General features: G+C 46.9%; 2 protein-coding genes across 2 annotated transcripts; one reads left to right on the top strand and one right to left on the bottom strand.

Moving 5' to 3' along the window:
- Positions 1-28,114: 28,114 nt before the first annotated feature.
- Positions 28,115-48,975, top strand: MRPS18A (mitochondrial ribosomal protein S18A). The gene is made up of 6 exons (XM_032185495.1): positions 28,115-28,265; positions 28,498-28,529; positions 31,516-31,620; positions 38,244-38,367; positions 39,072-39,138; positions 47,970-48,975. Exons 1-6 carry the CDS (start codon positions 28,166-28,168, stop codon positions 48,112-48,114), a joined length of 573 nt encoding a protein of 190 aa, XP_032041386.1. The 5' UTR covers positions 28,115-28,165; the 3' UTR covers positions 48,115-48,975.
- A 919-nt stretch (positions 48,976-49,894) lies between these two features.
- Positions 49,895-69,576, bottom strand: RSPH9 (radial spoke head component 9). The gene is made up of 5 exons (XM_032185494.1): positions 69,347-69,576; positions 69,043-69,205; positions 67,608-67,737; positions 66,872-67,018; positions 49,895-50,071 (listed from the first exon to the last, which is right to left on the bottom strand). The coding sequence occupies exons 1-5, from the start codon at positions 69,574-69,576 to the stop codon at positions 49,911-49,913; spliced, it is 831 nt and encodes a 276-aa protein (XP_032041385.1). The 3' UTR covers positions 49,895-49,910.
- Positions 69,577-70,899: the final 1,323 nt, after the last annotated feature.

The following is a 70,899-nucleotide window of genomic DNA, read 5'->3' as shown; positions in this document are numbered from 1 at the left end:
CCCGGGATTAGCCAGAGTTCAGAGGTTAATTACAAAGGTGTGGAGAGGGAGGGAGGGGGAAGAGAAGAGGCCATGGGAAGACCCAGAACGACTCTTCCATCCAAAAAGCAATCCTGGACGCAGGTTGGCTGCATTTTCAGGAAGGAAATGGGGAAGAGGACATGATCCCTTGCCTGGGGCTGGAGGGGCTGGTCACCCCAATTCCTGCCCCATCTCTGGTCCGCCACCGAGCATGCCCCAGGACCCAGCCCATAAAACGGGCACAGCCTTCCCGCAGAGGTACGGGGCGATTAAACCTGCTGGGAACCCCGCATGGCTCCAGCAGAACCCGGGAACATAAACTGGAGACATGCAGGGCAGATATCTCAGCGGGGGGGCGGCGGGATTTATGAGTCTTCCCACCCAGTTGGACGTCTCCAACGTCCCCGTAGCACAGAGAGGCTCCACGCAGGGAGACCTGAACGGGCTCCCAGGCTGCCAGCAGCGTAAACGCTTCGACCTCAACTCATTATCAGCAAACATCACTAATTCGCTCCATAACAACCATACCAAGTGTGGTTTACTGGCTTCCAGGCCACGAAGCAGCTCTCATCTCCGCAGGACGCAGCTCTGGATTAAGCAGCTGTATCCACCCGAAAAGAGATGCCCAGGTGCTCCGTGGGGCAGGAGCAGCCCCTGTGCAACCCTACAAACCCTGCTGATCCCAAAAGGGGCATCAGGGGCCCCTCCGGGTGGGGGCTCCAGGCAGCAGCCCCCCAGGGAGCCGATGCTGTCAGCCCACCAACAGGTTCCTGGCGTGCCCCTCTCCCGCCCCGTCACCGCCGCGTCCCCAGGGATTTCCTCGGAGATGTCATTAGTCAGAACCAGCGGCATGCGACCGCACATCTGGAAGGAGTTAGATGACGCGAGCCCCTGCCAGCTGTCTTCGTTTAGGTTTGTTCATACTTGGAAGTGCCGTGCAGCGTGATCTGTAAAATAAAAAGCCGCGCTGATTGACATGAGCCCAGGGTTTCCTCCGAGACGCTCCCTGCCCCCCTCGCCTCCGCCCGGGAAGGCAGCGTTAGCGCTTATTGAATCCCGGACACCGGAGGAGGCCGTGCACTGCAGTTAGCCATCGCCTTTCTTCTCGCCAGAGCACCACCGGCCCCAGCTGGCACCAGGGGCAGCCCCAGTGACACCGCCAAGCCTTGCCACCCAAAAGGGATCCCGCTGGGAAGCCCAGACCCGTCGCTGGGGGCTTCAACTCCCTGCTGGGTGCTGCAGCACAGAGGGACCTGGGGTGCCAGCTCTGCCCCTGGGCGCAGCAGAATCAGAGAATGGTCTCGGCTGGAAGAGACCTTCAAGATCCTCCAGTTCCAGCCCCCAGAGATTTACAACCCCAAATCTCAAACTCGGAGATCTGGCAATGCCCAAAGTCAGTCAGAGGAGCCTATCAAGAGCACTGTCAAAGCTTCACCAATTCCTAATGGGTTTGTCAACAGCATTGGGTTCAGCCGTTCCCAATCTGGGAATCCCAGTCCCACACACGGAGCCAGAGGCTGCCAGGAAAGCAGCTGATCCACTTCAGGATCCCTGGGGTTGGGTCCTTCCTGTGCAAAACGAAGCGGGAGCAGGATGGGAGCTACCACCCGCTGGGATGGAGCCCTGCGCCCCGAACAAAGGGACGCTGCCGTGCCAGGACGCGGCAGGGCGGTGGGGAGGAGCGATGCTGGGAGCAGACGGACCCCCCCCCAAGAGCTCTGTGTGTCCGCACGGCCATGCACAGCCTCCCTCTGCTTCCGCAGGGCACGTGCGACCTGCCCAAAAGCAGTGAGGGGGGGCTCGAATCGGAGCCTGGGCTATCGGCTCATCTGTGTGACACGCGATCCCCCAGCAAAGCTGCCAACGCTGGGCCCCAGCCAAGGGCTTGCGTTCCCCAGGACATGTCTTCAATTAATGTCTTTTCTTCCCCGTTTTTGTTTAAAATTGGGGTTGAGCTGCTTCTAAACAGATGTGTTGGGGCAGCCAAAATATTTGCCTTTCTGCTGGCTGCTTGTTTGGCATCCGTGCACGGCCGATGCCAAAATATTCCTTCTTTCCTCCCACCCGCGGCGAGTGAGAGGCAGCTCGGGGGAAGGGGATGCCGGGGGGGGGCACCCTCCTCAAACACACCCAAGGAGCCAAATTCAGGCAGTTCCCTGCTGCCCCCACGTCTCACCTGCAGCCCAGACATCTGCCACACTCGTTGGATGCTGCGGATGAGACACTGCAGGGTGAGCAGCACCAGCGTGACACAGAGGATGAGGGGGAAGCCCCTGCCTGAGCAGCACCATCCCAGCCCCCCCTGCACAGACACGGACCCCTGCAGAAAGCTGCGGCCAGTTTTGGGGTTGGGAACGGGGCTGGCTCGGCAGGCATGCTTTTTGAGCTCCCTGGCATGCTCTTGCCACCCAGGGGGGGTTAAACTCAAGCCCCTGCCCACAGGAGTGCTCTCAGCGAGGCTCCCCTAGCCGACACGCAGGCTTGAGCCTGCAGCAAGCTGATAAGCAGTGGAGAGGGCGTTAAACCCTCCACTACACTCAGCAGGTCCAGCCCCACTCCGTCACACACCTGGGCGCCCATCCACCGTGCAGGCAAGTGTTGACGCCAAAGCCTTCAGGCTACAAACGCTCCCGGCACATCCTCTGGCCCAAGTCTGAGGGGTCGTGGTGGCACACGCATGTTTCAGCAGGTCCTTTTGCTAAGTGATAAGAGAAACACTGCCATCGGTTCACCCCAACCCCAGACTGAGCCATCCTCACCCCCTTCCACCTTTTCTTTTTCCTCTCTCTTCACCTGGGGTCATCTTCCCTCACTTGTCACTGCCTGGGTCTGGATGCTCAGGGTGGACCTGGATCCCCTAATGCCAAAATGCACCATTCAGGTCAATCCCAGGGCCCCACCATCAGCAGTTTGGGTCCCACTCATGATTTTGTTCTCCCTGGTGGCTTACGCAGCCACAACACCCTCAGAAATCCACAGCTCAGCAAAGCAGGAGAGGCAGGAGCTGACCTGGGATATGTCTCGTGCTGTGCTCTCACATAGTTTTTTTGAGCTTGGGTGCCACAGTTTTGGACCCAGTTGCTTCAAAGCTTCCCTTGATCTTCCTGGAGTTCCCACAGCTCCCGAATATTCAGCATACGGGGACCTGTGTTGGTCAGGGAGAGAGGACAGCAGTGTAGCAGCCTCAGCCACAGAATTACATCCCAGCAACACCCCACAGCCTCCACGGGAGTGCCTGCTGAGGAGGGAGATGGTGGCGAGGCCTTGCCTGTTCCCCGCTCACCACCAGCTCACCGCTGCCCCAGACAGACTGACCTCCGATGAGAGTTTCCCCCCCCAACATCCAGCAGGATGAGATGAATTCCTTCCCTCTTAGAAGAGATGTCTCACTGTGCAGCAAGATTTCCCCTCTTTCCTCAGTACCTGGGCTCCAGGCCTTCGATTGCCCAACGCTTGTCTGATGGGCTTGAAAGAAGGGGGAGGGAGGCTGAGCTAATCATCAGTGTCCTCAGAACTGATGATTATCATCCCAAAACGACCTCAAAGATGTCATGAAGGCCTGCTGCCCGAGTCACTGCCTGCTCGGCTCACCGTAGTCATACCATAAACATCCCAGCCATCAACGCAGCAACGTCACCCACTGAATACCCCAACTGGCTGCTTGCACATGCTACTCAAGTACTACTGGGGAGAATTTACATCTCCATCACATCATCAGAGGGGGATTGTATTTTTCCAGTCTCTTGTGAGTCAGTGGTGAGCGAGCGGGACTTGTGGCCGGTGTCCGGTGGCGGTGCTCCGCGCATACGCATGTCTGGGGGAGGAATCAGCTGCCTGGCCACAACCTGACCTCAGCCTTCCTCTGCGGTCCCACACTCAAACCTGGAAGCCAGAGACCCAGGGCAGAGCCCGGCTTCACTGACCCCAGGTGGAGGAGAGCTCTGGTTCGAAGGCAGCGCTGGGGAGAGGGACTCTGACGCTCAGCATGTGCCTTAGAGAGAGGGAGAATGATGGCGAGGTGATGGGAGAGTGGGAAGGGTGCTGTTCCCAAGGCCCAGAACTGCAGAAACATCCACAAAAATTTCTGCTTTAGTTGTACAAGACCTTGTCTCTTTCCTTTACCTTTCCATACCCCCGTCTCTATCTCTCTCTCCCTCTCTGACAGCACTCCAAACTGTACTCCCGAGAGGGAGGCTACGATAACAGCAGAGCTGGATAGTATCACTGCTCTGATGCTCAGAAGGCCTTTGGTATGTTTGCTAAGAGCTGTCTCGGCACAGCCGCAGCCCAGGCTGAGACACGGGGGAGGTTTCCTGCCTCCCAGAGCTCTGGCACGGAGGACCGGGACCCTCCAGCCTCACGAGGTGTGAGCATCTCGCCCTCCGCAGATAACCTCCAGGGGCGAGACAGGGTGCAGGGCCCAAACCTGCAAACAGCCCACATCCATTTTTTTAAAAAATCCCCTAATGAGTCCTCCCTAGCAGCATGTGTTGAGGATATCCGTGCTTCCATACGAATGCTCAGGCCTCTTGGCAAAGCCAGGCTGGGCTGGCAAAACTTGCTTGGTTATTACGGTTATCATTAGGGACCTCTGGTGTGAGGGTTTCACGCTGTTGCCTTGCCTTTCAACGGCTGGTTGTGACACAAACATAGAAGCAGACGGCAGCTCAACCTCTGCTCTCTGCAGAGGAACCAGGAGCGAGCGTTTGCAGGCTGCTTTTCGAGAAGAGGAGTCTCCTACAGCCCTCCCCTTCGCTCATAGCCAAGGAGAGAGCTCGCTGGCCCCAGCTGTCTTTCCACCCCGTCTCTCTCGCCAGATGTTGGCCATTAGCGGGACCGTCACGAACCAGGGCTGGCCTCCGGGAGCAGCCTCCGTGGGACGTGGTGGTGAGCGAGGGTGTGCGTGTGCAAGCCGGCGTGCGTGCCGGCAAGTGTGTCCCCGCGGGCCGCCGTAACACAGCCGCTCCTTTGGCCCCCGGCCAGAGGGGAAATGTCTCCCTCACACACGCACACTCTCGGGCTCTGTGCTCACCCTTGCCCCCTCGGTGCTTCGCAAAGCCCCCGGCTCAGCTGACTCAACAGCTGAGCTCTCTGGAAGCACGGGGCTGGAGGTCTCCCGTCCCTCCTCCTCCTCCTCACGTCGAGCACACGCCGCCTTCCCGGAACGTGGGGGCTCCGGCTCCTGACTCTGCTTCCTCACGTCTGCCCTCCTGATTCAGCTCACTTTCTCCTCTCAGCCTCAAAGGCACGGGAAGTCCAGCTCTCTGATTCATCCGCTGTGGGTCCTGAGGAAAATGAATCCTCGGCTTTCCTTTTCTGAGGATGGAGTGGGATCTGTTTACTCAGGGATGTAATGAAGTCATTTTATTTTTTCCCCATTTATGCCAAAAGCGGAAAACCGTTTCAAAGGGAAAGGAGTGGGTTCAGATTTGGCCTCAGACAAAAGCTGAGTGAACTCAGATCAGAATCAAAGTCAAACAAAGCTTCTGGGTGTTTTGTCCAGAAGACTGAAAAGCCCTGACCCATGTCCTCTGCCACCACAATCAGGAAAGGACTCTCTGTTATGGACAGGGCTACAGACCTCTGTTCTCAACTTCTCAACCCCTCTTCTGGCCACCCAGCCTCACCCCTTCCCCTGCTAGGACAAGATTTCAGCAGTCCCAGGGCCTGCTTAATCCATTAGGTCAATTCCTCTCCCAGAGCTGGGAGGGGAGCCCTGGAGTCCTGCTCCAGTCCTTTGGCATCACTCTGGAAGAGCTCTTGTCCCACCCGCTGAACCCAGCGGGGACTGCGGAGGTGCCTAGGGACAAAGCAGAAAGCAGGACGGGCCTCATTCACATTTTGTCCAAAAAGAAGGGACACAGGATCATGCCCAGCTAAAAGCCAAGTGGGTCTGAGGCCAGGTTCATCTCAGAAGGATGCCTTTGACCAAAACTGAATCTACAGTACGATTGCCTCCAATGTGTGTGGTTCGGTGTTGGTTGTTGTCATTATTGAGTTTTGGTTGGTTGTTTTTTTCCCTCAGAGCTTTGTCTGCTCTCAGGTTTTCACCATTTGGCACCAAGATATTGCAGCCCAGCTCCCCAGCAGATGCAGCCAGAAGGCATCAGGCACTGTGTGACTGCTTGGAAGCTGAGGAGATGCTCCCTGCCTGCCCTACCACAGCGCCCACAGCGACTGCAGCTCCCTCTGCCTGGCTCTGAGGAGCAGCACCTGGGAGGCAGTGGGTAGAGACTGGTGGCTGATACCTTCAGCATTTCTATAAATGTCTTGGCCACAGAGTGTCAGTGGTCCTAAGGGTGGCCCCAGCTCCCACATGGGGCTCTGCTTGAAAAAAGAAAAAAAAATAAAAAAACAGGAGAGAGCGCAGAGCCGTGGATATTGTATTTACAAAAACCAATGTTGCTAAGCAGACGTGCAGCTGGGATTCACACCGGCTGAAGTCTCCTTCAGCCCTCCTTGGCTCCGGTCCCAGATATAATGACTTGTACTTGAGGAGCCCAAAGTCATGACTGCAAGGGTCCGGCTGCCAGATCCACGTCCAACAAAACTGGAGGTGGGGGCAATCCGTGGTCGTGTAAACCCGCACCCCAGGACTGGAAATGTCATCATTGACTTCACTGGGTGCATTTCACTGCTCTCCAGAACCCCGTAGAGCAGCTCACTGACATCATTCCTACGGCCAGGCTTGGCAGAGGCGGTGGGGATGAGGCCCACAACGGTCAGCAGGCTGGGGATGGTCTGCATGGTTTCCATATGTTAGCTCTCTCACAGGACTCCGTCTTTGCTGCTCAAAAGCCTCAAGTGCCCTCTTTAGCTCACCGGTGCAACAACCATGACTGCTGCCGTGCACGCAATTTGGGCAGATCTGCAGCAAGACACCCTGGCTCATGGGGGCAAACACCTGGAAATCCTTTAGCAGCTTCTGCTAAAGGCAGAGAAATTAAATGAGTCCCCCATCCAGAGCCCTTCGTTTTTGTCGAATTGGCTATTAAATGGAAGGTTTTCCCTGCTGCTGGAAGACTTTCAACAAGCCACAGCAGGATTTTGGACTGGAGGCACATCTGTGCTTCTCCAAAGGTGCCAGGACAGTGGGCACGGGGGACATCCAGGCACATGCCAAGAGACGGGCAAAGGGGAAGGGGAGAGGAGAAGGGACAGCTGGAGAAGTACCACAGCAGAAGGCCACTCCAAAACAATGGGCAGAGAAAGAATAAAGGTTGCCCTTGTTAATTAACATAATTACACCCTAGCAGTTGCAGTCTACAGGATCTATAACGCAGGCTGTGTGTCACCAGAAACATCTCAGTAACACTTTATTTTCAAACAGAAAGTTAGAAGAGCACAGATTTGACCTTATCTGGAGCAAAATACAAACAATTGTGTTCTCCACAAAACAAGACTGAGTCTGCATCTGAGCACTGCAAAGGCAGAGAAAAACAAAGGCTGTAAGTAATGCAACATGAAGAATAAGCATAACTTGTTCTAATGAACTAGAGAACTAGCTCCTCAGGTATACTAATGAATTAATGTACGTGCACATTGTCACACAGCCAGATGACTTTGAAAAGAAGACAGATTTCACTGCCATTTGGAAAATGAGACGGTGAAGTCTTCTGTGCACAGTCTTGGTCATGAGCCTGCGATAAGGGTTTTATTTCTCATGAAAAATACTGCTGGACTCCTCACTGATGGAGAGAAGGATGCCATTTCTGTTATCTCGGATAAAAGACAGCACTTCCTACAGCCGAGTTTCTCCTTCCAATAACATGTGCCATTGGGTTCAGCAAGGGAAAGTGCCAAACCTTGAATCATCAGGACTGTCTGCCTCACTCTGCAGTGACTCAGAGGATATCATTCTAACTTCTATTACCTTCTTCACCTTATTTTTCTTATTAGTTATGGTTAGTCAGGCAGAAAATGTTACATGGTCTGATTTCTGTTACCTGGTGTGTCAAACTAAGACTCCTTTTCGACTTTTCATTTGCACACACTGGTAGACAAAACACTCGCTGATCACTTTGTGGTGGTGCATTTTCTGTCTCTGAGATTTGGCCAATGCAAGATGATTTCTGGTGCAGATTTTGTTCTGGGAATAAAAAGACTGACATGTCTGTACTAGATCTGATCTGATCTGGTAGTAAATAAAAAGTAAGCTTTTTGCACCTGATTGAGAAAAAAAAAAAAAATCAATTTACTGGAAGTGAACCTTGCTGTGGGAAATTACCAATGCTAACAGATCACAGAGATCAAAGTTAGGTACTCAAGAGAGACGTGGGAGACCCAGATTCAAAGAGTGCATCAAATGCAGACTGGTTCGTTACATCGCCATGGTTCCTCTGACAGGATGAGACCTGTGTTCAGATCCCTCTCCTAAAGCACAATGAATCACTCACACAACATGAAATAGCTCTCTTGGGCAGAGGGAGAGCAGCTCCATACAGAAACATGCAGGATGGGGACAATGTCCAGGATGCCAGAGACTGAGCCCTTGGTCCCTGCTACAAGCCAAGCAAATATTTGAATTCGTGTTTACAACATCATCAAAATGCTCTGTGCTCCTTGCCTGGCACATCTGACCTGAAGCACCGCTGTCACTCAGGAGGATCAGCGAGGACAGCCAGACTTCTCCCCGAGCACAAATCCAGTTGTTGAAGAGCTGAAGCAAAGCTCTGGATGCCTGCAGTGACCAGCCCAGTGCCATTACAAGAGTAGTCAAGTCCGATCTCAGGAGATGTTGGCTAGGCAGCTGATGAGCCACCTCACTGATAAGAAAACAGCAGGACCTAAATCTCCAAAGTTCCCACCAGCACCCCCAAAAAAATAGCTGAGATTTCAGGTGTTTCAGGCTGCTGGAAGCACTAGTATCAGTGGTTTAGGCCCATCTAAGTGCAGGCAACTGTCCGACAAGAGGGATCTCACCCCTCCCTTCCCTCAGTCTTGGCCATGAGTTTCCAGCACCTCCATCCATCCAACACTCGTGACCAACACCGGCCTCCCCATCCAGCTGCCAGCACATCTGTGGTTGTTTGCACGCTCATTTCTCCGCCAGATCCACGAGCATCCCAACCCATGAAGGGCGGCACCATTGCTGCTGCCAAAGCAAGGGAAAGGGCAAGGTCACCACTGGGGTGAGGGGTGAGCAAAGGCTTCGCCTGCCCATTTCGTGGCTGTCCACGGTCAGATCTGCTTCACACAAGTTCAGCCCAGCTTCCTCCACACACTAGGAATGTTCTCCTTGACTGCCTCTGTAAACAGCACCTAAGATGTGTCATCTGGTGGGCCCAGGCAAGTATTTGCCTCTTCCTCCCTCAACACCCCGTTGCCTAAGCATAGCCCTAAAAAAAAAGGCACATCCAGGAAGACTGCAAACTAAGACAGACTGAAACAAATAAAAGCCACGCTCCACACCCACTCCTCCTCAGCGGGAAGTACGTGGTCCACAAGCCACATCCTGGCCGTTCAGCCCTCAGCTCTCCTTATCAGAAGCACGGTCCCACTGCAAACCAGACTCCACCACCGCCAATAGCTCTGACTCCCAGCCAGCAACAACAGCCCTACAGGCCAGGAACTCCATAACCTCTGGGTTTCCCCAGACTGTCAAAAGGAAGCACTGACAACGGAGCCCAGACCTCGTGTCTTGATTTTCTCCCAAGCCATGCCTGGTGGGGCCCTCTCCTCCGATGCATAAGGAGCTGGGCACCATCTGTGGGGTCATTTTGCAAGGATGTACCTCACTCAAAGTCATGCATTAGCCAAAATATGGGAAACCTGGCTCCCAGGAGAGCTTTGCAAACTACTCCCAGCTGCTTTCTGGAGGAAGCAATTCCCAGTTGCCAGCTTGTGGCCCCAGGCTAAGGAGGGCACACCTTCCCTGCACTCCTCCCTCCTCTCTTCCCCCTCTGTTCCCAGGTGCTGGCCCATGGCCAGCCGAGGAGCAAGAGAAGGTGGCCGCCCCTCTGGCTGCCCTGCTTGGAGGCAGCAGCTCCAGCACCGTAGGACCAAGCCGTCCTGCCTGCAGAAAGGCTCTGCCGAGGCCACTGCCCCCGGCTCTGCCCTCCCAGCCGGCCCCATCCTGCTCCAAAAGCCCTGCTGGCAGAGAGCCTCCTGGCTCCTGAGAAAGCGTCCCCTCAGGGGCTGCTCCTAATTGGTGGTTTCCTCCTCTCCCTCTCATGTTGCTGCGTTTTGCTCCCTTGCTCATATTTTATAAGGCTGTTTTATAATACCAGCCGTGGAGGCTGCCAGATCCCGTTCTACCTTCAGACTTCCACCGCAGGGCAAAGAAGTCCCGTCTGCAAACCAGGGAACAGCTGTGGCTGTGTGCCTGGGGGCAGGCAGGGCCAGCGGGCCCACCCAGAGGCCTGTAAGGACTCCCAGCTTTGAGGCTTCAGCTCTTCAACCTTTTGGAAAGTACCTAAATTACTTCGCGATCTTAGAGGTCTTTTCCAACCTAAATGATTTTTGATTCTAGATACCGCAATGATGGGCGCAGTACCCCAAAGAAGACAACCTGGGAATGGTTTCCGAAGTGCACTCCTGAGCTCTGCTAAGCCATGGCATAGCACATGTGTTGAGCAGGCAAGGTGTCCGCAGCCTGTAAGCATCCTGAACACTACCCTCCCGTGACCTGTACATCCTCCTTCTGCTGGGGATTACCTGCTGAGACCACCTGGAAACACCAGTGCCTGAAATGCAGATTTACTTCTGTATGCCCCGGCTGCTGAGGAAGGAGTGACTGGACGCGAGCAATTTGCCAGGACACAGCAAACGCCCAGGAGAAGCCTTCTGCCTCCTTCAGGCACAGAAAGCAGGAGCTGGAAGCTGCTGCCCCTCACTCATCCATTCGTGTGTCACACTGGCAATCTGCGCCAGGAATCACCTTTCTCCTCACCCTGACGGCGAGCCCTGACTCTGGCAGGGCTGTAAGCACAGCAGGGCTCATGCACACCCCTGTTTGTCCAAACAGGCAGACTCTGTGCCCGGGGAGCAGGCTGCGATGGAGGCACACGGCCTTGGCTGATCAAAGCCACAAGCAGTCCTCCGGGAGGAAGCCCCGGCTGAACTCTGTGGCGGCAGCTGCAGTCCCCGTCCCCGCAGGCAGGCTGTGGCGAGGAGGAAGCCAAAAAGGCCCCGTGCAAGCACAGACAAAACCTTCCTCCCTCCTCCCAGCAGGCTGGCCCAGCTTCTCACCTCCAAACCCCCTGCCAGCCCCTGGGCCTGAGCAAATCCACGAGTTACCCAGCCTCACCCATCCTCTAGCCATCCCTCCTCCCCACTCCCATCTCGCCACAGGCCCATGGCCTCTCGGAGAGGTTTCTGCCCTCCAAGGGAGCCCACACACGCTGTGACTACCGAACCCCACAGGCGGCTGGCAAGCCATGCGGGGCTGCTTGTGCTCCACTTTGCAGAACTGGCCAGCATACCGTGAATTACAAGTGTCAGATATCACAGGCAAATCTCCAGCTGGGTTTCCCATTCAGTGGGGAGCTATCGGTTCAACAAACAGCAGCAAGTGCCTCCCGAGCGTAAGAAAGAGGGGTGACCGTCAGGGAAGGGTCAGGGCTTGATCCCCAGCATCCATCCCTCCTCCTCGCTGGCTTGGGAGCTGAGGATGGGTTGCTCTGAAGTGCACCGCCTGCATATTCAGGCGGTCTATCTCGCATCTCTGATCCTTTGATCCTATTTGCATACAAATGTCCTCGGAGATAAGGAGCAAAGGAGGGGGACAGAGGCAGGATTGTTTCTAGAGAGAATGGTGTGCTCTCTGCTTTCCCATGAAGAATCAGGAGGGCCGAGTCCCTTCCAAGCCACCGGCCTCACTGTGGGCCAAGCCCCACCACCAAGCCCGGGCAGCAGGGCACCGCAGCTCCCAGTTCACAGCGAACCTCCAACCCCGTTGTGAGGAGGTTCCCAACAGAGCTGCAGAGCATTAAGGCTGCCAAGAGGGGTGAGGGTATATTTCAGGGTGGATTATTAGGAATCGCTGTACGCATTGCAGCAGAGCAGAGAGGTTCCGGGTGAAATCACAGTTTGCAGGCACAACACACACACACAGCTTGTAGCCTGGAGGGGCAGATGTTGCTGCAAAAGGTCACAGCAAGGCACAGACCAGAGGCTGTCTCAGTCCCAGCTGAGTGCCTCAGCTATCAGGTAACACAGTTGATTACATACAGGGAGGGAAAAACACTGGGGAGAAGTGGGGGCTGTACAAGAAAGCAGGTAAAGTACACGGGAGCCTCAAGCAAGGAGTTTCACCTGCACAAATCCCCAGCAACTACCATAAGGCAACCTGATGCAAGCACACAAAATATCTGTAGTAGGAAAGACAACTGGTTGTTGCTGTTGCCCTCGAACACAACAGGATGAACAGGCATTCAGTAAGATGAAGAAGCAACCAGTTCAAACTTCATCAAAGTAAATAATTTCCTTCGCATCATATGCAATTGGACTAAGCCATCCTTAACACAAGAAGCTGGGGAGGCCAAGAATTCAGCAAGCCTTATGAAAAAAAAAAAAAAAAAAAAGTGTACAATGATGTGGATGTGAAGGAAAAAAATAATAATAACAATAGCTAACAGGACTTTTGGAAAAGAAGTTCAGTTTTGTATTCCTGGTCCCAATCCCATCTCTAATGGGTAGGAACCAGAAAGCGATCCCAAGTGTGTGGAACAGATTATGTTACATCTGCCTACTGCAAAGATCTTGCACCTTCCCCTGAAGCATCTGGCAAAGGCATCAGAGACAGCATCAGAGCATCAGCACACCAGAGACAGGTCCCTGGAATAAATGGATTTTGGGGCTCATCCAGTTTGGCCATTCCAAGGCTCCAGAGTTTCCAGGGTCAAGATTGTAATCTCCGAATTTGTGTATACAAAGTCTTGTCAGACACCAGTGAAGTGAAGCCATTTGAAGTAGCACTGTGCTTGTGATGGGTTGTGGATCTCATTATACTGTTGCTGGTTTTCCTTAAAGCTCCAGATCCTGATGACAGATGATTAGGTGAAAACACGCTTTCTACATAAGACAAGTTTCTAGTCCTCTTCATTGTGAGGAAAACTAAAAAATGTGATTCAAAGGCAACTTTAAGACTCAGAAACCAAGAGGCAAGGAGAGAAAATGCAGCATATGTTCTTTTATAAAAGCTTATAATTTTAAAGTTAACATAAATTTTCATGGTCCAGCTTGAGATATCTGAAACCCTGGGGCTTAGAATACTGCATTTAAGGCAATATGAACTTCTTTGAGCTGCCTCATATCTCAGTGCTTGCTAGCTTCTCTCAGTCACAGGGTTTCCGCTCAGCAGCTCCTCAGAAACCCTTTTCTGTGGGGTCTGTTTTCCCCCATGGTGCTGGCTTTCTGGATTTCATCAGACATCTCATTCAAGTCACTGTTTTTTTCTAAAGCTCTGGCTTTCCGACTCACGCAATTATGTGAAAACATGCATCTTATAAGGGAAAGTTCCTACTCTTCAGAGCCGCCAGAAAAAGCTAGCAATGGAGCCTGGATGTAACCCCAAAGCCCAGTATTCCAGGCCCGAGGAAAACACCGCTATCTTCTTCTATCTTCTTACACTATTGAGGCATTTATGATTTGAGGGAGTTGGTTCTTGGGTCACGCACCTGAACTCCTGAGGGCAACATTGCTCTCCACACCCCTTGATTTTGAGCAGGTCTCCCTTGACTCCAGCTTGCTCCTACACATCCCCAGCTTTCCACCGTTTCCATTCTGACAGCTAAGAAATATTCTGCAGTAATCTGTATCCCGGATTAAAAAAAAAAAAAAAAAGACTTTGATGTTCAGTTCCTGCCCTCAAAAACTGGAGCTTTGGCAGGGTTGGCTCCAGCTCAGACACTAATGGCATGTCCTCAGCGTGGCCTGGGCTTTGGCCCAGCAAATGTCACCCTGGGGCTTGGTTTCCCCCCCTCCCTCAGCTTGGCCCTGCTGCCCTTCTCCTCCCTTGTCCTAAGGCACAGTAGGGACAGAAAGCAGTTCCCTTCTTCCCCCTCCGCTCCATTCCTGACTCCCAAATCAGATGGGTTGGGGGTGACGAGGAGGTGACTCCTAGTCAACCTGGCAAAGGTGACGCTCGGATTCCTAGTGCTGTGGGATTTTGCCTCTTGTTTCTACAGCACAAAACCCTGTTGAGGCTTTCGGAGCCCCAGAGGCTTCCTGACTGAAATCAGAAGGATTTGGACGTGAAAATGAGGGTGTTAAGTTTGCACGGGAAGCAAGTCAGCACTCAAACCCAGGCTCAGACCCAGCTTTAGCATACAATGTGAACATATCCACGTACGTATTTATTGTTCTGTGGCCAACGCCTGGTGGCAGCATCCAGAAGGTGAGCATGTGTACCTCCTAACTCTGTGCAAGCTGCCTGGCGAGGGGTTTGCAGCGTGCCCCTCACCCTGCCGCACAGGTGGGTGAGGTTTGCATCTGTGCCTGCTGCGCACGGGCAGAGCTTCCCAGAGAAGGTGAGCTCTCCAGCTCTTTCCTGTGCCAGTATTGCCGCCACCTGGAGATGAGAGGAATGAAGGGCTCCCAACCGTTTCCCTACCTTCATCCCCCTGCCTTTCCTCAGACGCACAGCACCCTCCTCTACCGCAGCTGGACGGGGCAAGCTGGCAGCCCCCCAGCTGCTGTGGTTACCCCACTGCGAGCCAGGGCCCTTCTGCTCTTGGTAAAAAACACCGCTCCCAGCCACTACGGGCGGCTTTGGCTGAGGAACACAACCCCACTCAGCGCTGCACCTTCAGGGAGGAGGCAACTTGCCCTGGGCTTTCCTGTCCTCCTTAGCTCGGAATTTAAGCTGCAGATCCGTGCGAATGAATACACGCTTGTGTGTTTGGCAGAGCTGTGCATGCGACGGAGAAGGGGTTTTCTGCACGTATTTTATGGCACTGTCTGGGTAGGGAGATGGGAGAGCGAGGGAGTTTCTGCTCTGCATGTGCACGTGCACGTTTTCATGTTGTCTGCACGTGTGTGCATGCGTATGTGCATTTCCATATTGTGTCTAATAGGCTCTTTGTTTCTCCAGAGAAGAAGGAAAAGGAAATCCGCATGTAATGAATCCATTTATTTTATGGAGCTCCCCCGGAGAGGGGCAGGGGAGCACAATTTATGCAAAAAAAACAGGCAGCTGCTGTTGGGAGGGGGACATCAATCTGGTTTTGATTTTCGTTCATAAGTGGAGGTGGCCACACAAGCCAAGGCCTCGTAAACTCCCTGTAGAGGAGAGTGGCCCGTTGGTGTGAGGCTGTCAGAGCCTATCTGGCCGTTAGTATCGAGCCCCTCTCCTCTGCATCCGACTAATTCCAGCCCTGTTCTGCCTTCCCAGGACGTGTTTCCCCGTGCTGAGGCCTCCCAGCAGAAGACAGAGGCAGAGCTGTACCGGGGCGCAGGCTGAAATCTTTGTGTGGAAGGGCAAAATGCCCTTCACAGAGCGCACTGTACACTACAGAAACAACAACAGCATGACTTGTAAGCTACAGCCCAGCTCCTCTCTGCCATTTAGAAAAAACACAGGGAGGGAGATGGGATGGAAAAATTCCTGGGCTGAAGGAAATGGCCTGGAGACTACACGCCACTTCTCCGTCTTTTTTCCTCCCCTGCCATTTTGCAAAGCTCAATGCATGTCATCCGGACTGCGGGTGCAAAGCAGAGAGTTTCCCAGTGAGAAAATGTCTCAACAGGGGCAGAGCTCTCAGCAAAATTCTGTTTTATTATCTGATTCTTCATCAGAACGAGAGTCTGTGGAGTTTATCCATCAGCAGCATGAGAGCAAACTGCCCTCAGCTTACTCTAACCCACACTGTGACTGCCCCATATGACAAGGAAAGTACACGTGGCTTCCTGGTGACCTCCCCCAGATGCCTGTGCCAGACCAGAGATCATACGCCAAGGAGAATCTAGCTCAAAACCTCACTCAGGGTCTGTATTCTTCACCATCACCCTGTGCGTGCCCAATAAAGGTGGGCAGGTAAGTGGACAGACAGATCTATCAAGTCAGAAAACAGAGAATGAAAAGCAGTCTTTTCCAAAGACTGTCGGCACACACTACCAGCAATTGATTAGTGGGCAAAATTAATAATTTTTCTATTTTTGTTACTCTCTGTATCTGTGATTCCTACAGAGGACCCAGCTTCCCAGTTTATAAGACAACCATGCTAAAACATGCTCCCAGCAACACAGCTCCTGGCATCATGTTGCTCTTCCATTACCAGACAGTTCCAAGCCTCTTATCCTCTAGCACCTGAAAGGGAAAAAAAATATATGTATATATTAAAATTAAAATTAAAATACCTGCTCTGAAGTATAAAGGCCAAGTATGCACTGATGTGAAATGCTGACCTTAGAGTAACTGCCATGAATTTTGGTTTCTGACACCAGTGGGATCAGAGCCTCTTCCTGAAGCCAAACGTGGTAGGTCAACTGCCCCATCAGTTTTTAGGCCAAGAGAAGGAACTGCTTTTACAGGTCAGGCTGAAAAAAAGCTCCTATCATAGAGTTTGATGTATGGAGCACTAGGTCACAGAGCTTCTCCCAGCAGAAGCTTTCAAGAATCCATCCAAAACCAAATTGGTTTGGAATAGATCTAATCACTCTAACTCTCAGAACTACTGGACTTAAGAGGCCTCAAATGTACAGTAAAGTGCCATCATCTACGCTTGCTCTTTGAGAAACCTCAATTTAATGATTTTACTCCATTTGAGAGACAAGACTGAGAACCAATGACCAAAACACTGTCCAAGTCAAGCGAGGAGCACAGTAAACAGGTCACCTTAATGCTCTCATGGTTTACGTTTTCTTTCTTTGTATATAAACGTGGGTATCTTTAGAAGCATGGCAAAGGATACCTAGAATTCATGAAATGTTGAACTGATTTGCATCTCCATCTCATGCATGTGCTCACCTCCATTTATCAATGTTTCAGTTCATACATTGGGGACTGAACATCTTATGAAATCTTGGTTGACTGGGGCTGCATCTATTAGAGTTTGCCACTAATCCCTTCAGCAACAGCTCATGCAATTCTTAATTTTAATGTGTTCATCTTCACACAGACCTACAGGCAAGAGAGGCACAATTACACCCCAATTACGGGTAAGTCCCTGAGGCACTCAAAGACTAAGGTTTGTCTCACATTGCAGAGCTCATCCAGCCAAAGAGGGCTGCTGATGTACCTGTGCCAGCAAAAACCCTCATGCAGATGCATTTAAACTGATGCAACACTATAATGTCCTCATGGTTGTTAACAAGACATGGGTAAACAAGAGAAGAGCCCACAGCTGGGAAGGGAGCAGGCAGAAAACTGTGCCCAATCCAGCAGAAAGCCTTCTAGTCAGGCAGACCATATTCCCACTAGGTGGCTCTGCCAATGTAGCAATGCCCTTGATCATTTGGTAATTACTCTAAACTATTATTTCTCAAGTACAACCACACAGACCACATGCAGGTACCCCGTACTTCATGAGCAGTCAGCATGCAAAAGCTTGTGCTTGCTATTCTGTTAGAGATTGACTTTTGCTTCTAAAAATGTGTAATTTGATCAGTCACAAGAAAAGCATGCTGGAAAAAGCACTTCATGGCTTACCAAGGTCATGCAAGAAGTCTGGGGCAAAGTACAAAATTGAACCCAGGTGTCCCGCATCCTCAGCTAGACACCTAAAAACATGGATCGGATGCTGCATTAGAAGCAGAACAGCCTGGAAGCATCCCAAGAAAATCCATGCAATCATGAAGACGTAACAACTCAGAAAGGAGGAAGCAAAATAACCCTGGGAGAAAGGGGGAGCTGCCTTGATGGATACACACATAGCAGGGGATGCTCACCTAGGCTACTACAGGGCTGCATGGCTTGCTGAATATGTCCCAAAACAGAATTACAAACATCAGCACATCACGCTGTGATACGGCACTTCTACAAATACACAGCTCTGAGGCCCGGGAGAGGAAATCATTTTCTGACGAGGTTCAGAAGAAGCCTTCATACACCGGCGGTGAGGGCTGTGCAATGGACTTAAACAGCAGCCATGAGTACGGAAGGTTCCAGCCTGGCCTAGGGGCACCCACAAAAGGCAGAGTAAACTCTGCTGCTCCTTATGCAGAAGCGACAGGAGCGTTGCTGCTTGTCTGGAAACAGTCTGAGGAAATGAGGAAAGTTGTGAAGAACTTCGAGAGCCTTGTCCAGTTCGACTGGTCAAGAACAAAGTCCCTTATAGCAGCAAATAACTCAGCATGGCTCCTACTCCTTCATCCAGGAGGTGATTTCCATCCAAAGCTGCTCCCCAGGAATTACACCTTTTCAGCCAGCTCTCTGTGTTTCCTACTGACTTGGCCTAATGAAAGTGACTCCCAATCAAGACTGGCTCAGTAAAGCTCCTACTGGATCAGAACTGACCTCAGCTGGCTTCTGTCATTTCCAAAAAGCTCCCGCTGTTTTGGCTGACTGTCCAAGCTCCAGGAAAATTGCATGTAAGCCCGGCACTGGCAGAGTGTTCCCAGAAAGCGGAGGAGACGAGAAAAGCCAACAGGAACCAACACGGTGAGTTTGCCTGTAGGAAAATGTTTGCAGCAATCCCTGCTCTAAGACTACTACCCTGAAGAGGACACCAAGACAGACATCCTGGGCAGACTGACATCCCCAGCCCCTTGGCCACCTTCCTTCTAGCTCTTCTTGACTGCTGCAAGTCTGGACAACAGCAAAACTTCCTGTGGCAGCCACTTGCAGAGAGATTTGTCTCTACGAAGAGCTATTTCTCTTGCAAGGGGCCAATAACACAGTCCCAAAGAGGACACTCACAAGCACCCTGCACTTTGGAGATGAGCCCAGCAGCCCATACAGAATCACACGCACTCTCCCCTCTCAAGCCCTTGGCAGAGCAGGGATTCAAAGCGATCGCTTGGATTAAATGTTTACGGCCACTTAAGCATCTGCCTGCCATGCAGGGCCCACCTGGCAAGGCAGGCACACCTCCCCCAGACCCACAGCGGGGCCGCAAGGCTTGCAGGCTGTGTGGGCTGCGCTGCTTCGGGGCCGACAAGCCCACCGCCTTCCCCTCCAGCTGCCTTGTCGGCAGCGTCCTGCTGACAGGTTCAAGCCGTGCAGAGAGGGTTGTTTTCATAACCTGCTCTCTTTTAACCAAACTTTCCCAGGCTTAGTCCTCTCCGCTACAGGCAAGATCACCTGCTGCTCGGGGCGGATTCAGAGTCTTAAAGGGAAATAGCAGAAAAACAGATCGACACGTAGTGGTGTCCAAGGAAGAAGGCTCCACCATAACAAGCTCTGGAGATGCTCCTCATACTGACCTGTATTCCAGCCCTGGGACACAGCACACTGCCCAGCAGCTGACTTTGAGCTCTGATCAATACCCTACCATGCTGCTCCACCCGTAAGCTAATCACAGCTCAGCTCTGTGATTCCCTGTGCTATTGATAAGCACACACATAGGGTGGTTGAGATTGGAAAGCACCTCTGGAGGTCATCTGGTCCAACCCCCCTGCTCAAGAAGGGCCACCTAGAGCCAGATAAGCAGGGCTATGTCCAGATGGCTTCTGAATATCTCCAAGGAGGAAGAGTCTGCTCCTCTCTGGGCAACCGGTGTTGGTGTTCCATCACCCTCAGGGTAGAAAAGCATTTCCAGATTTTCAGAGGGAATCTCCTGTGTTTCTGTTTGTACCCACTGCCTCTTATCCTGGCACCAGGCACCACTGAAAAGAGGCTGGATACTTCTTTACACCCTCCCTTCAGGCATTTATATACATTGATGAGATTCCCCCCCTGAGCCTTCTCTTCTCTAGGCTCAACAGTCCCAGCTGTCTCAGCCTTTCCCCATATGAGACATGCCCCAGACCCTTCACCATCTTCACACGAAGGGCTCTCCCCAGTATGTCCATGTCTCCCTTGCAAAAAAAAAAAAAAAAAAAAAAATCTCTGGAGTTTTTAACTGAGCTGTCAGCAGCAATGCTCAGCTCTTAAAGTGAAGGAATTAAATTAGAGCGCTTGAAGATGACTGAGCAAATGAGTTTTCTCCCAAGCACGCATTATCTTTTAGCATTCGACAGGGAACTTAATTTGCCATTGAGCTGCCTTTTCAGTAAGCTTAGCTGGGTCTCTCTGAACTTCCTCACAGCCATCTCTAGTCTTGACCAACCTAAATTTGGCCAGCGCTCACATGCTAATATTTAAAGCCCCTGCAGTGCAAATGAAAAAAACATGCTATAACAGGATTCTAAACAATGCCATTTGGTTTTGGTCTTAAAATTTTTGTATTGAATTTCATGCTCTTCAATCCACACCCCTGGAGACCAAAGCCCCTTTCTTACCCAAAAGGAACTGAACAGGCAAGATGAGAACAAGTTTCTTCACAGTATGCTGGAGGATCAGCTTCTGCGTTCCCTAGCGAGTTCAGACTCTGAGGAATATTTAGTCCATAACTTCTTTGATTAAACTATCAATGAGAGCAATGAAAGTCCGATGCCTTTTTGAGGCAGGGCTACTCTCGCCCACCAGGAGCTGGACTGCAAAAAAACAACTTATTTCACACATGTGCTGCCAAAGAGCTGTCAAATGGGAACGGCTCATTGTGAAATGTTTTTGTCATGAGAATGAATATTCACTCAAGAACAAAACCAAACCTATCAACCTCTCCGACTTCAAAAACAAAAAGCCCTCTGGCCCAGAGTTTTGAAGTTGTTCACCACCCTTGTGAGCCAGGATCCAGCACAGTTCAAGAGCCGCTGCCCAGTAGGGCAGGGAGTGAGATCCCAAACAGGTGTGGACCAGGTGTGAAAAAGTAGAAGGTTAACACACCCCATCCATCACCGGACAGCACATCTGTAAAAACGGAAATAAATATTAACTCGAGGCAAAATCTTGTCTGGAGATGAGCACAACTCTCCCCAGTGGCAACTAAGGGATATCATGTGGTGAGGACTGCAGCTGAGCTGATTTACTGCTAAACTGTGCTTGCATGGCTGCAAGAGGCTCTCGTTCCCTCGCTGCTGAATTGCTTCTCCTCAGTACAAGAGACAAAGAGTCCTAGTGCTCTACTGAATATCTCTCGGGTTCATTTTTCCAGTTGCAAAGCAAACGGTTTGAAGTTTCATTGTCTTGCCAGACTCATAAAAAGAAACTATCAAATGCTAGCCAAATTGTGAAGAACAGCATGTTTTATGAAAACCCAATTAAACTCTGGCCATCAGTATCTCACTTTCATCTCTGCCGAGCACTGTCTCAGCTTTCTTCTTGTATGCCAAGCTCATATTCTTCTCTGATTCACTCCGTGAGATTACAGTTAACAGTTTCATTTTGTTTGCCTGTTTTTTGGGGGGGAAAGAAGGCAGAGTCCTTCTTGTTTATATGTTAGACCCACAGGGTACCAGAAACAAGTATCTTTGGGGTCAGGAAAGGAGTTTGCTTCCATGCTTCAGCTATCAAAATGGGAATTGTTTGTCAGTGTTACTCATATACACACTGAATGCCGTTCCCAGAAGGACCTGACAGAAATAAAATGAAAACGCAATGAAAAGAGAAGCGCTGCCTTGTGATGCGCTTTGGAAATCCTCCTCTTTGAGCTGCACAACACGGCAGAGACCCGGAGTCCCCACAGACCCGAGTACCAGGAGAAGTGGAAAAAGTCACAGAAGTATTCCCATTCCCTTCTTTCCCCAAGACAAATTCCTTTTCCCTTGTCTCTAAACAGATAGGTATCTGTCTGACTTGGATTCATGTCAGGAAGCCATAATAAATGCTGGAGTATATCGTGTTTTCACCTGACCGGTCTTTTCACTGGCCAAAGAGACCAATTTTTACTTTCCACCATCCTCCAAGCTGCTTCCAGGCCGCCGATTAATGAAAGCAAGGAGCTCCCTGGATCCTGCTCGAAGTAAGGGTCACTAAAAAAATAATGCAACAGAATGCAAAGCAAAAGTCATGTACAATTAGGGATGAAGCAAAGCTGTTTTTAATAGATCGTCAACTATCACCTGAAACTCATCTTCAGCCCATCTGATTTGTTTTCCAACATACCAGTCCAGGAAACAAGCTTGCAGATGATTTAAACAAAACAAACAAGCGATGTCCCACTGTCTTCTGTCATTATCACCCTTCTGTTGTCCTTTTCTGTCTTCTATTTAGAAGACTGCGTAATAAGACTGTCTTCTATTGTCTGCCGCTTACTGTCGCCTCGGTACGAGTTACAAAAATGCAGTGAAAAGGGCAGTCCCTGCTTTTACTTGTCATGAGATTTGAGGCTTTCAGTGCTGAACAATATCAGAAAAAAAAATAATCATAATAAAAAGAGAGAGAGCGAGCAAAATACATTCTCTGCAGGTTTGCAAAACGCAAAGATAGATCGAGGTTCAGATAACAGGGTTCTGCTGATAAGACCAATCTGTCAGGACTCAGGGTAGCAGCAAGCATGGGTGTATAGGTGTGTATAAGAAGTGCCACTTCTGAACTTTTTACCAGCTGGAAACCAGCAGCATCACAAAGAAATACCAGTCGGAGAGCTACATCAACAGCAGAGTTGCCTAAGTGAGCGCTATTCTCAGAAATACTCAGAGGAGTTAGATGACTGAAAGCCTCCAGAAGTGAAGGGCTTTGAGGCAAATCCAGCTGATATATTTGTTATATGGTGCCAGCATAATTTCCCCTAATGGCTAGAGAAAAGGGGAAGCATGAAAAGGGTCAGTTGGGAACGTATGTGCGTGTGGGGGAGGGGGGCAAAGAAAAGGCAAGACTAGCTGAGAACAGGCTCCATCTAAATTGCATACAGACCTCACACAAAGCACAGAGAATTGGTCAGTAGATTGAAGCCATCTGGCTGGAGGAGCCATAAGAGGAAAACCCTGCTGGAGATCTCTCCATCACGTCCCATCGTGGTCCAACATCAGAGCACAACACGGGCTTCCCCCACTCCAAACTCACGGAGCTGAAAGCAGGGAGAAGAGCAAGGAGAGGACGGCAAAGTTTGTCATGCTGACAGAGCCTCTACTCTCCTCGCAAAGAACAGATCCAGCTGGCACTCTCCCCTGCAAACAATTTCAGGCTTGACTCTGTGCCTCGTTACAAAGCTCCCCTTTCGATGCAAGCCTAGGTGTTCAGCTCCTGGCTGGCATGGCTTGCAGAGCCTGCCCTGCGCCCTGGTAGCTCCACGTCAACCTTGACCAAAGCAATCAGATCCTGAGCCTGTGGATCCTCGAGTGCTCAGACACTGGGAACATGAGGCTTACAGATGAACACGCTAAATACCCAACAAAGCAGCTTCTACTGTGACACAACAGTGTGACAGATGGAAGGTTTGGGCACCACCGGCTTTGCCCACACAGCCCCAAGGCCTCTCTGGTCAGCTTCAGGCTTTGGTGGCAAGAAGAGAGAAACTGAGTCGAGGTTATACGTGCTGCAGCCAACAGCACAAAACGCTGGTGCAGACAGCTGGCTTCAGGTTGTCGAGACTCCCCAGTGGAAGACCACCCCAGGGCTGTCTTCATGAAAATGGACCAGAGAAATCCTAGTCTCCTCTTGCTCGTCTTCGCCATTTCGAAGCACGTCTGTTGGTGAAGTCAAACTGAGCATTTGTTACACCTCAGCCTCGAAATGTCTGAAAACACAGACGTTTTATGGCCCAGATACACCTTCTGACTTCACTTAACACAAATTAACATAGCTGTGTTTCAGCACACTGGTATCCGAGCACTCAACGTTGCACTGATCTTAATGCCAACCATGGCTTACAAAGTCAATGTTTTCCCCCGTCTGTTTTTCTGAAGTTCCTCCTTCACCTAGCTTGAGAAAAATAATAAAAAATAATAAAAAAGATACAACATCTGGAAAAATTAAATCTTTGGATATTTGCCGGTCTGATTGCCATGGTGTCATTGCAGAGCTTTTCTTCCTTACGATTCTCCCATGCAGATTAATTGCCAATCCATATTAATTGCCAGAGATCAAAATCTCAGTGCGAGGGGTTCAGTTGTTTTCCGTCATTTTGCCTTGCCCCCATGCAGCATTCCCAAAATGTCAAAAGCTATTCATTTTTTTTTTTTTTTGAACACTGAAAATCTCAGAACTTATCATTTCTGTATCACAAGTGAATTTCAGTGAACCTCATCTTTTTTTTCCTCTAATAAATGTCATCACTGAGGTATTTCAGCTGGTGTCAGCAATGTCACGTGAGAACAGTAGCATCTACAATATATAAGGAGAGAGGCAGGGGAAGGAGAAACAGAACTGAAGCGGTATTGAAAAAGGAAGTTGGATTATTTTTCCCACTGGATTTTTCTTGTTTACACTTTGCTTGAAATCTTGGAAGGAAAAGTAATGAAATTATTACTTGGTTGTTTTACTTTGAAAAATAAGCGTATCCACCGGGAAGAGAAGGAAACCTCAAAAATACAAACAAGTGATTTCCAAGCGAGTTGCTCATTCTCCTGCCAGTGCCATCTCCTTGCCCTGTATCCCTGCTCTCTTTGCAGCTTTTCCTTACCATCTCCAGCCACCCTTTCATCCCCCTCCACGCTTCAAATTATTAAAGTCTGTCCCGAGCTCATTCCCTCGCACCTCCTCTGTATCGCAGTGACTCTGAATGGTTGAGTATGATGAATTGCTCTTTTGGTGCAAAGTGTTAGCTATTCCCTTCTTTTATTCAAGATTAAGGGGGTTTTGTCACTTCTGGTGGTTTTGTTTGTTTGCTTTACAATCACTAGCATTATTTCAATTATTTTTTATCTGACTATAAGATGTTACTGTAAGGCACTCTGTCTAAGTATGGACTACCAGACAGGACAAATCTCCGAATCTTTCTCCTTACGAGAGTGGCTCCAGAGCAGTTCTGAAGATTTGTAGCACTTGCTAAACATGCACAGGTAACAAGTCATTTTGAAGAGCTCACTCAACTTCCTTACATGAAATCCTGGATGATCCCTTGTTGGACTTGAACACATTTCTTCTGCTTTCGATCACCATCAACATCAAATCACGTGCTGTAATAAAAATTCTAGACATTTTGCAACGTGTTCATCACCAGATTCAGAAGGTTTTCCGAATTTTTCAAGGAGGAGGAAGGGAGGCGGGCTGTTGGAGGCAAAGTGAACACTGACCTGCAGTGACCCCTTCTGGAAAGCACCAAAAACGTACCATTGGAAACCTGTACTGCTCTGGGGGGTGCGTGTGGGAACTACATGACCTAATAGCTTTTTCCATCTCGATTTCTATGATTTTTAATCATATTGCCTTGGAACAGCCCCAGCCTTCACAAGATGTTTGCACGGGTAAAGCTCTGGAGCAGATATACATGTCATCTGTTAGCATCCAACAGATCAAAAAATGCCCAACGGACCAGAAAAGTTTCTCTGTTGCTGGAAACAGAAAGAAGTAATATGTTATATTAAATAAGAAAAATGGCAAAACATATTCCATTTTTTTCAAACAAGACCAAAGAGCAGAACAAAAATTAGTATGAAAAGAAATACTGTGCCTTGCAGAACATCTACAACATCTAATCCAAAAGCAGTTCAGATGAGTGAATACCATTTATTTGAGAACAGTGCCATAAAATCTTTGGAGGCCATAAGCAATTAGGACATAAGTTTCTCATCCGCAATATGGTATTTCTTTGCTTCTGACCAGCTCCACACTTGTGAGCACAGGTTTAATTTTGATTCAAAAGGCAAAGCATTCATTCTTTGATGGTCAGTGACATCCCGTTCTATTCCTTGGAAATGTCCACTTCTGTCTGAACTCCACCACCTTCTGTAGTGTCGACAAAATACAGACCATGGCTGAAATGACTTACAGAAAAGAAAGCCACTTTTCTCTTTAGTATGTAGACATAACATTCAGAATTCTTTTTCTTTTACCCCAAAATACAAGGGCTTGATGAAATAAATGCATTTAAAATTATCTGAAGGAAATTAGAAATATGTCAAATTTCCAAACTTGGAAAGAGATGATGGGCTTCAACCCAAGTTGGCACAAACATTGTTTATCTCCTTGGGACTCAATGGTCTGCATCGCTGATGGAAAGTACTCTGAAGGCAAAGAAATTATCCTGGGGAAAGAGAGGATCCACTCTATCCAGAGACTCCAATTCTTTACGAAAGCAACTAATTTCCTTCTTTGTGTTAAATCATGTGTCACTAATTCATTTAGAGACAGCCTTTGTTTGAGGGTGAGATGAGCAAGAGGAGTTCTTCCTGTTATCTGACCTACCACCATGTTGGTAGCCTCTGGCAGACCAAAAACCCAGAATACTGCTTAAACGTCAATACTGAAAAGTCAAATGACATGGAGAAACTCTTGAACAGCACCCAACCTTGCCTGTCTCTTTATCTTCACCGTGCTGAACCAGCACTGTGCTTACTGTCGGTTTCTTCCAATTGAAATGGACAGCCCTTTAGTTTTCCCCATCACGTGAGACAAGCAGAGGAAATTGGGTTTAATTTAAACCCTTGAATAAACTCTCCTGCCAGGTTGTCGCAACCAAACTCCTTCCACTAGGATAAAATTCTCTATAAAAAGAAAAAAAAATCACAAAAATGTGACATTGCTACACTACTGTGTCTAGCAATGTTCCTTTTCCTCATAAGGAAGTTATTCCCAGACTGGATGGCAGTAAATATTTTGTTTGGCTCTTATTTCTAAACTTTTGGAGAAGCTGAAGATCACCCTGCTTCTAAGGATCATTATATAGCATAATCCAACAAGAGATGAAGAGTTTTCTTCCGGCTGGCGTTCTTACTCAATTTGTTCTCTGAATAACTGGGATGGCCCCGTTCTCATTGCTTGGCATAGAGCACAGAAGTCTGGACAGAAGCCCTGCCTTCACTCCCACTTCTTTGGAAAAGTCTGAGTTGAATGTTTAGAATTGCCATAGAAAGATTTGCGTTAATTTTCTGGTCTGGTCTCCCACAGTACAATCTAAAGGGACGGTATCACCTGGAGAACCTACCCAGTTTTATCAAGGACTACAAAAATAAATAAATATAATAATAACTAAAAAAAAAAAAAAAAAAAAAAAAAAAAAAAAAAAAAAAAAAGAAGCATAGTCCCACTGCCCCAGATAGGCATACGTTTTCAAACTGGACTGCAACAAAAAGCAAGCGTAACAACAGGAAGGAGGTAGGAGTGAGAGGAAACCTCTTGAGATAGTAAAATCACATTTATTTTACATTATGTTAAATGTTATCTTTGTCACAATTTATACTTTACATTAACAGTTTATCTAGAAACTCAGAAAAACATAGAGTATCTTGCTTAAACACCGCTGACCACTGATAAAAGCGGATGCATGAATAACCACCAATGCATGACTCCCAGATGATTCTCTCATTCCATTAGTTTAGCGTTTTTGAGAGAGAAAAATTGAAAACTAGCTAGCATTTGGGAAAAAAAGAACGTGAATGACCTTTGCTATTGGCTACAGATTATCTCAACCTCAACTACACCAGCTGACTCTTCACGAGGACCCAGTATTATGATGAAAAATGAATGTTCACTTTGGTACCTAAAGTCACAACTGTTTCATGCACTCCCTCAATGGGCACCAAGGGGCTACCTTCCATCAAAGGAAGGAGGAAGAAGCTCGGAGATGGACACATGCTAAGAAAGATGATGGGGACAGTACTTTCTCAGCAGCGGGCTACAAGCTGCCCAAGACCTGCCAAAGGCAAGCGATACTCATCCAAAAACGGAAAGCATCTAAACTGGGCTACTTGTATCACAAGTAAGTTTTCAGCCTGACAATATGGTGCTTCAAACCTTCACCTGAGTTACAGATCACCATAAACAACATAAATAAACCATAAACCAGCCCTTGTCCTTCCTCTCACAGAGAGCCAGGAGAGACTCAGGAGCTGTGGAAGGAGCATTGTTCAAGCCTATGTAACACATTGCCAACGCCACCTTTAGATTCACCTCCACCTCGAGGTGGAAAAGGCTGTGAAAAAAAAAAAAAATAAATAAATAAATAAATTTAAAAAGAAAAGGAGAATATGCTGGGCAGGCTAACAGTAACCTCCCTCTGCCCGCCCCCCCGCCCGCCCCTCAGGTGATAGGGGCGGGCCCAGCCGCGCCTCAAAATGGCGGCGCGGAGCCCGCCTTCCCCCCGGCGGAAGCGGGAGTGACGGCAAGCAGGGCGACGACAAGATGGCGGCCCCCAGCCTGCTGCGCGGGGGGCTGAGGCGGCTCTTTGCCGGGCTCTGGGGGCGCGGCTGGGCCCCGCCGCCGGCCCGAGCCCTCCGGGAGGGTGAGTCCGGGGCCGGTCCCGGGCCACGGGCACCGGGGGGACCGCGGAGAGGCTCCCGGGCTGCCCCTCGCCCCGTTGCCTCGCTGCGGTTGGGGGAAACGGTAGCGTTCGCTCTGTTTCACCACCCCTTTCCCCCCCCCCAAAAAAAAAGGTTATTTTTTGCTGAACTAGTGTCACTCTATTATTTTGTTCTCCTGACTTTTTTTTGTTTTCATTTTTTTTGTCTGTGCAGTCGTGGAGGTGACTGAAGGCAACACGACCACAGTAAGTCTCTGTCCCCATATTTTGCTCAGTAGCAGCCCGTGCTGTTGCGTCTCCCCTTTTCAGAGTCGCCTGGTGGCTCCCAAAAGGGGTGGTGAAAGGGTTGGTTTACTGCCCAAAAAACATCACAGGGTACAAAGGCAAAGCAAAGGTAGGAGTGTTACTAGCGTGGGTACATGAGGTAGATGGTTTGGCCAGAGAAGGTCAGGGTCTCAGCACCCTGGTGCTGGTGAGGGGACGAAGGGCTCCAGGCAGCATCACCCATGAACAACAAACCTGTGGTGTTGTCACATCCCTGTAAAATTGGAAGCCCACAGTACAGGTGTTGAGTAGCTGAAATGCAAAAGGCAATTCTTCTGCTTCATTCCCCCCCTTTTTTTTTTTTTAAAGTGACATTTGACATGAACTCAGCCCCATGATTAGTGTGAGTAGACACAAAGGAAGTTTCCCCGGTGTGCAAGCACAGGGTTGTCGTGTACCACACATGTGGCTTGGCTTTGACGTGCTTCATGTTTGATAATCAGAGCCTTAGTGACTGTTAGTGATGCGAAGATTGCATTTCATAACATATTCAGTAATAAAAAAAAAGGTGAAGGAGGTATTGTCAAAGAGAAGATGCCAAATACTCAAAGAGTACTGCTTCTGAAGAGAAAACCTCAGTGTTGAGTTTTCTGATAAAGAACAGCATTTTTTCTCAGCTACGCTGTAAAACAGAAAGGAAAAGACCAAAGCAATAGGATTGGAATTTGCTTGATTAACACCATCTGATCTGTTGCATGTCATCAAGAGAAGTATTCTTTTGAAGAAGAGGCACAGAAGTTACTGGAGGGGGTGGTAAAATGTTATTGTTTTGCTCGCAGTATGCGTGCTAGTAGGAATCTATCTAGAGGCAGGCGGTAGAGATATTTTGAAGTGTTTAAATACCGTTGGAAGAGTAGAGCAGGAATCATTGGGGAATAACTAGAAAACAATGCACTACGCCTTAATCTATTTTAAAATAAATATTAGGGAGGGAAGAGACTTTAATGCCTTTGAAAGTGAGTTTCCTTGTTGTATTTGGGTTTGAGACTTGAATGGAGCAATGTCCAATGTAGAAATATAAGGAAGACTTGGATATTTAAATTGTATAATATTCTAGCATCAACCTAGGATCCATCCATACTCAAAAATGATACTCAGCCCTTTAGCTGGTCAACCTATACCATTTGTTACATTTCTCAGTATATCCCCTGGTTATTTCATTTATTGTACCAACTCAATGTCTGACTTTTCTGAATCCATCTCTCTGTGCTCATCTTTCTATGTATTCATGTCTTTTATTAATATTGAAGGAAGTGTTCAACATGAACCAGATGAATGAATCTCAAAGAAATCTGGGTTTTATCAGCATGCTGAGAATGTCAAGCATCTATACTCCCTCTTAGTTCTCTAACAGAAAAATAACTGGGTGGGTTAATGTGAGAATCCGTAGTAGTTGGGAAGTAATTACCAAAACGTGTATGCTGAAATTTATCTCAAGAAAAAATGATACTGATATAGTATTCTGATTCTTCACTCGTTTTCAAGATTAAATTAAGGTCAAAGTATGGTTTGAAGCCAGACTGGCAGGAATCAGGACCCTGAAGGAACCAGATAGGCTGACTTCCCTAAAAATAATTTTACTAATGAGTAGAAGAGTAGATACTGGCCTGTATTTTATATTCATAATTACTTTTTTTATTTTTGTAAAACTGGCTGTCCTACTTGTAGAGGAAGGGATCTTACTTAAAAATTGACAGCATTCCCTCTCTTTGAGGTACAGATTTTCAAGTACAGCTAAGTTATGTTTGCCATCACTAGGCAAGAAAGACACATGGTATGAGCTGTTTCTGACACTTCAGCTGGATGTCAGTGTCCCATACAAACTTAGAGAACACGTCATGCTGTTTTCTTCCCAGGATTTTCAGCTTTTTTATTAAAAATAGCATTGCATTCCTTCACAGTGTTGGAGAATTTAATTAGATACCCAGGATTTCTTCATAAACTCTCTGGTGTTTGAACTATTTGAGCCTAACGGTTGGTGTTCCAAATGGTTTTAATTTTAATTTGACCAGACAAGGCTTCCAAAATGTTTTTGAAGAAAAACTTGCTTAGTTTTATTGTCTTTTCATCTCCATTCAGCTGCAAGTTGAGAGAGCTCTTGCTTCTATTCATAAGTCCTCAAAAAAGACAAGCGCACACTTATATAGACTTCGTGTTCCTAAAATACCTATGCCTCGAAAACAAATTTCTCAGGTTCCTCCCACACACGCCTTCTAGACTTCTTTGCATGATACTTTTGAGAAAAGTCGAGTGTTAGATTCACCACTCTGTAGTGATGGAGAAAAGATTGTAAAATGATTTCCCAAAGGGATTGTTCAGGGAATTAAACTAGAAAAAAATATTGGTGTATTTTAAATATATATATGTGTACACACACACAGAGCAGACATCTTCTAACAGTCCTTTCTTTCAGTCTGACTTCTGCTCAGAATTTTCCTTGGTGTTGGCTTATAGTCTAGTAAACATCTGCATACTTTGGCCCACAGCATGCATCTGCTCTTCTGTGACATTCTCATGTTCCCAGCAAAAATGTGTTTTAAGGCTTTTGGCTAAAGGATCACTGCAAATACAAGGCACGGTAGTTCAAAGGAACGCTGCAATTAATGGAATTCAGGCAAATATGAGAATTTCACATTAAATCTGAACTTGTTCTTAGTTAAATATATGCAAGAATTTATCAAATGGTTCTCTTTGCTCTTCGGATTACTTATTTTCCCCAAAGTGCTTGATTTATTGATCTATAAAAGAGTGAGTTGTATAATGCAGGTCCTGTGCCTCTTATATCTGTGCAGTAATTGTCAATGTGTTGTGGTCTTAGTGATAGATTTTTCTCAAATCACAGGTGAAGGTAGAGGTATGGATTATGCAATCTTTGCTTGACCATTGTATCCTTCGAATTTTTTCCTAGATTGAAGGGAAAATTGTAGAGGATGCTGCAGCACCAACTCCTCCTAACCCCTCTGGCCAGTGTCCCATCTGTCGCTGGAACCTGAAGCATAAGTATGATTACGTGGTAAGCTTAATGAGGACAGTGTAATGCTCCTTCATAGATAAATACTGCTCTCGTGTCTAGCCTACTGCACAACCTGATCCTTTCTTCTTTTGCCAGGTACAGTAAAGATAGGTAACTCCATCTCTGCTTCTATTGGGTATAACAAGAGCTTCCTATATAGTGATTGTTTGCCTTGATTGATGGTATTTCTTGGAAAAAGGATTTGTTTATATCAAATAGGAGGTTTGGAGTCTGATCTGAGAAGGCCATATCTCTGTAATGTGCCTAAATGCCCTTCAACATTGCGCTTTTAAGAGAACAGAACTGAAATGCGATATTTAGTCAACAGATTCAGGCCTGCTGTAACTCTAGAGAAACCAAAAGACTTGACTAGATCTTGACTAGACTTGTATCTTTAAGCACTGCAGGTTTTTTTCAGGTCATTGTTCACTGAAGTAGTAACCGTTCTGCGTACCTTTTGAAGCTCTTGATGGATACGGCAGAGAGCATACATGCTTTCTTCCTTTCACCTTAGCAACAGGAAAAAATAGTTGATTGACGCCTTTAGCAGGAAATGCTGATGAGGTGTTTATTAACTAACGAGAGTATGATTGACACTAAATGTGGAAGATGGCAGGGAAATTATGAAATGCTTTAAAAAAAAGCACGACGCTCAAAAACATCTTAGAATAAAGAGTATGAGGTAGAGGATGCAGAACGTAGTTTCACAAGAAGAGGTCATTCAAACATAGTTTATAAAAGACCTAAGTACCCCAGTGTAAGCTAAAATCCCAATGCTGGATTGCAGTCTTGCAAATGACTACTATAAAGCAACGGGAAAAAAAAAAACAGGTACAGACTTAAGCACTGAATTAGGTACAGACCAGCAGGCCTGGATTGTGTGTAGTGCCAAGATCTTAGCGGAATTAACTAACAAATAACTTGACTTTTGCAGGATTTTTTGTAAGTGTAGAAAAAATCCTATGGAATCACCAATCACAACTGAGAGGGGCAAGAGAATGATGCAGATGGCTACTACTTGGTAAAAGAAATGCTGCAAATGCCAAGTAGAATGGTATTGATTAGGGGTAAAACCTAACAAGTGATTAGGACAGGACCAGTTATGACTCATGAGTTTTGAAGGACAGAAACAGTGCCAGATAAAATACAATTACTTCAGGTGGGTGAAATGATGTGAGATATAAATGAAATGGCAGATTGGTATCTGTCAGTCTGTGTTGCAGGAATGATGTTGTCTAGGATTTGGGTGTTGCTAATGATTCCAAATAGGGCTGGATTTGGTATTAAACAGTGAAATAAATGTCAGGGCAAAGTGTTTTGTGTTCTCTGGTGTGGTTTCACAACAATCTGGGCAAGCTAAAATATTCTGAATTTGCAGGTGAGAGTAAGTAAGGAGAAATGCCAGATACCATTAAGGTATGGAAAGCACTACAAAAGCAGATCAGACTCATTTTGTGGTGTTCATCTTTGAATGCAGGGATTTCTTGCAAGACACACTTCATGGTTGCTGAACGCCACTGTATTCAAAGTAAGCCAATCTCACTGGAAAATAGTTTTCTAAGGTTAATTTAGAGTCACATAACTTCTAAATGCGTGGAGTCAACAGCATCATTAAACTGCCTCGCTCTACAGATTTTCAGAGAGCATTCCATGAGTCACCCACTAGGAACTTCATAGAAACTATAAACTGATACTCAGGGATGAGATGAGTCATCTTGAAAGTTAATAAGATTTATTTTCTTCTGCTGTCTGTGGTAGAGGACTCAGTTGCACAAAGAGATAACTGGGCCAATGAGAAACAAAATGATTTTAGATAATGTGGTGCTGCAGGGCCAGAGTTCCCGGATTAGAAGTAGGCTGTTGGTCCCGGAGGACAACGTGAAGGTTGAGTGTTAAATGTGTTTGTACTGTGAACTAAGATTCAACATTTTCTTCCATGTTGAAGCTAGTTGATTCTCGGATTCTGATTTCTAGTTGTCAGTGTGGAGGCAGGAGCAAACCAAATGTGAGGAGAGATCCTGCAGCCAGGGTCTTGAGAATCGTTGCTGAGATTGTTCCCAACAATTTAGGGAGCCTTGGCACATGTCCATCCTGGCTGTTGGGTAGTTTTTGAATGCAAGTGTATCTGGGAATATATATCCAGTATGCCTGCTGCAGGGCTGAGGAGAGTCTGGACAGAAAGCTAAAGAGAGCAGTGTGAATTAGCGTATCAGTTGTAGAAGGTTCCTGCCTCAGTTTTTAGAACTGTTCCTCCATGGGGTTGATGAGAGCTAGGAGAAATTTCAGCTCTGGAGTAGATCACCTCTTCTGCTTGAATAAGTCCATTATGTGTTTTAATGCCAGTTGTGGATTTATAGGCTTTTAAATGTTAAGGGGAATGAAATCCCCCCTTTTCTGCACAAAAGCTCTCAGCTGTTTTTCTTTGCTGCAGCAGTGATGACTAGCAGGATCTTGAAATGCTCAAATAATAAAATGCAGGCATTTAACTGTGTGGGTCATTAAACGGTTTATTAAAGTGTTTAATTAGACAATTTACTCACTGGTGGCTGAATTGTCCTAAAAGACTGTAAATCAAGACCAGCTATTTTAAAGGTACAGGCTAGTTCATACAGCATAACCTATGACCCCTGCTCAGTGCGGGATCAGAATAGGTGGATCACAGGGGTTTCTTTGAGCTTGATAAGCTGAGCTCAGGCGGTTGCACAGAAGGGAAAGTGTGAGCTTTTTTTTTTTTTTTTTTTTTTTTTTTTTTTTTTTTTTTTTTTTTGCTTGGGATGCTTGTAATTGGACTGAATAAGGCCCTATGAAAAGGGAAGTGTTGAATTAGCCCCCGAGGGAGCTGAGTAATATGACCTCATAGGACTTCCCTTTTGTCATGGGCAACTAGCACAGTCTAAAGTAGTAGCATAATGAGTTACTTTAGCTGTCAGGGAACCGGGGGACCAATGGCTCTGAAGTTATTAATCAACCAAACAGGCATTGTGAGCGCTCACGGGTCGTGATAACAACCTGCCTCAGCTGTGGTGTGGAGGGCTGCAGTCAGAACTGCCAGTTCAGTCCTTAGTCTGCACCGAGGCTCAGGATAAAGGAGCCCGAGGTACAAATGCCCGCTGTTTGTCATCTGGGTATGTCTGGCCACTGAATCCCAGATCTCTCTTGATTTTTCACAGCCATCGGAGGTTTAAAAAATTGATTTTCATCACTGTCAGGAGGCAACTGGGTTGGAACCTGCAATCCTCTTACAAAATGCCTAGAGAATGGCGTACAGCTCCCAGGAGTAAGGGTTAAAGGAGGAAATACGTTCTTGTGTAACTGGAAATCATGACAGGCAGGCTTGTCCACGGCCCCATAGTAATTTGGCTACACAGACAGAACTCTCATTGTGATAAATGAAGCTTTTAATGAATTGCATGTAGCCAGTCAAGGTTCTTGCTTTCCAAATGGTCTGCGGATATTGAAATGCAGAGATGCCTCTGCCTTTCAGTTGCCATCCATTCACAGCAATGTGTTATACGTAGTGTTTTGTTTAGCTAGTTTATCCAGACCTTTTAAAGGTGAAGGCTAAACTTGTTTTTCCTTCTCCCCCCTTAACCACTTCAAACATCATTAGCCTGAGCAGGCAGTAAATATGTCATCTTGCTTTGGCTGCAATGAGGGGAAACCAAACTGCAATCTTTGCCTGTTAGCCCTAGATTAATTCAATCCAAGCTGTTTTCATCAAATGCTGCAGATTACAGGGGTGGGAATCTGGGTCCAGCCTCATGGGAGCTGTCCAGTGATTAAAGCAAATCTGTAGTTACAGGCTTGGCTGTCCACTAGCACAGAATGTGAATTTCATGGAACATGACGGCACCACGAGGACTTGCCAGACGTATTTTTTTCCTTTGATTCCTCTACATGCTTGTTCGCTTCCCTCCGCAGCTGCCCCGTAAAGTTGGCTGTACCTGTCTGCTTGCTCCCTGCGGTAAGATGCATCTGCACGAGGACGCTGCGGGGATCTTCTGAAATGGACAAATCTCCTTAAAATGGCAGCATTTTAAGCCAAATGGCGTGAATGTAGCTTGGAACTGCAGCGGCAGGGACATAAATGATTTCACTTGGGATACGACTGCCACACAGGGAAGTTGGTCAGCTGGAGACATGCTGTTTGTCAAAGATAATAACAGAGAATGGGTTTTTCCCTTTTTTTCCAGAGGAAGAAAAAGACTATCTGCTTTTGCTTCCTGCCACCCACCTTTGTGTGGAAACACTTGATAACAGCCCTGTGACTCCAAGAGGCGTGGTGGTAATAGGAGAGAGTGCTCGGACCACACACACCCTTCGGGAGAGCTGTGGCCTACTCAGGCTTTCACGGCTGCAGTGACTGGAACAGCTTCAAACTTGCCATCAGCTCCCTTCTCCTCCTTCCCCACAGAGCACTACAGCAGGCTAGTAGAAGGGTGTAGGAAGCTCTTCTCTTTCGAGGCACTTGGAGCTGAACAGCCCTTTCTCACTGAGGGAAGTGATATGTTTGTGTGTTTGGGCTAAATGGCAAGTCGAGGTGTTGGTGATTTGGAGAACGGGATGGCTGCAGAAGATGGAAAAAACGGGATGGAGGCTTGCTTAGGCTTCCTGGATCCAATCCAGTGCATTTCAGGAGTGGCCGAAAGTCAGTGCCCTTGGACTGTTTGGCTGGCCTCTGTCCAGTTTCCACCAACGCAGCTGGCACCAAACGGTCCCTTGGTTACTGTTCTCATTGGCAAGGTCATGCGCTGGCTGGGCTGAGGACACTTTGCTTCTTTTTTACCCACAGATGGCCTCTTGGGAGCTTCCTGCTAGTTGCTCAACTGTGCTATTCTTGTTCTTTGGATACAGCATCACTGCGTGGTGGTTGTAAGTCGTTCTTCATTAGCATGGAGTTACCTAACCTGCTGCTCTTTCAAAGAGACAAATCTGAAAATAAGCCTGAATGCATTAACTGGTAGAAAGCAAGCCAGATAAGGGAAGAGGGAAATTTTGTTTTTCATGATCATAGTGGTGAGGGTGGGATTGGAGAGAAAAAAAACTCTAAATTTTTGACTGCAGCAGTTGTATGGCAGCATCTGTCAGAGCAGGTCATTACCAGAAAGCCATGCTGGATTCCAACAGCCCACCTCAAAGCTGAGCTGGTCTCCTGCAGTGGGGATGGATTTATAAATCCTAGGTGGCTGTGTGTTCTGAATGTTAGTCCACTTGATTGTCTGTCTTTGCAAGGGCAGTAAATGAAGGTAGGAGTGCTCCAGGGAGCTCTTTATGGAATTTGTTATGGAAAATGGAATAGATATGGGGTAGGAGGAGGTCTGTGATCAGCAGGCAATCAGGGTCACCCATCACAAAAAGCAACAAGTGCTCTTTGTTCCTGCCTGTTGCCCTGGACAGAGGGGTACAAAGTGCTGACATACCTGATCTGAATTCCCTTTTCTGTCGGGGTGCCTGCTGGCACGTCCCTTCCAGCCAGAGAGCAGCCTCTGCACGCTCCAGCTACCTCAACTATGACAATGTTTACAACAGCAGTGGAGAAGTAAACTCTCAACCAGCAACAAGTCTGTCAACAGATGGGGGGAGAACCCAGCACAGAGGCCCCAAAAGCCCTTTGGGCCAACTTACAGAGACGTCAGTGTGTCAAGACCTGCCTGTGTTGGCTTGAGGGTGCTCTGGCAGCGGTGGTGTGTGTGGAAATGGTGAGCTGTGGCTGAATACGGGGCCGGTTTACAACGTGCAGTTAATGGGACACTTGTGCTGTGTTTAATAATTTGTCAGGGCAGACTTATGATACTATCTGATCCTACAGTTCCCTTTAATTTTGTTTTTATTAAAAGCGCTTTAGATTTCTAGAGTACTTAATTGGAAAGGTCAACAGCAGTGTAAGCTAAATGATCCTTGAATCCCAGCCGAACCCTCGGCGTGCTCTGAGCGCTCCTTGCATCCAGCAGGGCTTCAGCAGCCCTGCCTAAGGCACGCACAGTCGAAAGGCTGGGAGCAGGGATTTATTCTCTTAGGTCTTTCCTATCGGCGCACGTTCTCTTTTCACAACAAGCTTCTTCGTGCAAGCTCTTGGAAGGCTGCCCTGCTCTCTGCCTTTCCAGAGAGACGTGAGGGAAGTTCCACCATGGGAAACCAGATGAAAGCTGGAGGGATAGGTAGCAGGGAACAACCCTGCTCTGAGGGAACAATGAAAGGGCCAGGGGTGATCTAACGTATCTGTGACCTTTAGGATAGCAGCTGTGAGGGGATCTCAAGTTGTGTAAACACCGTCCATCTGCAGGTCTTGTGTAACTGTGCCTCAGTGTACCTAGGACACATTGTCTTAGCTAGAATCTTGGAGCAAGTGACAGCAGAGGAGCAAGGATCGGAGCTGACATCATGTGTTTACACTAGTGAAGTCAGGGGAAAGCTTAGTAACCTCACTGAGCTAAGCTGGCAGGCAGAGCGATGGCAAGCAAAAGTCGCTTGCTGTCCATCTGCAGCCAAAAGTGTAGGAAGTCATCCTTGTCCTGCTCTGTACTGAGCTCTGCGCGCAGCGTGAGGACCAGCACAACACCTCAGAGGGACAGCAGTTAACGTAGCCGTAGCGCTGACGGCCCTGCCCTCTTTTCCTCCCTCAGGATGTCCTGCTCTTGAGCCAGTTTATCCGTTCTGATGGAGGGATGCTGCCACGGCGGATCACGGGCCTCTGTTTGGAGGAGCACAGGAAGATTGCGGTCTGCGTGCAGATGGCTCACCGTGCAGGTACCTGGCCCCCTCAGACAACACCCAGACAGCCCCATGAGAGGGGTCTCCCACCCTGTGGGTATAACTCTGTAAGGTTTCCTTGGCCAGTCACCCAGCAAAGCCGTTGTGCACCAAGTGCTGGGACAGGATGATGGAATCTGCCATTGTGGAAGGATGTGGGAAGTGGCACAGACTGTAGCTGTGCTCCTAATGATTAAATACCAGCTTCTGAAGTGACTTGCTCTAGCATAAGCATGACCCTGACCCCATTAATGCACCTGTCGACCGTCTGCATTGTGAAGATCTCTGTTTTGACCTGGAAGTGGGTCCTAGTTGATGCAATCTGTCTATTGTGCTGGTCTTTGGTACGTGAGATGTATCCAAGTTAAGTGGACTGAGAATTTTAATAGATTTTTCACCCTGTAGATGGAATCTGATTGGGCACCCCTGCCCTATGTCCCCTCCAAAGCCTCAAGCAGCTGGGTCTGCTGTGTGTGTTCCTTCTCAAAGAGTGTATCCAGCAGAACCTCCCAATTTCTCTCTGGCTAGGGTGCAGGCTCAGCAATGGCTAAAGAAAGAACAAATACCCTTTGTGCTTTAGTCATGTTTTAGCAGTAGGGATCCTGGGTTGCCGGGCTTATGAGGTGTAATGTAACTTCTGGGTGATACAGAGGCAAGGAGGGACTGCAAAATATTCTCACGCCTTTCTTGTTCTGTCTCAGGTTTGTTGCCAAACCACAGGCCTCGACTTCCTGAAGGGCATATTCCCAAGAAACCCAAGCTCAACAGGTGAGTAGTCTTATCTTTCTGTCCTTTTTTTTTTTTTAAGGAATAGATTGGAAGAGGAAACCCAGTTCCTTATAACTGGGTAGAACATGCCTCGGGCAACAGGTTTCATAAAAAGTACTCACAGCATGTCAGAGAAACAGTATCTGTCATAACTCCTGTTAGTCTTTAAGGACAAACTGCATCTCATCCAGACCATCCCCACAGGATGAGAACTGCCAGTGTTGGTCTGCTCACCCTTTCCCAGCTGCACTGGCCTCCTGTTCACTAATATTTAGTAGGGCAGTCACGGAAGGATGCCACAGAACTGGAGTCACAGCATCACAGAGTAGAGGGTGGAAGCTCCTCTGGAGACAGTCTCGTCCACACCTCCTGCTAAAGCAGGGTCACCGAGAGCTGGTTATCCAGGGCTGCATCCAGTCAGATTTTGAATATCCCCAAGGATGAACCTTTCAGTTTCTCTGGGCAGCTTGTTCCAGAGTTCAACCACTCTCACAGTCATAAGGTGCCTTCTTGCATTCAGACAAAATTTGTTTCCATTTGTGCCTGGTGCCTCCTGTCCTGTTGCTGGGTACCACTGAGAAGAGTCTGGCTTTGTTGTCTTTACACTTTCCCTTCAAGTATTTATAAGCATTGATAAGACCCGCGCTGAGCCCTCTCATCTCCAAAATAAACAGCCCCTTCTCTCCCAGCCTTTCAGTGCCTGCCCCCCAGCTGCAATTAGGGCAGAAGGGTGTGCTCAGGATGGGTACCAGCAGTGAGATGAGGGCTGAGCAGCTAACAAGGGCCTGTCACAAAACTGCTCTACTCTTCCCCATCCCCATTTGCCCTTTCTGACTGCAGGCGGTGACTCGCCCTCAGCCTGCCCTTCCTGTGTTACACGCTCTCTTCCCCCTCCCAGGACTGAATGGCCTCTGGCCTTTGGTGGACAAACTGAAAGGCTGCTGTGCCTTCTGCGCTTTGCTCAGCGTTAGGAGGTGCTAATCCCCTGTTTATGGCCTCACACTCTGTTTCCATGGGGATGTCAGAGCGGTTTATGAACCTTGCATTAGCAAGCCATGGGGTTACCAGAGGCCAAGGGGCTGTTGCTGGGAGAGTTTGGGCTGCAGGGCTCGGGGCAGCTGGAGACCCCTGCATTTCAGATCCCACATTCTGCAGTGGAGACTTGAGGTAGGCCCTTGGAAATTGGAAAAGTCCCTGAGATCAGTGAGATCTAAATTAGAGGAGTACATTTGGTGCAGCCCTGTAGCCATCAAATACTTCAATTCTGAAAGCTTTGTTATTCCTCTATCTGAAGTCTTGGAGATTCTTTAGTTGCTGCGTCTATCTAGCAGCTGTGGGGTGGAGCACGTTATCTAGCTAACATTCACACAGCAGGTTGAGATGGGAAATGGTAAATCCTCTGTCCTGCTGGAATCGCACCAGGGCTCCAGATCTAATGCCTTGACTCTGACAAAGTGTTTCATAAGTTTTTAGTGAGAAAAACCTCCAGATATGTTCTATGTTTAATCTCTAAAATTAAGATACCTTAAATAATTAGTGATTAGGATCCAAGCTCTCCCTGTTACATTGCTACCACCCATGTTTTCCTCCTCCCAGCAAGGAGATGTAATGAGTGGGGTGGAGACAGTTGAGGAAAAGAGAACAGAGCTGTTGAGATGAAACAGCATTGAAATGTCCCCAACACTGACGTCTCAGCCTGCTGGCAGGAGAAAGCTCTCTGTCTCCTTACAGAATCTTGTCCACTGTGGTTCTGTGAGAGTTGTGACTCTGCCTACCCCACTAACTGTGCTTTTTCCGTGTTGCTCTGTGGAACTAACTGTAGCTGGCACCACTTACAGCAGGAGCCATTAATTGCTTCCATCCTCCAGCCTGCCGGGGCAGGGTGACCCTGTGAGGACTAAACACATTGAAGACATTTAACCAGCACTTACTTGGGGAATTAAGGCAGAATTCTTATCACAAGCTTCCCACATAACTGAGTTGTCCAGTCTTACGTTCTCTTTACCTCTATAATTGTTTCTAAAGCCTTCTGTAAGTCCCTGGTAACTGGGGAAGTGCTCAACCTGTGGTGCTGCCAGGGCAGGGGAAGGCAGAGGTAGAATTGAGCTGGGACTTCCAAGTGGAACAAGCTGCCTTGTTCAGTGCCATGGGGACTTGACCAGGACTTCCTCTAATCCTGTCTGGCATAATATCAGGACTGCCCACCTAACTGAGCCTCTTTCTTCACTGCATTTGGACCTGCTGCAGTTTTAAGTGTCAGTCCATGAAGAGATCAACAGGATCTGCAGGGAGCCTATCACAGCAGGCACTATGCTGCACAACTGGATGATGGATTTTCCAAATCCTTGAGTTTTGGCTTTGCTTGAGATCGCTGTACTGACTGTTGTGGCCTTCTTTACCTCTGTTTAGAGAGGTAACAGTGCTTTTTTTTTTTTTTTTTTTCCACTGCTGCTGTAGGCCTGGGAACACCAGTGAGGAGAAACTGAGGTGTCCCATGATACGCAGTTGCATAAGATCACACTGGGCTACTTGTTAAAGCTCTTCCAAGACAGGAACGCAGCACCTGTGTATCCCTTAACATCAGGTTAAGCAGCCTGTGTGCTCTCCAGATCTGCCTGCTTTTGTGGCTTTTTCCTTAGACCCCCAGTGGGTCTGCTCTGTGTGTGGTGTTGAAAGATACTCTCCTGTTCCCTGTCCCCTCCAAAAAACCCTGACCAGCCAAAACTTTAGGAGCATACCTGCCCTTGTAGCTTGCTAATTGCTGGTACTGATGCTTGCAGAAATGAAAGAGGTGTCACTTGCTGGGCTCTGTACATTGTCCCTCCTTGGCCAAAGGAAAGTAATCATGAGGAAACAGAACAGAACTTGAGACAAAAGTATATCAGGGCTGCACACTGAGCTGGGTACTTCTCGCAGGTGGCTAGTAATATCCAGCATAGTGAGAATTTAGTGCATTCCCAATCATGTCCTCTGTTCCTGCTGTCTCCCTCATTCATTTGCCCTTATTCTCTTGATATCAGGGACTTGCATTGCACATGGAAGAGAACTTTGTATATAGAAGACACGTAGTTCCTGCTGTGCTCTCCTAAAACAGGAGGTCTGGTGCAAGGTGAAAAAAACAGGCAGAACTAAGCACTGCACAGGGATGTAGTCACTCTGACCGTGATAGTAAGAGCTTTGCCCTTCGGAAGGACAGCATTGCTCTTTGAAATGAGTGAAGTGACAGGACTAAGACAAAAACCTAAGGTAACCTTAAGGACAGATTCCGCTCACTCACACCACCTGAGATTGAAAGAGATTTAATGTGGGGAACGCAGCTTGATGCAGGAGTCAGAGCCCAGCACCTCTACTACACTACAGATCTAAGCATCCAATTTCTGGATGTATGCTCTCTGGATGCTTTCTAGACTTAGAGCAGCAATCCCTACCTGGCTGGAGTCTGACAGATTACTTCATTTGGATAGGCAATTCCTTTCGTTTCTTTCCACTCCTGCAAAGTCATGGTTGATGCTCCATTTGGCCAGGTTTATTCCGGGTTGTGTTGGTACTGCTGAGATCTGCTGCAGAAGGAGGAACAAACCAAACAGATGAAACACTTCTGCTTTGTCTCTGCCCTGAAATGAGGTGCTTCTCCAGCTCGAGACTATTTTCATAGCACAGCAGTCAGCAGTACCAATTAGCCAGTAGGTCTGCTCTTGAGGAATCTGCTCGTGAGATGATGTACAAGCCAGCTGCATAGGAAGAGCCTTATGGCTCCTGGGCAGAGGTGCTAAGGAAGTGCATAAAGAAGGGCTGAGAGGAGCTGTATTCATGTATACCTGTGGGAGTACCTTGGCTGTGCTTGTGGCTATCTTGGCCAGAACATTTGGCCCACATCACATTCACCCTGTCTAAGAGAGCCTGCTTCAAATACAAAGTGACTGGATGCACTGGCTATCACCTAGCTGAGATTAAGAAGTACCACACCACCATATGGAACTGTCAGCAAACTGCCTTCGTTTACCAAGGGTCAGGGGTGCTGTTCTGCAGTTGATCTAATGATGTGAAGTTTGGATTTATCACCAAAAACCCCTCTGCCTCTTCTCTGCTCCTCCTGAATGTGCTTTTTCTGGTGCTTACAAGCAGAAATAGCCTGTTCTATTTTCTGAAGAGGTTTTACTGTTTCCGTTGTACAAACTTCTTTCCTACACACCCTCAATTTCTCTGCACGATGGTAAGAATTTGCTTTGCACGCATCCTGGATATGATGTAACATAGAGGAGAAGATTGGATGAAGGTAAAACATGAAGGTGAAATGCTAGTCTGAGCCAAGTTGTGGTTGTCAGAGTGGTAGGAGATGAGTGAGAACAGCTTGTGGTCAGAATTCATCTGGGGAGCACTCCACAGCTTTCTGTTCTACCCCTTGCAGTTTGGACACCATCCAGGTGGGACTAACCATGGTGTTCCTCATTTCTTGGACTTTAGTTCTTTGTCTTTTCACTTTCTGCCTGATTTGTTTTTGACAGCAATATCTCACGAACGTTATTGCTTAACTGCTTTACTTCTTATGGGCTCTTCTGCAGAAATGTGGCCATCAGAGTACCCACATCACCCATAAATTCTTGAGTCCTCCTCCTCTCTTTCATAACGTTCGTCTGCAGCACTTGGACATGGAAAACCAATGAAGTTTACCCCATCATTGCAGAATTGCTCCCTACAATTCACTTTCTCATATTTGGCCCAGTCTGGGGCTGTCATTGTTTCCAAGGGATGACTCCACAAGCAAGTTTGTTTTGTAGCCAAGGATTGTTCTTTCAACCCCAGCCTAAGTTCTCCCTTTCATAACTTCCTGTAGTTACTTCTTATGTCTGAGTCCAGTTGTGCTCCAGCCTGGCGTCTTCCAGTGAAGTGCTGTAGCAACGCAGTATTTTCACTGGCCCACGAGGCTGAGGAAGTTCTCAGGGATTTCTCCAGCGCTGTGTGGAGCAATAGGCCACTTCCAGATTCCAGAGTCATGCGTGCAGGCCGCCACACACCAAAACCATTTGGGGAGCTGTCAAGCACTGTTGCAGGTCGGACTTCTTGCTTTCAGGAGTGGAAACCTGAGCAGCTCAGCGGTTTTCTTTTACAGCATGGAGCTTGCTGCCTGGATAGTGTGGACTAACTGTCCAGAACAGTCGCTGAGTTCAGGCCAGCATTTAGATGCTCCCTTAATGTGAATGTAGCACTCATTTCCTTTTGGCAGGCCCGAAGTGTTGGTTAAAGCACAACACTGTGTAGTTGTTCCCTTCCCAAAAGGACTGAAGGATGTCACGGGTTCCTGAGTCATCCTTGCTCTGTCAGCAAGAGGTTTTGTAGATATGGAGTACATGATTCTCAGTGCTCAGCTGCCACTCCATTTTCAGCTGTCCTACTGGAAGAACAGAAATTGGCACAGGTAACATCCAAGTCAACCTCTCCTCCATCACCTGAACTGAAGAATTTGCTGTGTGTTAGGGAACAGGCAGGTTCCACATGAACTCCTCGTGAATTACAAAGTTCTCAGGCTCTGTGGACACCTCTCCTCCCTCGGAGCAGAATCTGGTTTCACTGCTATCAGTGTTTCACGCCAGCCGCATGTGGTTTCTCTCATCTGCATGGAAACTGTGCTGTGCGTACCACGTGAATTCAAAAGCAAAGAGCCAGAGCTGCTGCAGGTGAGCAAAACCAAGAGGTGTCAAGGGAAGGGATGTGGCAGGGAGGAGGCAGCCTTTGCCAGCACTTTGATCAAGTGCTTCCTGCGTAGTCTGTAGCCCTCTGCCTTCTGCTCTTAATCCAAACAAGAGCCAGATTGGAAGAGCTCACTGAGGGTTCAGAAGTTCAGCCTTGAACTCCACCGGCAGGCTTGAGCTGCATGCAGGGCTGCAGTTGCCCCATGTGTGGGTAATTTCTCCTAGCACGTGGAAGTCCTGTGCCCATTATTCCTAGGTGTTAAGCAGCAGCCTCTGGGCGGGAAGGCTTTGGGGCCCTCCTGCTCGGAGAATAAAACCTGTGCAAACTGATTTCCATGTGCCACAGAGATTTTAGGTGACTGCAATGGCACTACCTACAGCTGTTTCCAGGATTTGCATCACGCTTTACCCAAACTAGTCCTTTGTGCAGCTGGAGTCTAGGAATTCAGCTTGCTCCCTGGGATCCTATCCTACTCAAGGGGGTAAGCAGAGCCCTGGGGCAGGTTGCCACTCTGAGATTGGCAGTTCTGTCCCCCTTTAGCAGAGGGAGAGCTCTGGGTACTGAGATAACAGGTTAGGAGGCTGCACACCAGCTGCATTTGGCAACCACATGGAGGCTCTGTCCTCACAACCCTCGGATGGTTGAGAAAATTCAGACCATCTGCCAGTGTGTATCTGTAGGTTATTGTAAAAGCTCCCGGGGACAAACCAGGTGGCTGGATATAATGGGAAGTTGGGTGGCTTGGCTAGAAAAGGAGGGTACAATTTCACGAAACAGCAGAATTCACAGGGAAGTCCTGTGTGCTGGGCTTTGAAGCCCTCATATGTGAGTTTTGTGGGTTGTTTCTGCTCTCAGGAAAAGCAAATCTGTTTTGTGAAACAGTAGGAACTGGAGTTAGTCAAAACGGAAAAGGAACTTGGTAGACCAAGTGCTCCCAGGCATCAGGCTTTTGCCACTGCTGAATCAAGGTAAAAAAAAAAAAAGGCAGCAAACAAAATAGGACAAGTTTGAGTTTGGGACAAAGCAAGTATTAAAAGTGCTAAAAGCAAATGTGCTCCAGGAAGGGAAAGCGTCCAAATGTCTGTTTCAGCTAACAATGAAAAGCCCCAGCCTGCAGTCCCCAAAGGAAGCCAAAAGCCTGGACCAGAGGGCTGGATTAGACCTGCTCAAAAGAGAAATAACAAAAGCTTTCAAATCAGGCCATTACTAAATCCTCCTTCCTATGCAGAATTGGGGTGTGCACTTCCAGCCCCCACACAGAAACAGAGGGATTTCTTAAAAAGCCACTGTCTGTCTAAACCTGCACACAGCATTGATGTGTATCTCGCGTTCACACATTCACTTCTCACAGTGAGATCATTTATTATCATGGGAGCACTTTCCCGTAAGCGTGCAGACACGTGATCAGAACTGCACTTGGCACACCGATGGATTAAAACTATTTTGTGTTTTTTTTCCTCCTTCACTGTAACTGCAGCCTTGCGGTATCAAAACTTGTGCTACAGACCTCCCCCTACAGTAAGGGAAATTTGAGAAGGACTTAGCCCTATGTGTCTGTCAAATACCCTTACAAGTTCTCCCAAAAAAAGCTGCCTTACGTTGGTTCTCCGCCAGATTCCCAAGTAGGGACCTGTGTTTGGTCTCTCTGAACTCCCCTTGCATTTGAAATTAGAGACAGGAGTCTCTCTGACTTCCTGTCCTCGTGGTGTTATGTAAGGGATTCCACTAATGCACTAGCATAGCATTAAAGGTCAAAAGGGACTAATTTAACGCATGCGTGTGAGGAAAAGTGACTGAGCCTTTTTCCATGCCATCTCCTGAACCCTTCCTGCTGCTTCTAGGTCTTTTAACTATCATAAACTCCTCAGAGCAAATGCAAACATTTTGGAAGTGCCTCCGTTTCAGCGGCAGGGACCTCCAAACATGATCCATTTTTCGATGTTTGTTATTCAGGATTGCTAAGGAAGGAAAGCACTAGGAAAACGTGCTGCTGTTAAATAGTTTGTGGCTGCCTGGCATTAGCAGGCTTTCTTTGTAGTTCGCAGGAATCTGCCAAATGCCTTCAAACAAATGCATTACGTGGTCTCTGTCCAAAGTTCTTAATATCTCAAAGTTGCACGATACAAATAGAAGGTAACAAAGCTGTTTGGGGAGAGGATGACTGATTGAGGTTCCATTAAGACCATGGGATTACTCAACACAGGCATGCAAACATCGCTGGACAAAGTTTATCAGGCCGTTCCAAATTCTAATTTGTTGGAGCATTGTTTGTGCAGATTACGCTGGGGTTTTACTTTGGATCTTTATTGTCTGAAAAGACTCCTCTTTCTCTAAGGACCTCTGTTCCCTCTCTACTGGTAGCAAAAGATTTAAAGCCTAACAAAACTGCAGGCCACCCAGCCACAGGGTAAGATTTCCAGTAACTGATTCTGGATCTGAAATCCCCTGCCTGTTCGCAAAGCCAAGTCTAAAACTTCAAATGGTAAAACGCAGAGGCTGTTTGCCAGACATTGCTCTTCACAGAGATTTGTAGTCATGATAATTCCATTCTAGTACCTCTTAATTTCAGGTTCTGGCTTCCTGCAGCAGCAAGCTGGAATAGTGTTGTCCAGAGAATAATAAAGTAAATTTGGGCCTATGAAAATGCAGGACTAGGCCAGAAGCCCATCCCGCGCAGAAGAAATATCCATTTATCCACTGAAAGTAAACAAGTCCCTTTTTAGAGCCTATTTTACACTGTTAGACTAATTACTTTGTAATTAGTATACCTTATTGAGGCAAGCTGTTGAAACGACACCTCCCCTAGGGGATGGATGGATTCAGTCTTAATTGCAATGAAGGCACTCCACTTTTAGCTACTGGTGGACAACTTACCAGCAGCCTGGAGATTACACCTGATTTGTTTCGTGAGACTGGAAGTCAAGCAGGTGGTAATGGGTGCAGCACAGAGGTACAGCAGTGCCAAAACATACAGTATTTTCAGTGGTCCATTTGAGGGTGCTGTGCTCATTTGTAATTGCTTTCTTGAAGAGGCACGTGGGGAGGCAAAGGCAGACAGAGGAGTGTGTGTCCCTGCTTCACTCAAAGCCTTTTCTCAGTGATCAGTCCCAAATTGAAATGTCTCTGTGTTGTTTTGACAGGTATCTGACCCGCTGGTCCGTCAGATCTGCAAAGCCCATCTGGACGAGAGGCCCTAAGTGGTGCAAAGTCCCCATGCCAGTTGGACACCCCTTGCTGAAGGATAATGTCAAATACACACACAAGCCTCTTAACTTCAACCACTAGGGTCCAGAACTGGCACAGGCAATGAGTACAGCTGTTTTACACTGTTCTGGTGTTTTGTTTTGTTTTGTTGCAAGTTCGTCAGTATCTCCAATTTCCAAATTCCAAAACTGTCATTAGTGTCCTGTATTGTCTCCAGTGAATGAGCTTCGGTCTGCTTCTCTAGGAGAAGACACGACATCCAGCAGAGTTCAGCGTTCAGAATGATTTGGAGAAAGCAGGAGGCAAAGACTTGTCCTCAAAGCCAGAAAGGACCTGAAGGTTTCTGTTTCGTTATAGTCTACTACTGGGTTTGGAAAAGGTTGTTTCCTTCTTTTCCCAGAAATGAATATTAATGCCCATTAATGTGTTTCAACTCAGATTTGCTTTACTTGGGCTCCTATATCTGTGACACTGATGGAAGAAAAAGCCTCCTGAAGCACTGTTATTTCAGCAGTAATGGAAATGACATGAATGACTACTGAATTGAAATATTTTTATAATCTGTACTGTCCATAATTTGCAGCAGAACGTCTGGGCGGTGGCAGACAGGCATGTGTATGTCTTACATGACATCTTCAGGATTCCTAGCCTGTGCGTCCCTCCTGGATCTAGCAAATACAGAATGCTGACGTTCTTGACAACTTGGCCTCTTTTTTTTCTCCTTGCAAATACATTTACCACAAGTCTTCCTTTTCAGTGATGGGGCTGCTTCCTAGGAAAGTTTCAGGCTGAGAGATGCACACAGTTTTCCATCCTATAACTAAAAGGTGGTACCATTTCTCTCCCTGTACGATACATGTGTGCATCTTCCACTGACAGCTTCTGCTTAAGACTGCGAGTTAAGGGCCTCATATGAAAAGCTCATTAAATTTATCAGGGTCATTATTGGCTCCATTTCCTTGATACTTATCTGAGCTACAAATCAACACTGAATGTACTCCTTTCATCAGAATCATCAGTTAATACTTGTCAGCATTGACGGGAACAAAGGATGAGGATAAACCCATATTACCCAGGAAATGAAATTAGATTAAAATGATTCTTTTTAGTCTCACTTTGTTTAAATGGAAGCCCTAGATTCAGTCTCTTAAGCTGGCCAAAATTTTTTGGCTTTGGGAGACAGAACAAACTCTTCATTCTATACTGAGATAAAATCTCTGTCTGACCATCCTTGTTTTTTGAAGCTTTGAAACCCAGAGCCCTTCAGAAACAAAAATATTTTTCTTTCTTCTGCTGTGTGCAGAAGTTAATAATGTCTTCTAGCCCAGGTAGCTCTGCTCAGTGAGTTCTACAAATGGAAAAGTCACTGGATAAAGCCTTGAGGTGAAACCAAATGAGAAAATTTTGCAAACAACTAGGTGATGCCTACAGTTATTTTTTTTTCCTAAATTTTTGTGCCATGAGCTGGGAAGACCCCTCTAATTTTGGTGAAGCCTAACACCCGAAACACAAAACAATCAGCCCTGTCTTCAATAGGCCTTTCTCTAGTTCAGGGTTTAGTAAGGATCACTTAGAGCATGCACCAGCTGTCAACTTGTGACTCCAAAAGCAGGCAGAAACTCTAATTTTGTTTGGCATACATGGGTGACAGCAGGTATTGGTTTGTGTTGCCTCCAGATGAGTTGTGGTGGCTTTGTACACAAAAAGATTGCGTAGATTTGATTTCCAACCTAGGACAAGAATCGAGGCTAGAGTCCAGGCACAAAAGAATACTGCTCAAATTGCAGATGTTTTATACATTTATAGAATAAGCAGTAAACAAAATCTCCGAAGTGCAAAATCTAAATATTTTTGAGTCCTCATCGCGGAGAAGCATGTCACAGCATGAAAGGCAGATCTAAGTTCTTCTCACCAGTGCCAAAGTAGATGTAGCCATACTGCTTAGTCATTGGGACGTGGTAGAACGTCAGTCCCGGCCAGAGCAGACTCCTCAACACCACCACAGCGCCTCCTTTCTCTGGCTGGACAGTCCAGGAGCCTGTAGGAGAATACGTGCTAATGAGTCACTACCGCAAAGAAGCGCGGTGTTCCTGCAGCAAGGGAGAAGGATCGTGGTGTGTTCTGCCTCACAAGTTAACAGTGCACAAGAATGCATCGGTACGTTGGAGTTCCTGACACTTGAAAAGAGGGAAGTCAGAGCAGAAACCTCACTGCTGTTTCTTCTTCCGGCAGTTCAGCGTTATTGGCTGCCTTCATTTCCAGGTGTTTGCATCTAGTTTCACACGGGCACATTCCTACAGCCATAAAAGTAATGCCATGCATCACAGGAAGGATCTCCTGGGGTTCCAGACTTGTATACTTCACCCTAGGAGAGGCTGCAGCTATTTTTGGCGGCTTCTGAATCAGCAGCAGTTACTCTAACAAGCTCTGCTACCCTTTTGGTCTAGTTACTAGCTATATGGCAATCCTGGACAAATGCGCCCGGGTATGAAATTTCTCCTCAAAATAAACTTACAGCATTAGTAGAAGGAAGAAGAAGGCACTCTTCCTGCTTCAGGAAAGACTTTTCCCTAATGCAGCAACTGGGAAAGAGGAAAAAAAGAAAGCTAAAAGCAGGATATTTCCTGTCTCAGAGAAATTTACAGAAAAGGTTAATTCTATTCAGTCCTTTTTTGGCTCCACCGTTGACGAGGATGTGCATGGTAGGGGCAAAGGGATTAGCTTCAGCATTAATTTTGCTTTGGCTCTGCAGAGGAAGCCCAGAGCCAGTGTGAAAATGCAATTTCTCCTGGATGCAAGGAGCTCTGAGCCACTGAGTATTTGTTTTGTGTTTGACACAACAGCCTGGAAACAATGCCGGAGGGGAGGGGGCTGGAGCATCAACTTGGATTCAATGCTAGGGGCAAGGAGCTGCCAAGGAGAAGAAAATAGGGCTTCAGCACCAAATCAGTAATGCCTAGAGGCTGCGATGTAGGGAAGAAGGTTCTTGCCGAATCTCCATCTAAAAGCAAAAGCAGCAGACCCAAATCAAAAGAAAAAAAAACACCACCCACAATTGGAGCTATCTGGCTATTGCTGGCCTAGAGTTAAGTTGTAAATCCATATGCACCCAATGCCAAAAAACTGCCAATTCCAGAGTAAGCGGAAAGCCCGTAATGTGTTGGGCCAGTTAGACTCTATTCATCCTTGTAGGTAATTTTAGGTTCATCAGTTTGTGCTCTGACTCACGCTTACTCATGTCGTGGTTCGCCTGAGGAAGGGCTTCTGTGATTGCTGTCAGCTGCCGTCCCCCCCCACACACATCACAGTAACCTCTGGTTCTTGGCCAATTTTAGTCACATCAGATGAAGGGCTTCAACACCCCCAAGCTCCTACGACAGCTCTCCACAGGACAGGGTCCAGGGGTTGACCGCAGCTCCTGAAGCTACGTGTTTGGTCTGCCAGCAGCTGCACACAGCACAGGCTGGGAGGCTTGCCCAGTAGCCAAAAGGCAACAGCTAGCTTGGGCAACTGGTGGTTGCATGGCTTTGGGGTCTTGCACCCTCACAGTACATGTAGTCTCTTACCCAGCTGATGGCCAACTACAACAGGTAATTTCTTGAGGGAGGAGGGAAGTGATGCTGAAAGGAAATACGTGTGGTGGCTGCAGAATGACGAAGGAATAACACGATTCAAGGTCCTGTAAAACCAGGCGTCACGAGTGCTGCCACTCAGCTGTTTTCTGCCTGTTCTTTGTATTTCTGTTCTTTTCAGAACTTTGTTGGTCATGATTGCTTCTCCTGTCTTTCAGTAGCAAGTTGCACAGGTAGGTTATATTATAATACACAACATAATTCCCATGCCATCTTTGTTCTGTTACCTTTTAAAGCACCCTCTTCGACTACGTGCAAACATGGAACTAAAAGGTCCACGAGAACCCCCTCACCTTCTGTGACAGCCACTGAACTTTCTGACAAACTGCCCCCGGCTGCAGTACAGAAGTACAAAGAGGATATTCACAGTCTGTAAAGACTGAAGAGATTTCTGCAATGAAGGGCTTGCTTCTGACTCACTCAGCCCTGTGTTTACACTACAGACAAACAGCTGGAAATGACAGTAAAGCCAAACACTGACTAATACAGAGCAGGATCAGTACAGGTATGCCATCTCTGCACCTTCCTTGCATTGTGCAGGGATTCTTGTGCAGGTCCGAGATAAAACATGAGCTGGTGTCTCCATAAGCAGTGGGTTCCCATACAAGGCAAGCTCAAGTCTCCCACGCAGCCTCTCCAGTGCCACACACAGGGAAACAAACGGCTGGATCTTTGTCATAGCTGGGGTAAACACACACATCATGGTTCGGGCACAGAGATGAGAAATTCTGACTGAATGAATCTCCTACAAAATCCACATGCTCTTGAAAAACTACTTGGATTGCATGGCAGCCTAGCTGGGGAACCCTCCACCACAAGGTAAATCATCCATTGACTGAGGGAAAAGTCACCTGCTGTCAAAGCACAAGTTTTCAAATTGCTTTGTGAACTTTGCTTCTGAAGTTTTCAGCATTTGCTAGTGGCAGTAGCTAGTCTATGCATGAGGGTGTTGGACAACAAGTGGCAAGCAAATAGGTCTGACTGTAATCGTGACAAATAACTTCCATTTCTAACACTGAACTGACTTTTCTTTCGGCTCAGGGTTTTTTGCAGCATCAAGCTGCAGAAATGGTCTGCAAGCCTTTCATCCAGAGACTGGTGGGCTTTGCTGCAGCTTTACATGTCGATTTGCAGGGAGGATTGTAAACTTTTGGAAGAGTTTCTCTGACAAGAAAATAATGGAATGAAGAACTCCCATTGTCTGATTTTGGACCAGTCCTCTGAAAAGCAAGTCTGTCAAGGATAGGGTTGTGTCTTGCCTTGCTGGGTGGTGAAAGCCCGTAGGGATTATCTAGCTTGCTAATGCCTCCCAGCATACTGGAAGCATCCAGCACCTTGTGTATACGTGATAGCTTCTATGCGTGTATATAAATATGCATACATTCGTATTCATGCACACAGATGAACTCTCTGCCCCAAACTACCTGTAGTCAAAAAACAAATGCCTGAAGCACATTAAGTGGGAAAGGTGTGAGGGAAAACAGGGATGCTAATGCTCTCGGATCCTACGTTTGTAGTAAGACTGTTGTTGGACAAATTCACAGAGAAAGTAGAGTAAATCAAGTTCTGCTTGATTAAATCCACGTATCTTTTTTCTGCAAAAATACACTACATGGACCCACAGTCTCCTCAGAACATTTACCCAGTGTCACACAGGCTTATCAATCTCTGTAGAGTATTCATCAACAGTTAACTCTACTGATCAAACGAGCTTCCCATACACTTTCAGACCTGGCAGAAATGGACAGATGTAACTGAAGACTTTTATGCTAGATCTCTGAAGGCTGTGATGGGCAACTGCTTCATTTTCCTACCATCAGTCCAAGCTGCAAAGTCTCAAAGGGCTCAGATGTGTCATTTCATACATGCAAGGCCTTTGAGGAATATTACATTATACTTCCCAGCTCTTCTCTGATCCTTGATTCTGCATCTACTTCTATGCAAATGGGGACAATAAAGTTTTGCTGATGCTACATAAGACTACTTGTGAAACGAGGACCTGAACAAAGCAAGCAGGGTGCTTAAAGGCAATCCCAGCTGGACCATCACAACGTACAGAGGCTGAGATCAGAATGAATTATAAGTAACTGCCTGAAACTCTAATGCCATCTTGACTTAGGTCCTGTTTTCAGCCATGACAGTGCCCAGTCATAGAGCTGCTATTAACTGTGCAGCACCAAATGGCAGCAGCAGTGCCATCTTTCATCATTTACTAACCAAATCACTGGGAAGATGTCTCTAATCATCTTTGATAGCTGAATTCATTCAGTAAACTTTTCCAGACTGCACTCCTGCAATGCAGAAAACCCATTCAGAAACTGCATTTGATAACGCAATGCTGGTGGCTGCCTTCAAAGAAGATATCACGACCAAGTTCTGGAACTTGCCTGCTTACCTCGGTTCTTTTTGTTAAAGCTTAGTTGAATTACAGTCCAGAATCTCAGTACTGATTTTTTCCATTCCTCACCATGTTAGCTACATTCAAGGAAACAGTCCAGAAAACAAAAGTTAATATTTGAATTTAAGAGACATGGAGTTGTTCTCCTTGAAAGATCCAAGACAACTTGTATTGTCTTCCATCACAGCTCAAATCTCACAATCTTCAAACAATGTGATGTTTTTTCAGCCCCACCTTTCTTGCAGGAGCTTTAAATATTGTTGTAAAACACTCAAACTATTTTAATCAGTAGCAAATGAACAGCATAAAATAATAGTTTAAAATGAACGTTCCTTCTTTCTCCTTCAAGAGAAAGCTTTAGAAATGCATTTAATAATACAATATAAAAAGGGATCAGGAGAATTATGAAAAATAGGTGCTGCATTTATCTTTTTCAATAAATAAACTTCACTTTATTATAATCAGTTCTCAGAGTAAAATGGGTAGGTGTGGGCCTGAATTAATATAAAAATACTGAAGCAGGATGCAGGGTTCAAATCCTTTCCAACATTGGCTCATCATTACCCCTGTGCTCACCATTACACCTCTTTCAGGCGAGGTGTCTCTTAATGTGTGACTGGGAAGCTCAGAACATCAGCCTGTAAGGTACACCAAGAATCCTCAATAGAAGTAGTCAGGAAAACATATATAGATATATATGTATTATTTTTTGCATTGGAGGGAATACAACTACAACTAGGAGATGGCAAGTTAGAGCTGGCTTTCCTACAGTTAAACACTGCTTTTAAGTTGCATCTGAGCAAGAGGTGCAGCCTGTGTCGTCCCTAAATCGAGCAGCGGGGTTAACTCGCTCATCATGCAAAGCTTGATGAGGTGCAGGGAAGTGGAGGTCATAGCTCTCACGCTAGAGATTTTTCATGGCAACACTGCTGTGATAAGGTTTCTGTTCTTCAAAATACATATTTTTAAATGAGCAAAATAGTTCTTAAGCTGCACCCAGCAAACCTAAGGAAGCCAAGCGCTGCCTGTTACTGCTCCAGAAGGGAAGGGAGGGAGCTGCTGTGTGGGAGGAAAGAGCATGGGAAAAATATCCGCTGGATGAAGATCTGGAGCTTCCTATTCCCCCTTTGGAGCAGGCTGCAGCCTCCACCCCTCCAAACCCAGGCAGGAATTCTGAGGAGTTCCTTACAACTTTCCAAACAAGAAAGCACTTTGAAGATCCTGATGCTCACCCAGTGTTAAACCGCTGCCTTTTTTATGGCCCTTCAACAGCTGCCAGGACACCAGGGCTGAATTTCAAAAGTCAACCTCCTTCTTCTCAGCTTCTTCTTCCCTTGCAGTCGCCAATAGAAATCCCTGTCTCATCCCCTGCGTCTGTCTCGGCTATGGGCTGAATCTTGCAATTCAGAGGGTGCATGAAACATTAGCTTTTAAACAAAAGCCTTTTAAGAGGGCTGTTTGCAGGAGAAGTTTCCTGCTGTAACTGGTCCACTTTCAGTATGACCTCTCATAACATCGCTGCTTTGGAGGTGATTCAGCAACGCTTAATTTCAGAGCAAGCTTGAGAAGAAACAGCTTTAAAAGCTAGACAGCCCGACACAGACTCCATGTCGCACAAGCTCACACAGGGTCATAAAAGTGACATTATCAATTCCTCTTCAAAGAAGGAAATGCCTCTAGGGAAAAGCAGCTACGCCGTGGTTGCACTTACCAATAACACAATATGCTGCTGCAAGAGCAGGTCGTAATGCGTCATTCTGCAGTCAATCCAGAGTGAGAGGAAAGTACTGAGTTACAGGACAAATATTAACACCTAGCGAGGGCGAACACAACCATTTCCCTTTGCAAAAGCAGCTGCTGCTTGGCTGTGTGACCCCAGGCACTTAGTTCTGACAGCGCTCCACTACACCCCTGGGACGTAACTTCCATTTCCCTCCAGCAGAAAATCCTACGCTGGGGAGAGCTTCCTACTCCTAACTCACTGTCTATAGGGAACAAAGAGCAATTGCAAAGCAGAGCAGCTGTAAGGAAAGGTCACTTTGCTCTGGCTCTCAACAAATTTCACCACACGGACGTTTCACACGCAGCCTACCAGCCAGAAGGACGCATCCAAACACTGCGGGGCTCAAACTCCTTCGTGCCACTTACTGGCTGCAAACTAAATTTCTTTCATTTGCTTGACACGCCACCTGCACCCCATATGTTAACACTGCTGTCAATATTTCCAATTCCCCATGTAACTATTTAATAACAATTAAATAGAAACACAGACTGGTTGCAGGTTCACTACTATTTTAAAAAGCCACCAGAGCCAGGAAAGTGGAGCTTACAAACAGGCAGATGCTGCCAGGAGGCTCTTGCGTGGTCCTAATGCCTGCCACATCTTTGACACACAAATAAAACCATGCCCAAACCTCAAAGTAAACCAGTCCTACTTCAGAGGCTTCCTGCTGATGAGGAAGATTCCAGGGTTGCAGCTTTGTCCCACATTCACAATATTCAGGTGAAATTCGGGCCATACCTAGACATCTGACATCAGTGCTGTTTAATTCAGTCAAAGCAGCCTCTGCCCTCAAACCTTTATTCCCACCCTCATCACTCCTTCATCATGAAGCCTGCAAAAGTGTTTTATTTACTGCTCAGCAAACGAGGTCAGGGAAACGATCTGGTTGAAAAATAGTCTAGTCAAAAATAAAGTTATTTTTCCAGCTGGAATCTGGGTGCACAGCCAGCAATGTGGATACAAAAGGAGGGACAATACACAGACATAAATGAGCAGCAGAGGATGGGAAGCACTGACAAAGCTAGCCCAGGAGTAACGCATATCTAATTACAGCCTCCCTTTTAGCCCAGTTACGTTGCCTGTTAGTCCTAAATCCACGTGATAATTAGAACAGCACCAGAATCCTTTCTCCCACCAGCTAGTTTTTTACTTTTTTGTTGTTGCTGTTTTGTTACGAAAAAGATGTGGTCTTGGCACAGAAAGCAGCCAGAACAAGGATTCGGAATGGTGCTGTGCACTAGAGGAAACAAGACAATATGCAATCAAAACTTCTAAATAGCGGGAAAAACTAATTCAAATCCCTTCTGTTTGGATAATGACAACAAAAATACGGATCATTGTATCTTGGGTCCTCTGCAGTAAATTTAGAAATCCCTCTGAGCAGCAGAACACCCTCCTTCCACAGCACAGGTTTATGCTGGATCCTGTCACACTCCATATTTCTTGTTCAGCTGGTCGCTGTGGAAACGTTTTTGGAGCGTGCCAGGAGTCACGTAGCATCTACCTGGGGAGCCCCTGCATTAATCCGTCACCTTCGTGGACTTCTGTGAGCCCATTGGTTCGCAGGAAGAAAAAGAAGGAGTCTCTCGCTCCTCCCCGCTCTGAATGAAAGACGCTTCCTCTAAATCTTGCTACAGGATTTCAGGCTCAATTCAGCTTCTTTGGGGCTTTTGTCACCAAACAAATGTGATGTCTTTGAAAGAAAGATTAACAGTTTGATGAAAGGATGCAATGGACAGCTTTGTTCTAGCCATCTTCCCCCTAGAGCTTTCGGTCACTGTCACTTTCTTACCCGAGGGAGAATATCTGTCTGACTCCCAGAGGAGATTATGGCCACCTTGTAAGATTTTGCCTCTCCTGATAACAAAGCACTGGCCACTTTGAGGAGGTGATAATGATGAACAGGGGCTGGATTACGAGCAAAGAACCTCACATTGATCTCTGAATTCTGAGAGAGCACAAAGCAGTCAATGCTGGGATTCAAAGCCCACTGAATGCTTAGAGCACATCCAATTCACCCTCCTGCAGGAGGGGCGAGGCTACAAACCCCATCAGTCCCCAAGGTGTACTTCTCACCTCCTCATCAAGTTAGCATGACTAGTTAAAAGGACTTGGGATGAAGAACAGATGGCAGGGCACAGATCACGAACAGTGGATGTTTTCATGCTAGGCTAGATACAAATTCTGGCCCAAATTACCTGAAGAGTTTACCAGTTGCTGAGAATACTGTCACTCAGAGCATGCCCACACAGCACAGTACAGCTAGGGTGATATTAAAGCTAATTCCAAAGCTTTAGACTAAGGAAGGATAGACTAAGGATGGCTAAGCATCTTCTAGTACCTGGAATAGCCTGGAAACCTATGCACAGCACAACTGCTGTACAAATACGCCCACAGATCAACTGTCCCTCGACCTTTTTCCTCCACGCACAGCCACACACCCCTTCAGCATGCAGAATTTGTGGACAGCAAAAGCAGTGCCCGTTGACTCCCTCTCTGCAAAAGTTGTACAGCCAAAGGAGCAGCAAACGGCAGAGGAAAGCCACGTGCAAAGAGCTGGCACCAATGCCAGCTGCTGCACAGGCAGGAACCGCACCTCCTCACGTGGAGCCCCTTCAGAAATAGATCACTGCGAGCAAAAGCTGACCTGCTTAGGGCTCATTCCGACTTCCAGTAACAGACAGACTGCCCTGGGATTTCCTCTTCGAGTGATTTTTCATCATTCCCTAAAAAAAGGGTTTAGCTCGAGGCTAACAGAGTGATAAAACTACAGTTCCTGGTTCTGAGGCTTTACCAGCATTTCCCCATCAGCTCAACTGGAAGTTCATCTCCTTTTCACATCCAGTGAACCAGGAACTGGGCGGGCAATGTTTTCCTTTACTGAGGAGGAACAAATCTTGAACACAATCCCTGGAAAGTTGCTACGAAGACTGTGCTTCCGTCCTCCTTATTTCACTGCAGCAGTCAGGAGGGTGAAAGTCCCCACCACTGTTGATGGGCAGCCCTGATCCAGGATAAACTCACCCAAGGCCTCTGACTAAACAAACCCCCTGAGGTGATACAGACCTAGGACCCAAAAGTAGTGAATGCACTCTTTTATTACCCGCAGACACAAAGCCAAAGGAAAACAGACTCCTTTCCAGAAAGCAAGGCAGATCATGGACAGCCAGTCAAAAGTTGGCTCTCCAGCTGGCTCTGGAGTCCTCCTGCTGTGCTGCCACCAAGGACCACACCTGTAGGAGCGACAGCATCTTGGATTGTTCCCAGGGAACTTTCTTGGGCCTCTCTAAGAGTGGCCTCTAAAAGCTAACCTCTAAAGCCTCTGGCTTCTAAAGGCTCCCTCCTAGTCCAACATCACTAGCAACGATGAAGAGTGGCTCTACCTTTGTAGGAGGTAGGAAACATGCTTATGTGTTTGGTACATCCATTGCATGCCTCTGGTCACTAAGGATGCTGAAAAAGCTTTTTAAAAATCCAGTGACCATTCCAGAAATTGCCTAAGCCTGGATCTCTTCATCTCCTTACCTACCGTTCAGGATGTCAATACACCACACACAGCCTGGGAACCCAGGCTTTACCTTCTCGATCTGATCTTCTTGGTGCTTTTCTTCCTCGTTTTACTTTTCTGTAGTTTCTTTTTCTGTGCTCAACGCTGAGAATGCTGGCACCATAGTGCACCCTGCTGGAAACCAGCAGCTACAGCCACCCTAGAATTATATCTGACTTCAGTTTTAACAGAGAAATTCAGGTACCAGATAAAAAACACCAATTAATTAATAACCCATTAAGCCAACTGCTCAGTTCAATCCCCACATCTGAAAGCCACCAGCTGTTCTGATCCACAGACATCTGTTGTACTCCCTCCGTGCCACCGTCCTATAAAGCTTGGTTGCTGAAACCACTTGTTTAAATGTCAGGTAACTCCAAGAGATACCATTGCTCAGTTTCACAGATTCACTGAGTCTGAGGATTACCTCTCCTAAACAGGAACGAGGATAGCTACGAGCCACAGGAGGTATTTTGGTTTACATTTTGGCTACCTCTTTTTTTTCCCTTGCTAACACGCAGCACTGCCCTCTCATTCATTATGGGTCTTTTAGTTTGGATTTCAGTGAGACAGCTTGAAAAGCCTTGTCCCCGTGTGGCTCTTGGCAGGCTAAGAAGTAAAGTGCTCTTGCTCTCAGCTTTCACAGAGCTGGGGAGGTGCTGCTTATTGTTAAGCAATGAAAGGGGAGGGCTCAGGTCACATCTGTGAAATGTTAGCGGAGAAGGGAGGCTGGGTGAAAGTAGGTGGCCAGCACAGCATAGCACTTCGCTGGATTTTGCAAGGCCACTGGGGAGATAGGCAGCCATTTGTCTTCGAGCCCTGATAACAGCCCGGCTCGCACTCTGCTGGCTAGCTGGGGTTGTAAATACCTCTGCAGACACAGACTCTTCGAATGGCTGGAGACTGGAGGCTGATAGGGGATTAATCGCCTGGGGGTGGGGGGACAGTCCAAAAGGGAGTTAATTAGCTGTGTTAATGCATGGAGATAAAGCAGGTTCATGTCTCCTGGGCCTCTTCCTCCCAGTACCTGGGCTTTTGGGGTAGGCGAGATGAGGCTACCAAAATGGCCCTTGAGAGTGGCCAAAGGAAACTCTCTCTCACTTAAAAATGTAGCCTCTCCATCGTCAAGGCCCCATTAAGCACAAGGTTTTGCTAAACTGATAAAGAGTGTGCTAATGAAGCTCAGAGGACAGGAGGTTAGCATTCTAAGCCAGGCTACTGTTCAGGAAGTTTAAAGAAAGGCTAGCGCCCAAAGTCAAGGAAATAGTCACAAAGCCCTGTCTGTAATGCTGTAAAAGGAACACTCCCAAAGCACTGCACTTTTGGGTGAAGAGATAAAATAATCTTCTGTCTAGACAGTTCTACGCCCCCTCTAACTGAATCGTGAAGCAGCATGTGGACATGTGGACTCATCATTATCCCCCCTCTGTATACTACTCATTTAGGTCAATGCCATAAAATCTCTCCTTGTGTTAGTCAGCAACTGCATCTGAGGAAATCTCAGCTCTTCAGATCACACTCCGTGATGGACAGTGATAAGTCAGGAGTCTCCTCAATGCTCTTTTTAGCCTTCCTGTGTTACAGCTCGGGAAGTAAAGCCAGCTGTATTGAGAGCCCTGCACTTGGAGTCACTGCCTTAGGAACCCGCTGTCACCTTTGTGTCATTGTCACTGGTAATGAAGAAGCCAAGCATCGTTCTCCATAGCTGTCACCAAATTTCCCAAGGTGTACCAGGAAGTCATCTGTTCTGGGCTCCCACATACCACTGACAATTAAATTGAACTCAATTACTCACATCTAGTATTTGTGTTTGTATTTCAGGTTGTGTTTCCATTTGGCTAGGACACATCTCCCAGCATGGCATCCAGCATGACGCTAAGATACCAAGAAATGCACTCATCCATTGCCCTTGCTAGCAGGCAATCATTCCGCTCTTAAGATTTCTACCTAGTTTTTCCTTTCGGTTTTTCTAGCTGTAATTTCCAGCTGCTGGTTCCTGTTATGGTTTTCTCCGCTATACTAGACCTTCAGTACCCAATACTTAAACTCCGTGGAGTATTTACACAGTGTAATACAGTCATTCTCGTGTTCTTTTCTGCAAGATAAACAGATTGAACTGTTTATGTCTCTCACCAGCCCTTGAATCATTCTGTGGCTCTTTTCTGCAACTTCTCTAGTTTTGCAATGTGCAGTAATACAGCCCTGATCCCACCAGCAGTATAGCAAAAGTAAAGTCACCTCCCAGTTCCTATTTGCTACGCCCTTGTTTATACATCTACAGATCATATTAGCCTTTTTAAGTCTCAACATGAGACTGAGAGCTTGTGCTCAGTGGGTTGTGTCTGGATTTCCTCTCAGAGCCACAGCTTCCAGAATACAATTCTCAGCCTCGCTCGTGCTCCCTGTTCTTGTATACTTGATTTTGCACTTACACCAAAACGTACTTTATTTAAGTAAGCTTAGTTTACCAGGTCTCTGTGGGTGTCTCGCCTTTGTCATTATCTGTCTCTCCACCACTCCTGCATTTCTATATCATTTATAAATACACTGAAGAATATCAGCACTGGCACCAGTCCCAGCTGAAACCCCTTCTGACCCCTTCCAGGAACACACCCATTCAGAGCTTTCTGAATCACAACTACTAATCAAGATTAGTTTAGGGGAGGATCTCTGCAATGCTGGGATTTATTAAAGGTTAGCATCATAAGTATGCCACAAGTCTTCTGAGATAATGCATTCAGGAGCAACTTTTCTGGCTCTGCCATTCTCATGTTTTGGCCCACAGTAAAGGTTGTCTAATCCTTCTCTCACTTAGCAAATAGTCTGAAAACCGCCTGAAAGAGTATTTTATTGTCTTCATTTGATGCAAGTCCATATTCTTATTTTCATTCCAAATACAAACCAGAAAAAAAAAAAAAAAATTGTTGAGCATTTCTGCCCTTCCATGTTCTTATCAGCCATTTTACCATCGCCAATTAGTGACGGATTCCAGTACCCTTACTATGCTTTCTTTTCCTGTCAATATACCCGAAAAAAATTTTTCTTACGGTTGTCAAACAAGCCAGCAATGAATTACTCCAGGTTATTCTGTCTTCCTTTGTCATTTCTTATTCATTATAAATTCCAATTTATATTGATCATTAATCATACCTGACTTTCTACATTTCCTTTTATATTGATTTTTAATTCTAATTCTTGCTCTTATGACATCAACAAACTGCAGTAGGCTTTGAGCCAAAAGTTGCTGTTTCTTGACTGGGAGCCATGACTTTTGACTAAACTCTTCTCACAGAATTCCTGTTTTACTCATATCTTTTCCTATCTACAATTTTCTTTCCCTTTGCCTCTGACAAACCTCCCCTTCTGCATCGTTTTTTAACAGCGCCCTGTTGGTGTCCCTTATCTCCATATCAAAGTGATCTGAGTCAGTAATCTGTAGCAAACCTTCAAAGTCAATTTATTGCTTTTCTGAAGTGTATTTTCAAAGTTTAAGAACTGAATTATCCATCCCCAATTTTAGTTCCTCCCAAGCTTTCCATTCTACACTAGTACCCTAGGCTTCCTCCCATCCTTTTCCTTCAGAATGTAGCAGTGCCTAAACTGGTACGATGGTCACAGTAAAGTCATCCTTTCCTCTCCATTTTCACTTTCCCCGTCATGTCAGTGTGTGACAAGTGACTATTGTTTCATATCCACCCAACATTAGGTCAAGTGAAAACGCTATAGGCATGCTAGGAATTACTGCTGTTTGCTTTGCTGTTTTATTATCTACAAGCACATGTAAAACTGCCACAACTCTAGTTCCTGAAATGCTATTGCCCATGGTGCCGAACTCCATGCAACAGAAAGGACGGCACTGGCAATCTGCCAGCAGCTCAAAGGCTACATCTAATTGTGCATAAATTTGAGCAGATTGTCTGCTTAGACTAGAGCAAACAAGCTTATCTTTAATGCAGACATATGGCCAGTAAAACCTACAGATCTCAGCACGCAACGTTTTGGCCAGCTGGCCATTTGGATCAGAAAGAAGCATTGCATGATCTGATACTGTGGTGACAAGGAGATCAGTATCACAACCCACCCATGTTCAAAAATCATGAGTCAGGCCACTCAAATTCACGAGTTTTGCTCAGAGCTGGAGATCTTAAAAGGGGGTAAGCAGACTGAATTTGTCTATGAGAAGGTAGTGTTCACATTCTCCCACTTTTCTCTCCAATCATAAAAAAAAATGTTTGTTTGTTTTTTATAAAAAGTCACATAGTCACTTGCCTCTGGGAGCTGAGATCCCAAGAAAAAGCAGACAGACTCAGTGTGATCAGGGGAGGAGCACCAACATATTCTGAACTCTTAAAGTATACAGATAACCACAAAGATAGACACACGAGCAGAATCTGGAACCTGCAATCACCACAGATATCACTGGTAAAGATAAGGGCGGCAGACAGTTTTGTTATAAAACTCCAGTTGCTGTACTCTTGCACTAAACTCTCTGCTTTTACCATTGCATCCTTGATTCAACCTGGTTTTAGCTTCCTTTCTTCCCACCTCTCAGCTGTCAAATAAAATCTTCTCTCTGCCTCCAGCCTTCCATTCTGTAAGACACCTCTGTTCTCCCATAACGACATGCCACTTTCTGACAGTTACCCTCTTGATAACCATCACAGATGCTCAGTCTCCAATTAATAAAGAAAACTATTCCAACAGAGTTGTTACATTTAGACAGGGGAGAAAAAAAAAAAAAAAAAAAAAAAAAAAAAAAAAAAAGCAGCCTTTCCTCCCTCAGTCCTGTTCTTTAGGTCTTTTAAGATATTGGGGTAATTCTAGCCAATTCAGGCTGTGAACATCACTGAGATGTTGCTCACCTACTGGTCCATTTTTTATGTATTTGCTGAGGGGAAAAACAATTCTCTGCTTCAGTCACAATCTATTCTGAATGCAATAGGTTTGGAAATTCCTGCTTCAACTCAGATAACAACTGTTCAAGAAAGGAGCTAGCCAGGAAAGACAGGAAAAGCTTCAGGTCAAAATGTGGGGATTTGCCAGAACTGTGAACAACATGTCAAGAAATAGAGAAAGCATTGTCTGCTCTCGATCAGGACTAACATGCACTGGCAGAGTTGAAAGAAAGTGATCCAAGAACCAGAGTTCAAAAGCTTTGCAACCAAGAATGGGAGACTTCAGCGGAGCCACACTGATAAAATCAGCGCAAAGCTTGTGTCTGTCCCCTCTTCCTTTTTTTTTTACCCCCACTTTTTCACAAGCAACCAGTACGTTAGACAGCCTGAACGCTTGCTAAAGAGGTGGGTTGATCTTTCTTTAATGTCAGAGCTCCTTTCTGCATATGATAGAGTGCAATTAGAGAGGGTGCATGCTTTGCTGATCCTTTAATCAGTTCCTGTCTTACTTCCTTAGCCTGACAAGCTCATCTCATCAATCCCCAGGTTCAGTCCAAGCAAGAGCAGGACAATACAGCCAGAGCTGCACAGGCACCATGATGAATCTTCTACTCTTCCATTAAGAAGCACTCAACTACACTTGAACTCAGGTAGCCTTTAATAGGTAACTTTTCTGAGGAGACTGAGAACTGCATTAAGAGCAACAGCCTCCTGGGAAGAGGGCAAAGGTTCACGCTTATCCAAACCTCAGGTTGCCACAGGAAGACAAACGTGATGGTGACATGTCTGAGTCCCACTTCCTACCTGCCACTGGGTCAAAGAGCTACAAGTCACATTTGATTTAAAGACTTCCACAAAATCTCCATCTTTGTGTCTAATATACAGCACGACCTGCCAGTTGCCTGAACCCTTGAACTAGATGGGAAGCTGCAGGATAAGGGGTCCCTAATCTTTAGAAGCTGCCATTCCCCATCACACTGAAGCTGGCAAAAACCAGCTCTGCGATGCAAACTAGCCTTCAGGCTCTTATCCCGTGGTGCCAGTTTCCCAGTGGAAACACGTAAAGCACTGCAGATTCATCTCCTGCTGCAGTGGCTTTGTGCCTGCAGGTCTCACAAAACTAAAGAGTCTCCCTATCAGAAACCCTAGAAAAAGAGAGGGGGAAAAAAAAAAAAAAATCTAACTAGAAGCAATGCCTTAACTGCCATACAAAACTGCAACTAAGATTTTCTTAGGAAGCATCTAGGAGCTAACCCCACTTGCCATACTCCTTTTTGAGTCTAAATGAGCAATTCAGTGAGCCAGTGTATGTAAAAACATGCAGTATGGCCAGACTACATTTCTGAAAAATGACTGCAGCAAAGACAGTAGCAGTAAGTTGGACAGTTTTGATTTTAGTGCTGTTTATACACTGAAGAGTCAAGAATTTTCAGAATTCAGGACACAGCTCACTAGTTTCATTCTCCCTTCTCTTTTGGCAGAGGAAAGATTGGGCAAATATATATATATATATATTCCAGTTCTTACAGCCAATTCTATCTGGCACGGGACAGCTACTATCCTACTATCCTATCTTGCTACTCCAGAACAGAAATAAAATAGCAAACGTGAAGTCTGATTGTGACTCAAAAATTCTTCTAGACAGCAGGATGTGGAAATGTTTGGCCCAACCCAAAAACTCACCATATCAGCAAAAAGCAGTGGTTTTTAGGAGAGAAAAAAAAAAAAAAAAACACTCATTCCCACTTTTCAGACGTAAAGCAGTTCTGTAGAATTCTATGTACTTCGAAATGTAGCACAGTAACGAGGAATGCAGCTGCAGACCAGGTGGTAGATATAATGATTTACTCTCTCTGAATGAGAAACTAAATCCCTGTTCAGAGCTCCAGAAGCAAAACAGCAACATAAATCCAAACTGGTAACATCTCTTTAGAGAAATACCTCACCAGAGGAATCCCTGGATGAGGTTCAATGTATTATATTTAACAGTTGCTCAGAAGAACAGTAGAGATGTGAACTGAAGATACATTCCAGTATGCACATCTTCCATTCTCCTTCTGCAATGTATAATCCTGCTAGAGGACCGATTATTCCACACTACAGTATTTCCAACACAGTTTATCAAAATAAAGTTTCAACCCAGCCTCTCAAGGATATCAGTTAAGCATTAATGAGAGCTCATTTAGGCAAAGAAAAGCAATACTGGGTGGGATGGAAGGTGTGAAATACTTCAAACCATGTAACTCCGCCAGTGACAGGGAATTTATCTCCCCCCATAGGGTCACCAGCTGTCACAGGCTTTACAGAAGTCAGGAGGGAATACAGCACTGAGGCTGAGGGGGGAAGTGATGGTGTGATCAGAAGACCTTTTGTAAGGATGCAACAGCCCTAGTACACTTATCATTTTAAGTGTTTATAATTGCTTAAAAAAAGGAATTAAGTATAACGTTTAGTAAAGAATAATGTTTACAGGTTAGCAGGGGGTTCCCCAAAGCATACCAACGCCACTGTAACCCACGCCTTGTCTCTGAAAGGGAAGACTGCCTTCCCTTTCATTGCATCTCTTGACTCTGCTGTTTTTACCTGGTGGGATATCATGCTCCAGAGAGTCCAGAAAGTCAGTGGATGGGTCCCAGTTAGCCTTTTCCAGCAGGGTTTTATTCTTCAGGTTACTAGGCTCCGTAAAATGGAAATAGGAACTTAGTTTTTTTGCCTCCGTCAAAGAAAGACCTGCAAACAGCCATTCCTGACCATTAATACAGTGAGCTGGGCTAATGCACATTGTATCACAGACAGTTACGTTGTTTCTCTAATGCCCACAGGACCGAATCACAGTCTTTCTCCAATGGACTCCATGGAAGTCCACGGATTTGCCACAAGTGGGTGGCACTACTCCCCGCTGCATTGTGGACCACGCTAACTGCAGTCCCAGATACGCAGTGGGCACTGAGGCAAGACCAACTCTCTGCCCGTTTGGTTACATACTATATGCAGATGATGAACTCATTGCAGCTGTAATGGCTAAACACTGGCATAAACCACACACAGACAAATGAAACTACAGGTTTAATGACTCAGAGATTCTCCTCCCACCTCCCAGAGTTGAATCGTGCACCTGAACATTAGTGATTATATTCACAGCTCTGTGGTGTGAGTCAGAATTGCAGGAGTGGCACCGGATTGTCTCCTCCCTGTTCATCTTACCCGGGTCAAAAATAAACCTGAAATCAAAGCATCAGCTAGAGAGAGAAAGTCATCTTCGTTTACAGCCTTTATGATCAAAGTGCAGTTGATTCTGATAAAGACAATGGGAATTTACCTTCAAAGTTTCTGTTTTCATGCACAGACCCAAGAGGAGTCTTCACAAATGCACCTCGGGGGACGATACCAACTGCTCTGTCTATCTGGTCTATCGTAGCTATGAGGCGGTCCTCCTCCTTGATCACAGGCTTTTAAAAAAGAGGCAAGTTTTAAAGGCAGGGCTTTCCTTCTTGTTGTTTCTGTAAATAAACTCAAAGTGACAATAGAAACCACAACCAACTCATCTTGGTGCCCAATGGCTACCCAAGGATGAACACAAATCAGCCATTCTTCTCATAAGATATGACAGGAAACATGGCTAGGAGCAGAGTCTAGACTCCCAAGAGAATTACCTGTCCCTCCCTTCACTCAACCATTTCCTCCCTCTCAATTAAGCTGCTTTTGACTATTCAGTTAGAAAGAGTGATACCTGCACTTCCTGCCTAGAGCTTCAGACACTGCAGTGAGGATCTGTACCAATTGCTCATAATAAAATATGAAAGAGAGAGGATATTCCTAAGCCATATCTAAGTCCAGGAATAATTGAAGTAAGAGTTCAATCAAGAAGCTGTTGCTATACAATGACAGAGGACAGGAAGGTGGGTATATTCCACCTGCTGTGACCAGGGAGATTCTTGAAGGCATGCATTTTGGAAGGAGCATTACCTATGGGTAATACTCCAAGAACTAGAGAACAAACCATAGGAACAGCCTTTCTAGGCAGATGTAAAATAGGAGATATGGAGTCCCACTTGTCTCCCGTTCTTGCTTCCATAACTTTTCGGGCATCAGTCAGTGGTGTCCAGGTAAAAGTGTGCTGGTTCTGAAAAAAGAGCTGCCCCCAAGTGGGAAATTTTGCCTGGAGCCTCTGGGACACATGCCAATTATCAGAATTACTATGAATATTCCAGTTACATGAAGACAGGCTGAGGGAGTTGAGGTTGTTCAACCTGGCAAAGAGAAGGCTCCATGGAGACCTTACAGCAGTTTTCCAGTGCCTAAAGAGGGCCTACAGGAAAGCTGGGGAGGGTCTCTGTCAGGGAATGTAGGGATAGGACAAGGGGTAAGGGCTATAAACTAAAAGAGGGTAGGTTTAAATTGTATATTTGGATAGAATATTTGGATAGAAATTCTTTATTCGGAGGGTGCTGAGGCCCTGGCACAGGCTGCCCAGAGCAGCTGTGGCTGCCCCATCCCTGGAGGTGCTCAAGGCCAGGCTGGATGGGGCTTTTGGCAACCTGGTGTGGTGGGAGGTGTCCCTGCCCATGGCAGGGGGCTGGAACCAGGTGGCCTTTAATGTCCCTTCCAACCCAAACCACTCTGTGATTAAACAAGTAGGACCCAGGCTGTTCCTGTGACCCATCAGCTGTCTATTACATACGAGGAGCCGTCTGTATGGCACGAGGGGTACAACTGCAGCGAAAGGAGCTTGAAAAGCGTTTCGTCGTGTTTACCTCCACACCGTCTTCGAGCAATCTTTCGGCATCTTCCGCGCTGACCTCGGCGTACTCGTACTGAAAACTCGGGTCCCCCTGGAAGCGACCCTTCAGCCTCTCCGCCTGCTCCCCCACCTCCTTGGCCACCGGCGTCAGCAGGCTCCACTCCACGCAGTCCAAGCTGCCGGCGACAACACACCTTGGCGCTCCCATCCCTCGGGGCTCTCTCCAGACCCCCAAACCCTCCCCATCGCCCCCCAACACCGTTTCTTTTTGGGGTTGGGGACTCCCATCCCGCTCCCTCTCCCACTCCCCCGGCCACCTGTAGAGGCGGCTGCGGGGCGCGGCGCGGTCAGCCCCCAGCCCCTGGGCGATGTAGTAGGTGCCGCGCACGCCATGGACGCAGCCCCAGAACCAGACCGCCTCGAAGCGGTAGTCGCGCTTCAGCAGCGCCAGCGAAGCCCCCAGCGCCGCCCGCTTCTCCGGGCTCAGCCCCGCTCCGCCGCCGCCGGCCGCCAGCTCCAGGGCGCCGGGCAGCCCCTCCGCCTCCATGGCCGCCGCGTCGCCGTCGCTGGGCAACCGGCAGGCAATGGCGGCGCCTCGGCAACGGCCGCCATGGCAACGGCGCGGCGGCCCCGGGGGGAAAATGGCGGCCGCGCCCCGCTGGGCTGAGGGGGGAGGTTGAGCGGGCAGGGCTGGGTGTGTCAGGGCTGTGTAACCCTAACCCATTACCCGAGCCCCCGGTGTGGCAAGCAGTGTGTTAAGCGTGCAGCCCCGCGTGGGTGTGTGTCGTCCATCGGTGTCCCTCAGAGGGATGAAGCCAAAGGTGTCCCTAAAAAGCTGGAGGACACCCCATGGTGGAGGACACCTTGGCTGGGATCCCACCAACAGCTCCATTTTCCTCATGTCTTACACAGCCAGCACCACAAATTACCTCAGAATCTCACTGCACAGCATAATTTTACTGACCTTGCCATCTATCTCCTGCACCTCCATAAGTAGATGGCTTTTTTTATTATTATTATTTTTAACCGACACTATTTGGATCACTGTGTGGGGCCCTGTTTTGCTGAATCACACACAGACAGACATTCGTGAAATAGCTCCTGCCCTAAAAATCTTGCAAACCAGCCTAATACAAACGTCAGTAAATAAATAATGAGGTCATCCAGCTGCTTAGACAAATAAAAGTTGTGTTTGATGTCTTAAGGAAGTTTAAATCTTTATACGTACACTACTTAAATATATGTATGTGCACGTACATTTAAATCCATTGTCGCATCATAAATTCTTGTATTTCTTTTTTCATCTATTTCCTGTTCACACCTAAGGAAAACACTGATTAAGGGTTGCTGCCTGTAACATTGTCACCTGCTTGTCTGTCAAGTGAGATGTTCAGTGAGCTGTAGTCATGCAGTCAGATCCATTAGTTTTACCTAAATCTCACAAAAATGAACTTGGATTCTTGCAGATTAACCACGTCTATTTAACGTGAATCACTCATGTGCAGGAGTGGCCACAAAATTGTGTCCACGCTGTCACCTACCACTGTGCCTTAGCCTGATTTTCCCTACAGGAACAGGCGTTTTCAGGCTTCGTAAACTCATATAATGATGAATGTCGCTAGAACCATTTCTTGCAGTAGTATTTTATGATATGGCTGGCTGGCCAGTAAACACGAGAACTGCAAGCCATACTCGTTTCATACGAGTCAGAGAGGCAACCTGAGACCATAATGAATTTCTGCCACTGTCAGCCACAACTGGATTCAAACCAGATGCTAGCAGCTGAGCGGCTCTTTAGCCTGTTAGGGATCTTCTAAGCCACCCAGTCTCCAATCTTTGCTTGCCCTGACTGAAGATTATCAGAAAGGAA

Source organism: Aythya fuligula, chromosome 3 (assembly GCF_009819795.1).
Source record: "Aythya fuligula isolate bAytFul2 chromosome 3, bAytFul2.pri, whole genome shotgun sequence".
Taxonomy (NCBI): domain Eukaryota; kingdom Metazoa; phylum Chordata; class Aves; order Anseriformes; family Anatidae; genus Aythya; species Aythya fuligula.
This window is presented reverse-complemented; position numbering and strand designations above follow the sequence as displayed.

Excerpts from the sequence above, each read along its gene's own strand:
- MRPS18A (XM_032185495.1), top strand. The coding sequence starts at position 28,166 with ATGGCGGCCCCCAGCCTGCTGCGCGGGGGGCTGAGGCGGCTCTTTGCC. Across the intron at positions 28,266-28,497 it reads GGCCCGAGCCCTCCGGGAGG|TCGTGGAGGTGACTGAAGGC; the intron begins GTGAGTCCGGGG and ends TTGTCTGTGCAG. Across the intron at positions 31,621-38,243 it reads AGCATAAGTATGATTACGTG|GATGTCCTGCTCTTGAGCCA; the intron begins GTAAGCTTAATG and ends TTCCTCCCTCAG.
- RSPH9 (XM_032185494.1), bottom strand. The coding sequence starts at position 69,576 with ATGGAGGCGGAGGGGCTGCCCGGCGCCCTGGAGCTGGCGGCCGGCGGC. Across the intron at positions 67,019-67,607 it reads TGAAAACAGAAACTTTGAAG|GTCTTTCTTTGACGGAGGCA; the intron begins GTAAATTCCCAT and ends GGCTGTTTGCAG. Across the intron at positions 50,072-66,871 it reads GGAGCATGATATCCCACCAG|GCTCCTGGACTGTCCAGCCA; the intron begins GTAAAAACAGCA and ends ATTCTCCTACAG.